Below are 52,339 nucleotides of genomic sequence, written 5' to 3'. Positions count from 1 at the left end.
CGTTCATTATTTTGTTAAGATCACTGTAATTGGTGGGGTATTTCATAATGTTCTTTAATGTATTACCAAGTTATTGCAAAGAGGCATTATGACAATAAAGTTTAAGAAATGTTGAGCCTGACTGCAATTTATGCATTATACTTGAATAGAGTACGCTTTCTACTTTCAGGAATAGTCTTACTCTGCACTGCTTTTTTGTGTCTCTGGTATCCAGTAATTTCACAGGAAAGGCCTTAAGAAACCAAAGGTATTATTTATTTATCATATTCTATGAATACTGCATTTGTAAATCAAGTAAAGTTTAATCTCTTCTTCTTTCTTTGCCATTATCATTTATTCTCCATTATAAAATCGGTAGGTGGAGTAATATTTTGTCATTCTTTTCCATTTTTAGCTCACCTGTGCAGTTATTGTGGTCGCTCGATGTCCGGCATCTGTCTGTCTGTCGTCTGTCAACATTTAGCTTGTGTATGCGATAGAGGCTGTATTTTTGTACTGATATTCATGAAATTTTGTCAGAATGATTACCTTGATGAAATCCAGGCCAAATTCGAAAATGTAATCTGGTATCAAAAACTAGGTCACTAGGTCAAATCAAAGAAAAACGTGTATGTGATAGAGGCTGTAATTTTCAATTGATCTTCATGAATTTTGGTCAGAATAATTACCTTGATAAAATCTAGGCCAGGTTCGAAAATGGGTTATCTGGGGTCAAAAACTAGGTCACTAGGTCAAACCAATGAAAAACGTTGTGTATGCGATAGAGGACGCTGTATTTTTCAACTGATATTCATGAAATTTTATCAGAACGATTACCTTGATGAAATTTAGGCCAGTTTGAAAATGGGTCATCTGGGATCAAAAACTAGGCCAAATCAATGAAAAACGTGTATGTGATAGAGGCTGTAATTTTCAATTGATCTTCATGAATTTTGGTCAGAATAATTACCTTGATAAATCTAGGCCAGGTTCGAAAATGGGTTATCTGGGGTCAAAAACTAGGTCACTAGGTCAAACCAATGAAAAATGTTGTGTATGCGATAGAGGAGGCTGTACTTTTCAACTGATATTCATGAAATTTGATCAGAATGATTACCTTAATGAAATTTAGGCCAATTTGAAAATGGGTCATCTGGGGTCAAAAACTAGGCCAAATCAATGAAAAACGTTATGTATGCGATAGAGGCTGTAATTTTCAATTGATCTTCATGAATTTTGGTCAGAGTAATTTCCTTGATGAAATCTAGGTAAAATTCCAATATGGGTCATCTGGGCTCAAAAACTAGGTCACTATGTCAAATCAAAGAAAAACGCTGTGTATGCAATAGGGGCTGCATTTTACACCATATCTTCATGAAATTTGATCAGAATATTTGTCTGTATGAAATGTAGGTGGAGTTTGAATATGGGTCATCTAGGATCAAAAACTAGGTCACCCGATCAAATTAAAGAAAAACATTGTGTACGCAATAGGGGTTGCATTTTACACTGGATATTCATAAAATTTTGTCAAAATGATAGCCTTGATGAAATCTAGGTCAGTTTAGAATATGGGTAATCTGTGGTCAAAAACTAGGTCACTAGGTCAAACCAAAGTAAAACATTGTGTATGCAATAGAGACTGTATTTTTCAATTTATCTTCATGAAATTTGGTCAGAATGATAGCCTTGATGAAATTAAGGTCAAGTTTGAATGTGGATCATCTGGGGTCAAAAACTAGGTCGCTAGGACAAATCAAAGAAAAACGTTTTGTATGCGATAGAGGCTGATGAAATTTGGTCAGAATGATTGCCTTGATCAAATCTATGTCAAGTTTAAATGTAGGTCATCTTGGCTCAAAAACTTGGTCACTAGGTCAAATTGAAGAAATTACTTGTTTAAATATAAGAGATCACATTTTTGGTCCAATCTTAATGAAAATTAGTCAGAATAATCACTAGGTCAAACATGTTTACACTGTTATGGTGTGTTTCTCAGGTGAGCGACCTCGGGCCATCTTGGCCCTCTTGTTATTAATAGGACAGAGCTGAATTTGAACAAAATGACCTCCAGACTGCATGAACAGCCACTTTTTATCAAAATATAAGACTTCTTTTAAGGATGTAGGAGCGTTTTTTTTTCAGGATATCCGCCATTTTGAAAAATGTTTCTTCGAATATTGCTTTCTAACAAAAGTTTTACCAAAAATTAATGCTAAATAATTAAAATGTGGCTAATAATGTATCATTTAACCAAATAGATTTTTTCAAAACATTTTCAGCCTTATTTTTGGCTGGCATTTGCCTAAAATTGACGTAAGTTTTACAACGGGGTAGGGGTAGGTAATTTGAAATATCTATGAAAGTAGATCAAATTTGGTTTTGATATTTTCCTGACTGATACATGTAATAATAAGCTATAATTGAAATAAAAATTTTCAAGATAGTACGTTATTTTAACTAGAAACTATAAATTAAATCAAAAAGAACAAAAAATATCAAAATTCACCAGTTTTTGACAGTTTATTCTTAATAAATCTCTTAGATGCACGGTGACCCCATCTTTTTTTCTTTCCATTTTAAAGCATTTTCTGTGTGTCACTAAAGCTGCAAAATATTTTTAAAATCTTACTGTCAGATTTTTTTGTAGATTTAAATACATTTTTTCCATTTATAATAAAGTGGGTGGGGTATAGATTTGTTAGTGACATTTGTGCTTATATAATACTGACATTACTTTGTAGTCATATTAACTGGCAAGACATGAAATCCCTATAACATTAAATGGGATATTATATGTTTTATAAAGTACCATCATTTTTCAATTTTACAAAATTTCAGAAATGCTTAAACATTGGGTGAAGAAAATGCCCTATAAAATGAAAACGAGTTCGGTGACCTGTGTTTTTTCATTTCTTGTTTGTCTTGGAAACTAATGTTCTTCAAGCTCACAGAGTATGAAAAAATTCTTAACGTTAGAAAAAATTTCATCCGACATCCTTAAGAAGAATAACATTTCTATTACAAAAAGGATGATATTTATTCATTTCAGGGTCAACGAGGCAAGGTCAGGCAGCTTTGAAGAGAAATGAGACATAATATCATCATCCCAAAGCTTATGGTAAATTGTAAAATGCATCACTGATGCTTTACCTAGCTTATGAACACTTAAACGTCTGCATATCAACCAGCTTTTTGAAATTGTAGAGTGGGGGTCAGAAGTTCTTAAGAAAAAAAAGTGTGTTTTCCGAGACCTTATATTTCTTGTATATGACGATAATTGAAAAATTTCAGTGACTGACACTATACATTTTCAGATTTGTTATCATTAGACCTTTTAGAAAATGTATATTTTTTCCAGATTTATTTGATTTTAAACAAGATGACCTGAGTAACATACCATAACAGTGTAAACTTGTTTTACCTAGTGATTTTATGGAGACAAATATTCTGACCAATTTTCATTAAGATTTGACCAAAAACGTATTAACAAGCAATTTCTATGATTTGACTAGTAACCTAGTTTATTTACCTCACATGACCAAGATTCGAACTTGTCCAAAATTTCATGAAAACAGTTTCGGGAAGCTTGGTGCATAAAATGTAGCTCTAGAGTGTATACAAGCTTTTCTTTTGATTTGACCTAGTGACCTAGATTTTGACATCCAAGACGTCATGATAACAAACATTCTTATCAAGTTTTATGAAGATAGAATAAAAAATGTGCCCCTAGGGTGTAAACAAGCTTATTCTTTGATTTGACCTGGTGATCTAGTTTTGACCCCACATGACCCAGATAAAAATGCTTTCGATATTTCATGCAGACAAACATTCTGACCAAGTTTCATGCACATCAAATGAACAAGAGTGTCAACAAGCTTTTCCTTTGATTTGACTGGGTGACCTAGTTTTTGACCCCATATAACCCAGTTTCGAATCATCAAGATAAACATTCTGACCAAGTTTCATGAAGATAGGGTCATAAATGTGGCCTCAAAGGTGTCAACAAGCTTTGCCTTTGATTTGACTGGGTAACCTAGTTTTAGACCCAGTATGACTCAGTTTCAGACTTGGCCTAGAAATCATCAAGATAAGCACTCTGACCAAGTTTCATGAACATAGGGTCATCAATGTGGCCTCTAGAATATAAGCAAGATTTTCCTTTGATTTGACCGGATGACCTAGTTTTTGACCTGACATGACCCAGTTTCAATCCAAGCCTAGAGATCATCAAGATAATCATTCTATGCAAGTCTGTATCAAACCAAAGCATAAATGAAATCTCTATATGACTGAAAGGGCCAAAATAGAAAATTTTTCACCTTTCAGGGGCAATAATTCTAGAACCCATGATGGAATCTAGCCGGTTTTCGTAAGGAACCGAGATCTCAGAGTGACTTATTTTGTGTGTAAGTGTGGTTAAAATCAAACATAAAATGTAACTTTGATCATATTCACAAGGTAAAAATTAACAAATTTTGGCTCTTTCAGGGGTCAATTAGGAGCCGTAACTCCGGAACCTATAATAGGATCTGACAGATTCATCATGGAATCCAAGATTTATTGTTGTTGAAGATATTTTGCAAGTTTGTATCAAATCAAACCATAAATGAATTCTCTATATAGAAAATTTTGGCCCTTTAAGGGTCCATAACTCTGGAACCCTTGATGGGATCTGACCCGTTTTCGAAAGGAACCGAGGTATTATGCCAATACAAGTTGTGTACAAATTTGATTAAAGTTGATTGAATGAAATAGAAATAAGCGAGATCAATTACACTCTGCCGTAGGTATCTTGACCCCAAAAGCAAAGTAAGTATATCAATGTTAACAAAAGCTCTGTCATAAATATGCAAACGTAAACATTTCATTCTTCTATTTTTATAGAAAAGTTATAATTGAGAACATAACTGAAATATAGATAACTTGGATACGTATGATGACGTCACCTTGACTTTTTATTGTCATTGGAGTTTCCGCTTTGATGAGTGATTTATAGCATACTATCTACTGATGTGCAGCTTCAGAATAATATATGTAATATTCGTATAACTCTTCAAGATTACCCTGTTTGTGATGTTTTAAGAGACCTGAACAAGCTCATGTGACAAGAACACAAAGAGCTGAAGCATTTCACTGATAAACTGTAAAAGCATAGTCATGACCATAATTTCCATTTCGCACCCACAGGAGCTCGGAGTTATGATCATATTTTTCCTGCGCGGTTTTGCCTTTATACCGTGACCGTAGAACCAAACTCAAAGAATATGGTCTTATTTTACCCAAATCGTAACTTTCATAAATTACCGTCAAGGTGCCGGTAGACTGAAAAAACAAAAGGAGTGACATACGCCATTTTATCAGCAACGTTCGCTGAGAGTAACGTCCCTTGTGTCGGTGCGGTTGTTGTTTATCCTATACCGCGCATATACATGTACAACCGGAACCACGCTTTGCCGTTGACATATTCCGGGAAATATGTAAACAAGATAAAACAAAATGGATAGTGAACAAACCAGTGCATATAATGCAATTATTTTTGGACATAACGCAGTCATTTTAGGACAGATGGGGACAGGTAAAACATTTACCATAAGCGAATGTGTGAAGCATTTACGGTCCCGTGGAAAGACTGTTTACATTTGTTGCTACACGGGTATAGCATGTTTGCAATATCCAGGCATGGACGCAATGACACTTCATCATTTTGCCGGGTTACAAGATGGGCGACACAGTAATGACTCTCTTGTGAAACTTGTGTTGAGTGACGAACGCTATGAAGGGACCAAAGAACGCATTCTTTGTACAGACACTTTAGTTATTGATGAGGTATCTATGGTTAGCATGAAAACGTTAGAAAGTGTTGAATATCTATGTAGACAGGTTAGAAGTCAGAATATCTGCTTTGGAGGAATACAGGTAATATTATCGGGTGACTTGTCAGCTAGCCCCTATAGCTGATGAACTTTATGGAGATAGTGGGCGTTATTGTTTTGAGACAGACTTCTTGATATGGTATTTCCACACACAAAATAAACCTTACAACAGTACACAGGCAGACTGACATTAATTTAATTCAATGTATAAATGAGTTAGAAAAGGGTGTTCCCAAGTGCTGAAACTAATTCTTATATTGAAAAGTCTTTCCAGACCATTACCAAATGAATTTCAGAGTCAGTCTAATTAAATTATTTGCACAGAATATTGATGTTGATATGTATAACAATGAACAGTTACAGTTGGTAGTTGGTGCATTAAAAATATATGCTGCGGATGATTATGGTGACATTCATTATTTGAAGAAAATGATAGTTCCAAAGAAACTAGTTTTGAAGAAATCAGTCAAGGTTATGTTGTTAAAAAACGTTGATAAACACCTGGTAAATGGTTTAGTTGGAACTGTAACAGAATTGACTGATGATGGTATCGAGGTAAAGTTTGATATAAATGGAAAATGGAAAGTTGCCAGGTGTAATTTTCCCACGGTTTGTCCAGTTTCGAATGCTTGTTGTTGTTTAAAAGGGTTTCAATTTCCATTTAAGTTAGGTTATGCTATAACTTTATACAAAAATTCTCAAGGGATGAGTATACCCTATCTTGAAATCACTGCAGTCGGGCAACAACCCTGGACAGATAGGGTTTGCAGTTGGAGATTGGGTGACTAGTAATGGCCTTAGAGTATTAAATTATAGCCCATATTTGATTCGTAAACACTCGTAAAAGTTAACACTTTTATGAAATGTAAGTGGCCTGGGAAAATCTTAGAGACGATTTAACTGTTGCCAGTGTAACATGAAGGACAGCTACAAACATAAATATAAATGATTATTATTCTGACTCTGATTTTGAAGACTTTGAAAGGGCTCTTAATGATTTTAATGCATCCGAAGATCACAGAGGAAGTTTCACATTAGATCACACATATTTCTGATCAGTTATGCCTTGAAAACATTTCGGATAGTGATCATTCATACTGTGCTTCCCCCAGAATTTCAATGAAGTTAAAGATGTTTTTGACGGGGGCTTTACAGGTTTATTTAGATACACCTGAGGAGGCAAATGCAAAATGTGCATATGAACAAATAATGAAAAATAAGAGTGATGTAACCAATTGGTACCATACACAGCATATGAATATCAATAATATATATAAACAGTGCTGTATATCAATGCCTGGTAGTCTAAAACAAAACACTTCACAGAATTTTAACCTCTTTAATAATATCTCACATCAGATGACTATAAATGAATCACAAACACTACTGAAAATCCTTTTGCATCCAGCTATTTTCATCTTAATGTTTTGTTATACAAGCTAATTTACTGTTGACCAAAGCTGAATCTGTGCAACCTGAACATATTTGCACATTTGGTGTACCAGCTGTCAGTTCTCGATTCACAAGCTGTAAAGGAAAGATTAATATGTCGGTGGATATTGTATTGCCAAAGGGTAGATATAGACTATGTAATTCCATGAAGGTTGTCTGTTTTTTCCTGGATGGGAACAAGAAATGAAAAAATTAAAAGCTCAGATTAATTTATTAGAAAAAATGTCAGTGGCAGCCAGCGAAATTTCGTCCACAACCATTTCCATTAAAACTCTAGAAGAACGCCTTTAAACAGAAGTTCCTGTGAAAGCTTAACCAATATTTCGACTCTGTCTTTGAGTTTTTTAAAACCCATTAGAAGCTCCTCAAGAGAGTTACTGACCTATGATGTTTTAGTCAGAGAACCCAAATACAGTATAGGTAATCATTGTAGACTTTGTCAGATTCAGTTTATTTGAATGTTTTGTGAAAAATGTTTGTAGTTTCCAAGGAATAGAAGATGCAAGTTTAGATGAAGATACTTTATTTATGAGGTTTGTGATATTCTTACTCAGACATGTGCATCTGTCATTTTTATTGTTTGAGAGGATTGTTTGATTGTCATAGCTGTTGCCTTTTCAAAATTTAAAAAAGACTACATAAGGGTCTTAAAAGGGAGGAAGGCAAGCTTTAAGAAAAAAAGTGTTAGAAAGAAGGAAAAAAGGTATGAGACGTGACTCAGCTAGAATAAATACAGAAAAATCTTCGGTAAAACAGTTTCACATTTAAAACTAAGAAACCCAACACTAGGGAAGATCATACTTTTTACACAAACTATAAAAGACTGAGCTTATCAGCTGTAAAAGCAATGGACAGCATGCTTCCACAAAATTAACAAAATGAAACTAGGTGAGCAGCTATAAATTCCTATTGAATGAAGAATTTTGATGATGAGCAATCCAAGACTGTAAACCAGCAGCAGTGACTGGCCCCACACAATCGAGTCTGAACCACAACCAGGAACTTTCATACCAGAAGCCAACATATTGGAAACTGTGAAAGTGGCAAAACCTGACTCTTCCTTGCAAGAATCCAGTTCTCCTGAAGCAGCAATCCATCTGCCCCAAATTTCAGCACCTCTATGTAATTCATCAAAACCTGAAAGGCAAAAAAACAAAAAAAGCCACTGGTAAAGCTCCAAAAAAAAGAGTGCGTGAAACAATACTAGTAAAAGTCAAAAAAGATCGAAAGAAGGTTGTCTCTTCGGAAGAGGAACTGGATGATGACAAGGACTTGTGTGGTATTTTGTTCAAAACGGGAAGAGGCTGATGAATTTTTGGATCTCTTGTGATCTTGTTATTATGGTCCCATAGGGAAGTATTGGTCTTAGTGATGAGGAGGACTGGACATACTTTTCTAGAGTTGCTATCTTCATATGCCCACGTCCAATGAAAATCTGCAAAGAAATGACATCTGTCTTTTTGGTAAGTTTTACTTTTTGAATACTGTTCAGGGAACCTCCTCATATTTTCCCTCAGAACAGGACCCAACTCCCAAACCCACAGGAGTTTTCTGTGGCAGGGGTTGCAAATTAACCCAGTAACCGATATCTTAGCAACAGCCATTCCCTTGCAGAGTGATTTTTTAAAGTTTGGACGGGTTAGACTAGCCACTAAACTGATAAATAAGATTTTCTGATTTTTTTCTTTTTATGTTCATAGAAAAAAACCAGTCTATTCTAGAGATTTTCTTAAAGGACTGATGTTAAAATTATATATAATATTGGACATAGGATATAGACTGGCTCAATTCACTACATAAAATCATAAAAATGTAAAAAAAATATATCATAGTCTAGGAGCTAGTCTAGACAGGGGTCTGCATGAGTATCACAGTTACAGAGTTTAACTGTTACTTTTCATTCATGAATAAGTGTAGTGTTAGGGCTAGTCCAGCCAGTAATGACTGTTGTACAATGTCAGTTTTTTGTCTGGACTACATTAACTATCAGTTAGACATGATATGACTATAAAATTGCTTTTCTGCTATTTCTAGGATTTCACCATTTTCAGAAAGTAAATTGTATGCAATATAAAAGGGTACCAGATATTGCATTTTGAATGTCAAGCTTACTACAAGATTAGCTTTTTTCCCACCAAGTTCATTTACTTAACAATCATGATATTGATGAAAGAAATATATTTAAGGCCTAAAAAAAAATCTTTGTTTCCGGTAACATGCTAAAAAAATGGGGTAGGTAGGTTGGAATTTTTATTATTTTTTTTAATTTTTTTTATTAAGTGAGACTTTTGGAAATATATTTATGTCAAAAAATGATCACAAATAAAGGGGTTATGCCTTTAGTGCTCCAGTAAGTTGATTTCTAACATCACTGACCAGTTAAAGCAATAAAAATTGCGGTTAGGCTTTTTTTTGTTAAAAAGTTGAAAAAAAATTCTCCAAGGCCATAAAAACATTTAGGGTGGGGCCAAAAAATTTAGGGTGGGTCGGGATACCGAAACAAACAATTTTTTTACACCTAATTGCCTGATTTTACAAAAGACAGCTTTTTCTGACATATTTGGAAAAAACCTGAAAAAAATTAAGATTTCTAAATATAGTAAAATTTAATTTACCACATTTTGCCATGATTCATTTTTTAAGTCAAAATAACCTAGACCAGCTTGTATTTTATTCTTAAATATTATATGAAAAATGCAAGTAATGAAATTTGAAAAACATTATACTAGACAAGGTGTCATTGAAGTTTTTTATATTTAAAAAAAAAATGTTTTCCCATTGAAAATATTTCCATCAATGCTTCAGGAATGTAAACTGCAAATTTCCTAATTTTTTACAGTAATTGTAACATTGACCTTTTTTATTGAAACTATGTAATCAGCATTTTGTTGAAAGTGATGGACAGTAACTATATCTCCACTTTATGTTCTTTTTATTGTTTGAAAAACATTTTGTACTCTAGTAAAAAATGTGACAAAAAATTCAATTTTGACACTGGTCAGCTATGATGTTAGTAGCTTTAAGTAAATATACAAATTTGACATTTCATATTCAGAATCAAATGTCATTTTTATATGAAAAAGACCATTATTTTTGATTTCGTCAGTGAAGAAAGCTTTGAATGAAAATACAATGCTACATAATTTAAACTCGTTTGAATTGTGGGTTACTTACATATATCGACTTTTTTTTTCATACAAGAATAAAAATACCAAATATTTTGGGGAACATATCATTAATTTTTAATTTGAACAAAAAAAATGGAGGTACTGATTTACCGGTAAGTCATTTTAGGTATTTTTTTGGGTTGGGAAAATTTTCAGTCTTTTGTCCTGAAAACATAAGCTTAAACTATTTCATTTATTAAATTTTTGGGATTAATGTTGGACAGACAAAAAACATATTTTGAATAGGATTTGATAAAAATGATCTTTTTTTTTTCATGTTTTAAAATTTTTCCCCATGCAGATCAAACTTCATGAAGGAATAGGAAGAACTGGGATATAGGAGGGCCGTGCCTTGAGAAAACCAACATAGTAGGTTTACGACCAGCATGGATCCAGACCAGCCTGCGCATCCGCGCAGTCTGGTCAGGATCCATGCTGTTCGCTAACAGTTTCTCCCAATTGAACTAGGGTCTGAAAGCGAACAGCATGGATCCTGACCAGACTGCGTGGATACGCAGGCTGGTCTGGCTCCATGCTGGTCGCAAACCCACTATGTTGGTTTTCTCATGACGTGGCTCATATATGGATTGTATCTCCTTAAGCGTTCCATGAAGCTTTTATATTCCAGAAAGTTATAACATAATGGTGTCAATGTCAAATTGGGAAAATTCTGTAATTACACAAAAAATGTGAGAAAACAATTACTGGAAATATCTATGAATGTCTTTATGCAAAAGATGTTAGTAATTAAGGCAAACACAAATTTGGTTTATATAACCAGGACATTAATGAAATGTCAGTCAACTTTTTATTTAAAGGCGTACATTGCATTCCACTGTGATAAGGAATGATTATATTCTTTGTTAAAACTCAACAACCTTGTTGCTTTTTTTGGTATCAACATTTTTTAAATAACAGGGAATTCTGTAAATTGATAAAAAGACCTAGTTTTTATTATTTTGAAGAAGAAATTCCAGCATCAATCAGTTTTAGTATAATTATACTTAACCTTAGCCTGCAATTTCTATAATGGACTAGTCCATCATTCAATTTGGACAATACCATTTATCATTTGAAGGGGGATTTACTGAAAATTTACTGACTGAATAGCGAAACAGTGCAGACCATGATCAGACTGCACGGATGTGCAGACTGATCTTGGTCTGCATTGGTCGCAAGGCAGAACCCAAATGCCGCCCCAGGCTAAAGGTTAATACTTTAAAGGGACAATACCTCCAGATGTACAATCACATGTTATTTTATCAATGAGGCTTTTATTGAAAACATCATATTTCTTAAAAAATATCATTAAAGGTAGACATTCTATAATAGATTAAAATACATTAAGTAACTTAATTCTGATATATTTACTGCCTGACTAAAGCTCTGCTAAGAGATTTTCCACATGTTTTACCGGCTACTGACAGTTTTATGAATAATCAATGCATTATGGCAGCCGGGAACATTCTGTTACCCTTTTTTGATTAATAAAAAAGGTAATCTTTCTCAATTTTTAAAAGTAAGTGATATAAATTTGTAGGTTTGCGCTTTGATTAGATATAATGTTTTCTTACCATCAATACTTTTTCACACTACCAACTTTTCATGGTATTAGTATAGACTTAAGGGGTTGTCCCCGGTCACTGTACACTTGAGCACCAGTTCCACCAGTATTACTTTTTCCTGGATATTGTAGTTTGACCAAGAATAACATTGTTCTGTGTACGATTGTAGGGAAGTAAGTTTGGATTTGGGATTTGCAACCATTATGCAAACCCTTTGCTGGAGAAAATATTTTCAATGGGATCACTATTTACTCGACTGCAACAATTGACCCTGCAGGCCTAGTAAATTTGTCCTTACCAATTCACTAAAACCAAGTAACAAAAGATACAGTGTCCTCTTTGTCTGATGCGAATGAGAATTTTTTCACAAAAAGACCTTCCTCAAACCTCCCAGTTGCGGAACCAGGACAACATCTTTTTATTTCAGCAAGTCTTGAGTCATCAATTTTATAAATTGGCCTTTGATCTCGAAAATTTCTAACTAATATTGATGTCATTTGTAACAGTTCAATACTACTGGTTAAGGAATCTTGTTCATGTTCAGGAAGGGATTCTTGATATTTTTTCATTAGGTGAACATATTGCTATTCAAACATCTTCAGCTAAGGCATTTCTCATTTTAAGCTGTGGGTTTAAAAAGAAGTGATCATTTGTTAGTTTGTGGTAAACTTTAAATGGATTAGTACTAGTGTCCCACTGATAAGCCTTATACCAATGTTCCCCGAAAAATATATTTTCCTTTGTAAATTAGATGTTTTGTTTTTTTGTCTGTTTTCCCACTTTTAGATATATTGTTCCTGATCTTTTCATTAAATGGGAGTAAAACCATAATAAACCCGATGTCTGGTTTTGTAGGATCAAAAATGTTTTGGTTTTCATGGTATTTATTGTTTTAAGATAACTTCATTTTCAGGCAGTAACATTTTCATTTTAAAAAGTCTATTATTTTGGGCACCATCCAGGCTTATATATGTTACAGTGAAACCAACGTTCCTAACATCTTGACTGCTTCCCAAAAAACCCCAAATACTTTCTGCAGGGCTTGCTTGTAAAGTAGCAAAATGCCCTACCCGGGAAAACGAAAACCGTATTCCCCAAGAAATAGATTTGCAAACATGAGGTAGCCATCTTTAAAGGGCAGTTTTTCCCATAAGCCTGTCCATATAATGTCTCATCACAACATTCCCAAACCCAACTATTTCAAACTCATCACCAGTCTTTTAAGCTGTATATTTTTTGAATCGCCATCTCACCATAAGAAGTCCACCCTCATATCCATCTTCTGGTAATTTCTCAGTTTTACTTCAGATAGCATCCATTTAAGTTAGATTTAGAAATACCTTTGTTGGTCTATTTTTTTTTTGTACCTTTGGGATTTGTCTTTTTGATGGAAAGGGCAAGAAATCCACTACTTGCCAAAATCTTGATAAGCCCTAGGGGATCTACAGTAGATAGAGAGGCACATTCGGATAATCTGGGATCCCATTTTACATTTAGAATGGCTCTGTTTCATGGGCCCCTAGCTGGGCCTGAGTAAAACCAGCATTTTTCAGGTATATTTACATCTTGAGTGATTGACTCTAAACCTTTATCATATCGCTATGGTTGTCTTCTTAATGATACTAAAACAGTCTTATCATTAACAGTTCCTCAGCATCATGTAGAAATAAGTGTTTCATTGTTGATACATTTGTTTTTTCCAGGTAAGACCAAAATACTGTTGGTAAACTTTAACCAATAGCTTTTATTTTTTTACAGTTTAACTATTATTTTACCAAAAACATGCTGAATACTCTGCCAATTTCTTGTCCATTTAACTTATCCTCTAACTTTCTTCAAGGTCACACAGATAAAGGCTGCTGTTCTCACACTGATCTACATTTTCCTGCAACCTGTACAGAAGATCAAACCTGTTTATCTTAGACTTCAGTTTATTAATGAAGTTTGTGTGAGAAAGTAAGAATGGACAAACATGCATTTTATAATGAAGCATGATATTTCTTTTTATCAAAATTTTATTAAAATATCAATCCTGAAAGACTGTACACAGTACTGCTTGGATGATTACACTTGGAAAAAAATCTGTAGATACATATATGTGTATAATAAAGACATTTAATGAGGGTACTGCAAAAAGTTTTTAAAAAGTTGATATACTGACCAAATGTGCATTTGTAAAATATCACATTTTCTGAAACAGTAAAAATTACTTTTGAAATAAACCTTACTATTTGCTTCTTGATGCTACTACAATATAAAACTTTATTATTACTGATACAGTTACATTTAACCTACCAGTCAACCAACAGCCCCCTCCCCTTCCCCAACCCCTAACACACACACACACCCCATGCCCACTGGGTATACAAGGTCCACTGCCCCCTCCAAAAAAATCTCACACCTGCTCAATTTTGACCAAGGTGAACAAAATACCTGTATTTTTTTTCAATTATTTTGCAATTTTCAGTAATTCCTGTTTTAACTGATAATTGTTTTTTTTTGAAAATGACTAACATTTATTAAATTTTAAAGTTTTTAAATTTTAAAAAAATCAAAGGGTGGGTAGGGTGAAGTTTGTCCCCCATGGTCAATTGAACATGGTTGAGGTGGGAGTTGTCTGAGGGAATTGCCATCAATATACAGAATTTCAAGGTTCAAATTTAGACAAGCATACAAGCTAATGCTAGTGGAATTTGAGAATAGCTAATGGCTTGGAATGTACTAGCTAATTTCAGCTAGTCAATAATATACCAAGCAAATGTCTTCAAAGCTTGAATAAAGTTTGTTTTGCAGGTATACATTTTTCTGCATCAAAGGAATGTTATCATTTATGTTTATAAATTTATGATATTTCATTGTTCAACAAAACTCTGATATAATGCATCAAGTTAACATGGAAGGATTTGACTTTAGCTTGTAAGTGGATAAAAATGGAACTAGCTATTTTAAGCTAATAGATTTTTTTCTTTGTGACTGGTTATTTACAGAGATTAATATTTCAGTAGATTTTGATCAGTAAAATATTAATAAAGTAATTAAATATTATTGTTTAACATTAGCCGGTATCTTTTCATTTTAGCTAGTGAACAAAAAAAGGCACTAGCTACTTTTAGCTAGTACAAAAATGTTGCTAAATTTGACCCCTGTATTTCCTCTGACTAATGGAGACAAGTTTAGGAAGAAACATTTGTTGAAAGATTTAAATAACAAATAACTACACCATTCTCTTTGTTAAGAACTGAGGCACAAGATTACTGATGATGTCAATATTTTATGCCAAATTCAAAGAATTTATTTAGATCTATATGGAGTTGGAGAAAAAAATCAGTACTAGTATTATTAACAATAATTTGTTGATGTATGCTGTAATTCAATCAGGTTTGCATTTTGACAATGATTGCATTTGAAATTCTGAAAAATTATATGGTGTACAGGTTTGAATTATCAAAATATAGGAGAAAAGTTTAAGATAAAATGTTTTCTGTATTATTCCTAATACTTGTCTCCAGGCTTACTGTTTACTTCACCCATTCCATAACAATATTTGTTCATCTTTTTCTTTAAAATACCTGATGAAAACTGATATCAAATATATTGAGCCGCGCCACAAGAAAACCAACATAGTGGCTTTGCAACCAGCATGGATCCAGACCAGTTTGCGCACCCACACAGTCTGGTCAGGAACTATGCTGTTCGCTTTCAAAGCCTATTGCAATTAGAGAAACCGTTAGTGAACAGCATGGATCCTGACCAGACTGCGCAGATGCGCAGGCTGGTCTGGATCCATGCTGGTCGCAAAGCCACTATGTTGGTTTTCCCGTGGCGCGGCTCAATAATATCTTATTCTATAGAACACACAGAATGGAAGCTAGATCTCATCATCACAAATCCATTTTGTTTGTGCCTTTTCAAGTGTAAATTTAAGCCATCTTAGACTCCAAACTTTTCATATCGGAACATTTTCTCCGTTATTTTTAAGGGCTTAACTTTTAAATCACAGTGATCTATAGAGTGATTTATTTTTTTGCAAAATTAAATATTTCATCAGGAACCTTGTTACAGAACTGGTGCACCAAACACCTAAGAAGTATATACCTATACAGTATAGTAATAAAGGTGGGGGAGAGTGTGGTGGTGGAGTATGTTTTTGGGGATTGGGGAGCTTACTGATCAGTTTGTACTGTTTCATGCATAAGTTAATGTCCATGCATAGAAACATTCTAAATTATCATGATAAAGTTTACAAAAATTCACAATTTGGGTCCATACAGTACAGCAGTTTATTTGGTATATTACATTACAGATGAGAAGAATATGTCTTTTTCTTTACTTTTTCTTACCATTTGACTAAATTTACTTTAGTTTCCATGGTGTTTCAAAAAAAAAATCGACGTTTGTTTACTATGACAATTTGAATTTGGCGCTGCACTGGATAATACTCTTGTTTCCGGTTTAATAATGCGCCGGGCGATAAAATCGGGAACCAAAATATAATAAAAATCAAGCCGCGCTGAAGGGACGTTACTCTAACCGAACGTTGCGGATAATATGGCGGATGTCACTCCTTTTGTTTTTTTAGTATACCCGAGTTTGTGAGTAATTTTTAAAAGTTGAGATTATGGAAAATTTGGATTATATTCGTAAAGGCCGTAAGCTTTGTCAATATATAAAGGCCGGATAAGGCAGAAAAATCTGCGTTCCCGACCTCGAGCTCCTGTGTTTGCACCATTGAAAACTTCGTAAGTTCAGAAACTACGACTAAGTGTAACTAATACACAAAAGGCATTCATACACATGTTCGTGGAATTCAAAAACAACATTGAAAACCATTGATTGATACAAAAACCGCATTCGGGGTTCTATGGTCAAATTACCGCCATTTTCTCAGAATTGTAACCGTGTTTGAACCCTTAACATGCTAGACACCATTGATTCTGCCTTTGCGACAAGTGAAGATCATGATCCGCACTGCCCGCCACTCAGTCAGTATCTTTTTGGTATGCACCCCTTTTAACAGTTAATGGTACTGTCCAAACTGAAAGAAGGACAAGTTCATTATAGAAATTTAGCAGGGTAAGGGTTAACTAAGTTTGAACCACTTCACGTCCTGCCCCTTGGTTAAATAAAACTAAACACAAAACTCGTGAAGTCTGCACCTATATGATCAACAACAAAACAAACACACGGATAAAGGGGTGGTAGGAGAAACGGAATGGGCTGAGAAACTATTTGTAGAGAATGATAATTCTATAGAAGGTTTCTGGACAAACAAATAGACCAAAACAGGCTGAAAATTTACAACTATGATGAAACATACGAAAACCATGTCCTTAACGGCATTAAACATTTGGCTTATATTTTCTAATTAGAAATAAAATCTGGAAAGTAGATCCCTCGGAAGCACCGAGAACAAGGTAAACAGTGAAAATTGCAGACTCGGTTTGATTGAGTCTGTTCATCAGCAGTAATGGAAAATGCAACACTGCCCACGCCCCCTAGCATTCACAACAAGTATTCAATCTTCAAATCTAAATAAGCTGAAATCAATGATCCCGAACTCACATTCCAAAAACAAAACACTCATAAAAACCAAATCCCTGAATAGCATAACAGAAATAGACAAAGCACAAAAAATACTTAAGTAAAACATATGGATAACTTACACGTCTAAGAAACCAAGATGAATGCCAGTAGGGCACCGCCTTGGAACGGTCATTTGTGAAAACACTTCTTGGCAGTTTATATCATTAAATATCGCACCAAACTGTACTCTTAATTCACACAGTTTTCCAAAGTGACTAGACAGTGTACATTAAAGTTATCTGCGTCAGAAAAATTCCGTTATAAGAGTAGACGGCATGAAAGATAAACGACGAAATGCCCGTGTAAAGCTATATTAAGGGGAAACCTAAAGAAGCATATACGTATGTACTCGATGCCTTTGGAGAAAAACAGAACGTTACGAGAAGTGCCACTGAGGGGTGGGGCGGGGCTGGAGGATACAACAGGATAGAAAAAATGCCACTGAGGGGTGGGGCGGGGCTGGAGGATGCAACAGGATAGAAAACAAGTATCAAAGCAGTTCAGTCCCATTGTGGTTTTGCCCAACATATTTTAAACACGTCCATAAATAGCATCCCACAATCTGTGGTCTCCACATGTTTTGTGTCCTGTAGAACCCTTTGCACCCCACCCGCGCGATGTTTGCCCGATGCAAGATTACTATAGTTCCAGAAATGCTTTACTTAACTTTGTCCCTATCAAAATAACCATCATTTTAACTTTTATTTATCAGTATATACATAATGATGTATAAACTTCACGGAGACAGACTACAGTGCGTAACGTCCGTGTCTTCTCTAAGCATGGGATCAACGCACTGCTCCTTCAGGAGTTCGCACCTGAAAATATTAAATAGATAATTAGCTTAATGATAAACTAAATAATCACATCGGTTTTTCTTTTTTTTTTCGGCCGGAAGAAACACGTATTAAAATTTAAAAAAAAAGTGTTTGGTTTTTACTTGGTCAGTTGTAATATATACATTTTTATAATTGTCGTGAACCTTACTTTATATTCTCACTCGCCAATAAAATGACAAGAAAAGCGGAAATAGGGCTGGTGTTGTTTGTTGTTCCACGTTTTCTTCTGCGTTCGAACACACTTTTAAAGAATCGGCCAGTGGCCGAGTTGTTAAGGTCGCTGACTTCAAATCACTTGCCCCTCATCAGTGTGGATTCGAGCCTCACTCGGGGCGTTGAATTCTTCATGTGCGGAAGCCATCATGCTGGCTTACGGAAGGTCCGTGGTTCTACCCAGGTACCCGCACGTGATGAAATAATGCACTGAGGGGCACCTGGGGTTTCCCTTTACCATTAAAGCTGGAAAGTCGCCATCTGATCTATAATTGTTTCGGTGCGACGTTAAACCCAACAAAATAAATAAAAAATAAAGAATCGGCCAAATTTTGCTCTTGAGAATATTCTGACAAAAGCATGTAGTTTGTTTAATCACCGGAGTTTTACATAGTATACTTTCATTGTATGTCAGTAAGGCGTCAGTTAGCGGTTTGACATATTCTTACATGGTTCGAGTTCCGTCAATGCCTTAAGTACACCTTGTGACGTGATTGCGCCTGAATTACGTAATTGTCTTGACTGGCAAGTTGTTTTTGAGCGTTGCATGTTGGGTGACTGTCGTTTATATGAAATATTATATATACATTATAAAAAATAGAAAGAGAAGCATACATATTGGGATAGAACTTTCCATCTGAGCCGCAGACAACGCTTAGGTTTTGTCCACAGTCAACGGATCCCTTATATTGGCAGAAGACGGAGCCAAGAATACTCTGTGCAGACATCGCTGTTGAGGAAGTAGTGAAGGCTGATAATGTAGACGTCGTTGCAGATGGCTGTGTGGGGACTAAAGTCTGTTTACTTATACTTCCGCTTCCGGATGTAATTGCAGTCATCGTTGGCGAACCGGAGGTAGATTGTGTTGTGGAAGTCTTAGAACTGAAGGAACTCGTGACACAAGGTCCATATCTTGCGATTGTAAGGGGGTTTGTAAGCATGTGATTTACGTAAGTGCCATGGAGTACCACTCTACATCGAGCTTTTGCGAAACGACAACTGCAAAAAATAATTATTTCCACAAGTAAATAAATAAACTAACGGTGCTAAAGAAAGTAAAATCAGCAATCAGACGAGTGTAGTCAGCCTTGCCTACATTTGAGATTACCAGAAAAGGTTATTGTTACAAAAGACGTTGCAATTCAAGAATCTTCAACGGTTCGCTGGCTAACCTACAATGTCCTATTTTCAGTTAACATGGTTAAGGTACAACTCACTGGTAGTCAGTGGATGCCAAGACACGATCTAAGCAAGTAATTGACAACATTCTTTATCTTAAAGGTAGCAGACGATTAACACACAAATTGTACTGTTATTCATAAATCATTATGCTTATAAAGGTATTTTACGATGGTCAGACAACAACAACCTTCTTACAGAGCAACTTGCAATTTTCTCGTCGCTATCTACGATCAAAAAGAGTCTATGCAATATAAATCACTAGTCTTACTGATTATCGTATGTTTGTCCGTCTGATGCACAGACTTGTTCATCAACAGGTAGAATATGATCCGCACACTGCACCTTTTTGAAAGTATGACACAGATGTCTGTCAAAGTACATGCCGATATTTTCTATAGCTGCATTCACAAGTTCGCAATCATGATCATGGCAGTCATGATAATTATGATGATGATGATGGTGATGGTTACCTCTGACTTGGTGTACTTAAATGAGAAATAATATACTCTTGATTAATGGCTAGCGGGTCAACAACTAAAACTATTGCCCAAAGTCCGAAATCAGAAATTTTTATGCTCATTTCCTCTAGAAGTTTTGACGAGAAATATTTTAGCGTTAACCTATCCACAGACCAATAGTATATAAATACCATATGGCAGCGTGTGTGACATTGATATTGTCAACCCGAGGGCAGAATGTCACCCGAGGCGATAGCCGAGTGGTGACATTCTGTTTCGAGGGTTGACAATATCAATGTCACACATGCTGCCATATGGTATTTATTTTATTATACCGAACAAAACTAAACACATAAAAAAGTTTTAAAAATGTTTCTGGTTCATTTAATTCAACAGTTTCATCTTTAGCGCGTTAATCAGTTGTGTACACACTGAATAGCGACGTCATTACAATATGACACTGTGTACAAGGGACGCAATCATATGGCTAAAAACCTGAAGCAGTTATTTGCCCTTATATGACATTCAAAATATCAGCGCGGTCACATGACCTGACAGTCACTTTCGCTTGGTCACGTGTCAAAAAGAGTGAAAATGTTTCTGATAGTCAAAATATCTCCTTTTCGGGTAATGGGATTTTACCATTGTAGACAAAAGTGAGGTATAATAATACATACTATGAACAGGCATTTTAATATAAGTTCTCATTTATTCAAAAATAATGTTTTTGATTCAACAATTCTGTACCCGAAGTTTGTCTTGAACCTAACCAAAGTAAAAAAATCCTAGATGTCTCCATGGGCTGGTAAAGATAAAGAGACTACTAGAATTTATCATTTTAAAAATATTTTATTCTCCGCACCAGAGTATTTGTGATGGCTTTTTGTGATTGCAAAGTATGTCGTAAATGAATTTTGTTTTCCTTTCAAATTTTTATTTTCTATGTCTTGCCTTGCCCAAATAATGGCATCAGATATAAAAACACAAACGAGAAAAATAAGGTTCGCAAGCAGAAAACGCAGGAAAGAATTAAAAGCAGAAAAGCAAGCAATTTTGTCGGACATCACGTGGAAAAGTCCTTTCGTTTTAATTTTGATGAATGCACCTAGACGAGCATGATTTTTCATAAACTCTTAAACATGCAGCTCTCAAGTACATGTTGCTGGCTTACAAACGTTATTTCTAATGTAAGCATATCCAAATAGTTGTTCAGTGTGTTGCAATAATTGCAGTTACGGAATGATACTGGCAGTAGCTTAGCTAATGTTACGCGCAAATAACCAATCTGCACGTTTTGAAAGTCGCTCAATTCAGATGACCAACTTGCGATCAGCGCAGTAACACCTTACTTAGATTTGTTAAACACGTTAGGTAGCTGCCTCGCGCGTTTGGTATATCATTCACCAATTTTATCTTCCGACAAAATTTCAAAAGAGGGCCTTCTAAGCATAAATATTTAATAATGAAAATGGCAAAAAAAAAAAAGAAAAAAAAAAAAAAAAAAAACGTGCTTCAGATGTGTTTGAGCCGTTCTGTTTTACTTTACGTGTACATTACATTTAATAAGAAAAAAAGTGATCCACATATTTATGCAGTTATTTGAAGAAAATATTTTTAAGAATTTTTCATGAATTTTTTTTTTAATTTTCATCAAGAACGTTATTTACGTCCAATTTTACTTTTGTAAGACATTTTAATTGAATGTTAAATTAGGCCAAATTTTAATGGCCACATTTTTTTTCCTTTTAACATGTGGGTTTCACGCCCCCAAAGTCTACTGTGTTTCATTAATTGTACATCTCAGTCCTTCTTCATCATTTAACTTTAACTTTGAAGTATCATAGGAATAATCATAGGAAGCATCATATAGAGCCCATATTCCTGATTAGACATTTTTCAGAATAATGGTCTTGATAACACTTGTGTAAATGGTGTAAAGTTGAATTCCATCTGTTTTTCATCGGCAATTTTAATGCGTGACTAAACCACATAAGGTCTTTTTAAATAATTCACAACCTATGTTTTGTAAAATAAATACGGCCAGACCTGTCTATGAAGACCACCCTTGGGAGAGCAAAAATGTGGTCTTTATTGGGAGGTGGTCTTTATTCAAAGGTTAAGATACACTGTAAATATTAAATGGGAAACAAAACATGTGGTCATTAGAGCCAGATGGTCTCAGTTCAGAGGTGGTCTCTAACACAGGTTTGACTTTACTACATATAATTTCACAGCTACTACAAAGTAAAATAATTTAAATTCCGATCTACTTGTTTTTGAAAAAATAATGGAGAAATTTAGAAGTTATGAGTAAGTGTTGCACGATCACTATTTTAAGTAAATTCATTTTAAAGCTATCCGGATATTCTTAGAATTTGAATTGAACAAATCAAAACGTGACAAAGAACACTTTTCTTCAAATAACATAAGCAACATCTTTTAAACAAAATGTGTTTTAAAAGTCTATACTTAGGGGAAAGGTTAGGAGGTTAGGATAAAAATTACGAACCTTTGTTAAACAACCCCTGGAGACAAGTGTGTTTAAGCTCTTGACTTGTCTGACGCTGAAATCTTTAATCATTCTTTGCCTTAATTCATCAAACGCCCCGGATTGTCTGATTAGAAATATATTTCATGAACTTAGTTTAAATGTACATTTAAAATATACCTGTTACCACCAGCAGAAGAACAAAATAAACATGTCTCTCCATAGCTCTGAAATCGTATACGTACACCACTTATTCAAAGATAAGGAGTCCTATATAAGAAAAGAAAACACTTATTTACATGTAAAAGAGATAACGAAAATGCGATGTACATTTGACATACACAATTTAGTATTTCACTTAAATGTACATCAAAGTAGGAACTAAAACAATTCCCAATTTCGAAAATGGTGTTCCACTTTTCTCAATTTATTATCACAGCAGCGTTGTTTGTGCCGTGTGGTGGCCGTAAAAAGTCTCCCCGCACATTCAGTCAGGGCTGTTGTATTTCGATCTTCTCAGATCGTTCAACACGTCTTTTATGTCGTGTTATTGGTACTGTTTAGTTTCTCAACATGACCATTTCGGCCTGGGTGGTTCCAATACTCCAGCTTTCATAGCCTTGGGTATTGTATAATCACCCCTTGGATATGGTGCCTGCTTTTTAATTTTGTCTTTTGACAGTTCCTGTGATACGCAGGCTCCATAACCTCAGATCCCCTTCCTAAATTCCAGTTTGTTTAGTTCTGCCCATTGTTTTCTCGTTTGGGGCAAACCCATTATTTTATCTATCTGGGGACCAAACGCCGCTCTTCATGGAATTACACGCCTCAACACGTGTATCATTCAAGGTTCCATGTTCACCGCCGTTTGAATACATCTGCGGATGTTTCTAAATTGCTTTTTGTACTTTTAGCATGTGTGAATGTTGAGTTCTGCTCAACCCGGGGCTAGAGGGCGTGGACGGTAGCATGCATTTCCACTACCGTTCATGAACAGGCTCAATCAAACCGAGCCTGCAACATTTTCGTTTTTGTCGTGTTGAGCGACCTGTGAAGTTTCCACTTTTCTCAATTAAGCAGACAAACACATAAAAACCACACACTGCTGCTTCTTTTAGCTTTTGTTGATTATGCAATATCTCAGCTATGATTCGAATCCCAAATTATTATGACAAAGAGCAAATATTCAATTTTTATACGCCCGAATGCACATATTATGTTATGCCGCCTGTGTTCGTCCGTCCGTCCGTCCGTTAGCAATTCCGTGTCCGCTATGTAACTCTTGAACCCCTCGAAGGAATTCGAAGACACTTGGCACAAATGTTCACCACATCAAGACAACGTGCAGAGCGAATGTTTCAGATGGCTATTTCCAGGTCAAGGTCACACTTAGGTGTGAAAGTTCATATGACTTTGTTTTGTGTCCGCTCTGTAACTCTTGAACTGTTTGAAGGATTTAAAAAAAACTTGGCACAAATTTTCAACACATCAAGACAACGTGCAGAGCACGTTTTTTTTCGGATTGCTGACCGTCCGTCTGCCTGTCAGTCCGTCCGTTAGCAATTTTGTGTCCGCTCTGTAGCTCTTGAACCTCTTGAAGGATTTCGAAGACACTTGGCTCAAATGTTTAATACATCGAGGTGACGAGCACAGCATATGATTTGGATGGCTTGCTTCAAGGTCAAGGTCACACTTAGAAAGGTCATATGGCTTTGATACCTTGAAGGAAATATATCGGGAAAGAAAGATTCAGAATCAGGTGACTATGAATTATGCAAATTCTTGCATATCTGTATAGTTTAGATGTATTGTTTAGTGGGCATAGCAGATACTACAACACAAGAAAGTATTTTCTCATATTCTGCAGCAGATTTTTTTCTATTATCTAATTGTTGTTGTCTCTGTCCACAGTGTATGTGGCTGCCATATAGATTAACGTGAATACCAAAATATTCTTTTTATTTTCTCTGCTTGCAACAGTGCTCAAAATTAGTAGCCAACTTAAGCAGTTTAGGCATTTTTATGAACACTGTCAGTATTACTTTTTCCTGCACCTACATACACATACCAGTGACTTACCTCCTAGAGTATGCCTTAATAACTTTAAAATCAATTTGATGTGTTCAGTTGACGTAGCATGAAAGAAACTATTCACAATTCATAACATTTATAAGAAGCCACTGAATAGCATTCTATACCTGTTAAATTGGACAGGATAACTTTACATTAGGGCATGCTAGATAACTAGTATTATAAACAGTAATATATGTAAACAGGACCTTTAGCTGCATGTGTTTGTTTGCTTTATCATACTTTTGTATATTGCTGAATTGTATAATGTACTAATTGTTGCTAAACATTTTAATTCAACGTTATAAACTAGTTAAAGGTCTAGATAATGTAAAATCTCAAGAAAATTATCAAGAATTTTGTTCTGCTAAATATAAATAATTAACGCATAAAGTATGTTAAATTGTTGTTTATGTTTAATATTTAATTTTCCAGATCATGAATGTGCAGTTATAACTGAAATAAAAGCATTTCAGAATACATCCCTGACGAGGCTTATGGTAGACAAAAAGACCCTGAGTAATACAAAACCGAGATTACTACGTTTCTATCCGTGGCTGGACGTAGCTATCCGCGCCGTATGTGTGACTGAGGCATAAGAAAGAACAGGAACGGCTTAGAAGAGAGAATCCAGGAATAACAGAAAACCGGTAAATAAAAAAAGGGTATAAATTCATTTTGCAAGGGTGTTCACTGCTTTTTTATTTGACCAGCATGATACTATTTTCAACGTATAATTTGAAATCTTTACATGACTTCCTGTTGATTTTCTTTTACTGAGTAGTAATAGTAAATAAAAACCCTTTAAAAGGAGCAGAATGATCAAAACAGAAGAGAGAGTGGTCAGACTGCTATCCCGTGCAGACAGAGACAGTCTCCTGTGACATCTTGCTCCCCACAAGTCCCATCTAGTATAAGGTTTAGCATTGCCAATTGATATCTTATATATTTGTACATTTACTTTTTTAAACCAGTTGACTTTACTTGGACCTTGAAATATGCATATAATTATTGTGTACAAAATCAACAGATGACTGCTGACCATCTTGGATCACTAAAAAATAATTATGGAATTCATGTTGACAGATTATGATAATACACAGACACGAAGTTTCTAAACCTAGTTTTCATTATACATGTATATTTCCTGATCACAGTCACATTTTTATTTAGTTGCAGATATCGACATCACATTCATGCAGTCGAGGAAGTCTGCTGGCCTTAGTTGGACATGATTATAGTGAGATACCAGATGACATAATTGATGCAGCTTTGAATCTTATGAAACTCCATCATCATGGACCTGATTCAGAATACATAAGAATCTATAGTCCTGCTCATCTCCATTTCTTGACAAGCCATCCTTTTGAGTTCAGCTGTTACCTGTCAATAAGAAGTCACTACACATTCATCCATTGACTGGACACTGGGTGACATCCTTCTATGATAGTACAATACAACAGTTGAATGTGTGTGATTCAATCAAATCACTACAACATTTAATAGAAGTATGTGAACTATTGCGTGTCATATATCAGAATGACATTATGAATAGACTAATCTATGGGAATGTTACACAGCAATCTATAACCCATATGTGGAATCATGTCTATTGCATTTGCTTTCTCCTCCTTGTTAGGAAATAATCCTATTATATCACTTATGACATTGGAAAAGGTAGAAAAGAGCATTTAAAACAATGTTTACTTAATGCTCAGATGCTACCCTTCCTAAAGGCTAATAGGATCTACAAAATATAAGATCTACAAAATACCAAGGGAATAAACTCGTTCAAACTAAGTTAAATAATACAAACTGTAGTGTGAACTGTAAAAGAATAAGAGCAAAATCTTGCCTGAACAGTAAAACAAGCAGTACAGGGAATAGTGAGCTGGGAACTGCAGAGAAAAATGCAAGCCATTTGATAGAGCAACTGTACCGAAGGGTTACAGAATACCAAAATAAATGAGCCATCAAGAAAAAACACCCTTTTATAAAGAAACAGTTGATAGCAGATAAACAGAAATCAAAACCTGAGCTTAAAAGACAATATATGAAAGACTTAATGGCAAAGAAAAGAGTTGACCCAGAATTTAATGAAGCGTAAAAAATTCGTGATAGAAACTAAAAAAAAATACGGATTAACATTAATTATAAAAGTGCGGAAAAGTGCCGAGAAACGATCTCAAAAAAGGGGAAAAGAGCAGATGCTGAATATACGGTAAAAAGGGGAAAAGAGAAGACACTGAATATAGAAACAGAAAATTACCGCGAAACACTCTGTAAAAAAAGGAAAAGAGAAGACAATTAATTCAGGATGACAGAAAAGTGTCGTGACAGAGCTGCCCGTACAAAAAAACAGGAATGATATTAGATACAGAAAAGCAGAAGAGTGCCGTGAAACAGTTGCTTAAAAGAGGAAAAGAGAAAACAATGAATTCAGGATGACAGGAAAGTGTCGTGATAGAGCTGCTCATACCAAAAAGAAAAAAAGAAAAAGAATAACATTGGATACAGAAAAGCCGAAAAGTGTCGTGAAACAGTTGCTAAAGAGGAAAATAGAGGGCAGTGAATATAGAAACACAGAAAAGTCCCACGAAATATTCAGTAGAAAGAGGGAAAATATCAGGATGATGGAAAAGTGCCGCGATAGAACTGCCCGTATGAAGAAATGGGATGAAGCTAAGTATAGAAAATCTGAAAAGTGTCGTGAAACAAATGAAAGAAAGAGAAAGCGAGAAGATACTCAATACAAACAACCGGAGAGACAACAGAGACAGAAAAGGAATCGAGAATCTTGTAAACATATTTCATAAAACTGGTGGAAGAAGGACAAGTGTATGTTTGTACAAGTTGCAGTCAGAAATATTTTCTAAACGAACAACATCGTTACCAATATTTTACCGGACCATTACATGTTCTGCCATACTGTCCCGTACTTAAAATATTCTGAAAAAAATTGCCCCCCCCCCCCTTCGAAAATGAATGCCATTTGTAAAGAAATAAAAATAAACAATTGCTGAAAACTGTGTTCCACCTAGTTATGTAAAATTTCAACACTCGCACGCTATTACAAATGCATCAAAATGAACATGTGTAACATTTCCTTAAAAATGGTGAGTTTTTAAAGGTGCTTGACTGTCCGGAAGTGGGCCCTTTTGGGCAGTCTTTTTCCGGAATTCAATGTTTATATCAGTATACTGACACTTGTTTTGTAGAGTAATATACACGCTATCATTACAAAAACTACAAAACATGTGTCGGTATACTGATATAAACATTGAATTCCGGAAAAAGACTGCCTAAACGGCCCCACTTCCGGACAGTCAAACGCAACGTAGACTAAAGTATAAGCATCACGTCTTTAGTATAAAATTTATATAAGACCAGAACTAGTCAGAAATTGTGCAAAGTACTCTCAAGAAAACCATTGTACAAAAATTATATCACACTGAAATGAATGGCAGATTGACACTGTCCTCAACAAAGCAACAGTTATGGAACTGATATCCACAACAGGTGAGCTTGATGATAGACCAGGTGTTGAAACTCCGTCTGATCGTAGTTTTGAAAATCATTCTGACCTTATGCATGACAAAAACCCAGAAGATGAATGGAGTGGAATTGATGAAAACGACGTAATGTCGGGCATGTCAGACACAATGTTATCTTCACAATATTATATAGAACCAAATGAAAGGGCTGTCATATACGACTTTGCACCTGGAGAAGGAAAAGTTCCAGTAAGTGTTTTTAATGAGAAAGACTCTGAATAGCTGGCTTTTCAAAAAAAAAATTGCGGTGAACGTCACCCAACTAGTGCAGAAAGGCTTGTATATTATCAAACATTATACTATGTGGACCTGTAACGAAGTTTGTAAAGCCCTTTCCTTTTTATTGAACAACATTTACATCAGGTTTGGGAATGCAGTTTTAGACAAGTTGTTGGTATTCCCATGGGAACAAATTGTGCACCCCTTGTCGCAGATTTGTTTTTATATTGTTATGAAAGAGACTTTATGTTGAGCCTTTCTCCAGATACGCAAGCAGATATTATAACTGCATTTAATAATACATCACGCTATCTGGATGATATTCTTAATATGGATAATCCGTTTTTGGTCATTTGGTGGGTACTATTTATCCTAGGGAGCTTCAGTTAATTAAAACTAACAATTCGGATACTGCTGCTTCATTTTTAGATTTACATCTCTCTATTTATGACAATATTATACATATCAAAATTTATGACAAGAGGGATGATTTTAATTTTAGTATTGTAAATTTTCCCCATTTGGATGGGGATGTACCTCAGGCTACAGTTTATGGGGTATATATTTCTCAATTAATTCGGTGTGCCAGAGCGTGTAGTCATGTCAAGCATTTCAATGAACGTAATCAATATATTACAAGTAAACTTCTTCACCAAGGCTACCGTTATTACAAATTGCGTAAATATTTTACTAAATTTTATTATCGTAATTCTGATTTAGTTTTAAAATTCAATATTTAAAGACACTTCTTCGAGAAGGTATTTCTAAACCCGTTTTTTATGGGGATGTGGTTTACAAACTTCGTAAGATCTTGGGTCATGGTAATTTTCCAAATGTATTTGGAAAGATTATCAAACGTTTTATTAAAAGAGGTTACGACCCAACTGTTTTGAGACATACCGCATGTTTAGTGTTAAAAAAAACAAAGAAAAATATCAAACAGGGAGTGCCACGCACCAAAAGAGTTGGACACTACGCTTCCCTCTTTGTTTGCGTCTGACGGAAGAGGGGAAGGACTCTATGATGAACAGTTTTTAAATCCTACCAGGACTGAACTGTTTTGATATTTGTCTTCTGACCTGTTTCGTCGGGCCCTTAAGGGTGTTTCTCTTGTTGCTCTGTCTTCTGAAAAGGCATTGAGTACATACGTTTTTGGTTCTTAAGGTTTGCTTTTTATATATTTATACACGAGCATTTTTGTGTTTTACATGCCATGCCTTTTTGTTTCCATTACGTGTGTTAGAGATTCACCTGGAGGGGATTACTTTTATTTACACTGTCCCATGTCTTTGGAACATGGTGGGGGTAAGAGTGAGGTTGGGTGCGCACCATAAACCGGTTTAAGCTCCCCAGTGGTGTTTTTGCCACTGACCGTTCCAAGGCGGTGCCCCACTGTGTTCCTTTGTTTGTTCGTTTTGTCCTTGTGTGTTGACTTTGTGTGCGCGCGTGTGTGTATGCTTATTGTTCGTCTTGTCCTTATGTGTTGGCTTTGAGTGTGTGTGTGTGTGTGTGTTGTTCGTTTTGTCCTGATGTGTAAGCTTTGAGTGTGTGTGTGTGTGTGTGTGTGTGTGTGGTGCACGCGTTTGCGTGCTGGGGGGTTCGTTTTGAGGAGGCTGCGCTTTTGGTGCGTGGCATTCCCTGTTTGATATTTCTCTTTGTTTTTTTGTTTTCGTCTCCTTTGGAGAAATAGTTAGTAGTTAAGTCTGAGTTACGGAAGGTAGACAGAAGAGCAGCACGCTTAACTGATTATATTTTTTTCAAAGCCAGAAATATTCAGATGAAAGTATTCACTGGTCACCACCATACTTTGAAAAGTTGAGCAAAGACCTTTTTGTTATGATACGACAACAAGGAGCTGCTACTTACTTTGTGATACTGTCTGCAGCTGAAACAAGATGGACGCATCTCTTAGCCATACTTGGAAAAGTTGTTGACAAAAAAGAATACACAATAAGAGGTAACAGCTGCATTTACATAGGAAGATAAGTGTCGTCAGATCCACTTTGACCCTGTCACCTGTGCTAGACACTTTTACTATTCAGTGAATAAGTTTCTCAATGAGTTTTGAGTTTTTCTTAACTCAAGCATCTCCACTACACCAAAGTGAAGACTGCTTTTTCAGAGTCAATACCAACACCGTGGGATCACCCCATATACACATGGTTATTTGGTGCAAAGATGCTCTTTCCAATGGCACAGACACTGAGCAAAAATCTGTAAATTTGTAGACAACTTCTTCACTTGTTCATTGCAAAAAGAAAATGGCCCAATGTATGACCTTGTCAAACTCCAAATACATAGGCACGGTCACACATGTCAAAAGAACAAGCAAAAGCAGTGCGGATTTGGTTTCCGGAAACCACTACTTGAAAAAACTGTCATGATACTTGAACCACTATCTGAAGCAGAGTTTACCAAAACTGATATTGCCACTCATAAAGCAACATGGAAGATCATCTATGCTGCCTTGAATGAAAAAGATGACTCAGAACCAATCACATTCATAGACTTCCATAGAAAACAGAATGTAAGAGAGGAACAGCATATATCTGCAATCAAGTCTTCCATCAAATGGCAAACAGTCTTTCTGAAACGCTCATATGCAGAGACACGTGTCAACGTGTTTATGACCAAAAGTCAGCGAGGTATGGGTGAGTTGCTGAGAAAAGTCACACAAGAAGCCATCAAGTGGGACACTGACATCAGACAACAAGTAAAGAATGTTGGAAATAAGTTTGTTGAAATTAGTGCATAGGAAACTGTCTACATATGTCTACAGTTACCAATGAAAGAAGCATATAGACATGTTATATTTATCAACACTAGTCCGCCAGAGGAAAGAGTAACATTACTAAAACCAAAGCATGTACCTAAGTAGGTATTCTGAGAGACCAGAGAGTTTGGAAAGTGTGACACTTGCTTCGTTTTATGAAGAGGTGAAAGAACACTATGAGCCAAGAAGTGGAAAGCTTATTAAAACTACAGTGGACAATTTACTACCAGAACCTGAAGCTGTATTAATGAAGATCGGGATGAAAACGTTTCTTCAGAAACCACCACTATCACAGCTTCTAACATTAAAACATCCTCAAAGGTAAGAAAATATAGAACAAGTATTAGAGGGCATAATTATCATCAAATCTGTTAACTTCAACCCAGATGTTGACTCAGAAAAATACTACAGAGAGCTTGTGATGTTGTACGCTGCGAGGAGGGAGGGATAAATGTTATCTACAGCATGGTTGTTCTACTTTCTATGACAAATTTAAACAATTCCAAAATCAAAGTAAAAATTGTAGACAGAACTTCGAACATATGCTGCTGTAGTACATGAAGCACAAAAAGTACTCAGTACAGAATAAGATCTAGAAGATTTCTGGAATGAAATTGCACCAGCAACTGAACATGACAATTTAAATGATAAAGACGGACAGGTACCTATGCAAGATGCTGGCATTTAACATTGCTAGAGACCTTGGCTTGCCAAGTTCCACGTCAAAAGATAATCTCCATGAATTCCATGAGCTGCCTGATGAACAAAATAGAGAGCTTATGAAATCATCCCTCAACAGTGAACAGATAGAGTTTTTTGTGACACCAGTCAACATTTGAAAACTTCTGACGAACCAATATTTATATATTTGGATGGAGGAGCTAGTGTGGGAAAAAGTTTCATTGTTCGACTCCAGATAGCATTGAAATACTTGAATAAACAGGTTGGTGATGACTTTGGTACTAGGGGTTTCTTCCTCAGGCTCCAACAGGAAAAGCAGCAATACACAACGTATTGAAAGTTCCCTCTAACAGTAAGTTAGAATACAAACCTCTTAGATATGGACAATTAAATACATTGCGTAATGAGATTGGCAGTGTAAAACGTATATTCATCGATGAAATATAAATATTAAGTTTCAGAACGATGAATGATTCACAAGAGGTTAATGGAAGTCATGCAGAATCAAAAACCATTTGGGGGTGTATCAGTATTTATGGTTGGGGATCTGTTTCAGCTTGCACCAGTCTCGGACTTCTACATATTTATTCAACCACAAACTGGGATTTTTTGCCAGTAACAACCAATATATGGACAGATCTGTTCAAGATTATGAGACAGGTTGAAAGCAAACGATTCGCTGAACTTCCCAATAGACTCAGAGAGGACACCAAACTACTGATGATATTAACATTCTCAAGAATAGAATAATTAAGAGAGACGCCCCCAACTACCCATATGATCATTCACACCTAACTAATGTACACAAACCGAAGTGTGGAGGCACACAACAGCCAGGTGATCTTGAGGTCACAAAACCAAGCAGTCACAATCAATGCTAAAATAGTGTTGTTGGCTCAACTTCTCTAAATATGCGCCAGAGAATTTTGCAGAATTTAAGAAAAAATCTTGAGAAAAATTGTCAATTGTCCAATGTTGTTGTTGTTTGTATAGGCATCTACTGCGATCCGACTATAAATATGAACACAGCAATTGGCCTTACTAATTGGGCTTACTGTCAAGTTATGAAAATAGATATTGACAACTCTATCACATATGCATCGCATACAATATGGGTCAAATTCCTGGATACGTATACATCAACGGGAACAGCTCTCCGTACAGATAATCCAAAATTGTATAAGGCTGGCTAAGATTAAAGCAGGGCACCAATTCAACCGGTGCTTAAAGAATTTTAGGAAGGAAAAAATGTCGAGCCCAGATTCAAATATATCAACTTCGACTAAGGCCAGCTCATGCAAAATCAATACACAGAGCTCAAGGGGATACGCTAGATGTTGCTGTTATAGATCTGACAATGTCACGGCGAATAAACCACATTTTAATATGTTGCTCTCAGTCGGCTGCATTCACTTGATGGTATGCATATCACCTACCTACAAGAAATGAAATATCTGTCGACAAACGAGTACAAATCGAAATGACAAGGCTGAGCAACACACACTCATCGACCCCAAAGTGAGGAACAACTGCCATTCAAACTTCCATTTGTTAATGCCAAATCTCTTAACAGACACATAGTGGATTTATGAATTGACAGAAATATGCAATCAGCTGATGTTATTTGTTTTTGTGAAACTAGGTATGACAGTAGGGATTCCTTAAATAACACATCTCTTCAAGATTTCACCGAATACAGGCAAGATAACCAACGTTCAGCTGCAACACAACGATCACCATATGGACTGCCCATTTATTTAAAATCCAGTTTCACACTTGGTCCCTGTATTGAATCCATGGATGTAGAAACAATAGTCTTCAGTGTATAACAGGTTGATTTTGCCCCACAACGCAGTACACACTATGACGTTCTATCTTTGAGAGAATGATCTGAAAAAGTTTCAGTCGGAAATATTTATCGTGTTCAAACCAGATAGGAATTTATCAAAATTTCTGACGTTTCATATTCTTATTCACATCTTTTGCAATATTATTACATATATATTTGCAGCTGATATTTTCACACATACGTATATACATTTTTTACATAAATGATTTTAGATATGCCTAGATTTTTACATAATGTGCTTTACATTTTTGCATAAATGATTTTAGATATGCTTTACATTTTTACATACATGATTTAAGTTATGCTTTACAATTGGCGTTTTCAATATAACTTCTTCTCGGCGTTATATATGACCATTTTGTGTCGATTCGTCGTAAAACCCAACTCACTCACTCGGTGTATAACAGAGGCCTGATGTTTTTATTGCTTTCATATATAAATCTCCGACGGTTTCAAGTAAGGAACTACTACATCTTCTACAACACATACAAACCAACCAAATACGTCAAGTCGTCAAAAGTTGTCTTAATTGGAGACTTTAACATAGATTGGGCTGGTTAATCTTCTGAAAAGAATGAGCTTGAGAAATTCATGGTCCACACACTGCAATACAGCTAGGCAATCACAAGGCCAACTACTGATTACAACACAGCAATCGACCTCATCTTCACTAACATCGAAACATACCAGTCCAAATATTTTAAAGACAGGGAACCATAAGAAGCAAACACATTTTAAAAGAAGAAAAGTTGCATTGAATTATGAAAATCTTTAGTTAGAATTTATCATTGTCCTCAACTCTTTTGTCGTTAAATTGAGGTATTCATGTCTTTACAATACAACTGCTGAACCGGATTCCTCCGGAAAATTCGCCTTTCTGCGCGTTGTGAAACAATTTGTTATATGAAAAAAAACGCAACCGAATGACAAATTAATCTTTCTTCAAGGAGTTACAACTGGAAAACCATATATATTTTTTACAACTTCAAATACGTTTCTTTTACGTTCTTTTTGCGATCCTCATCGAAACTGTTCCAGTTTTCTGAAGATTCTGGAAGGTAGTCATGAGGTGTGCTATCAATGCCTCCTCCTGAGATTATATTTTCAATTTGAATATTGTTTGAAAATGAATTATCTTTTAATGTTTCATTCTGACACGGTTATAGGACTTATTTTTAGTATCTGTCAATAAATAATCATACATGTACAATGTACTAGCGTACTGCCTAACGGAGCTGCTACACATCAGTAGCTTTAGTAAGACTGTCATGGTAGTGTTCTAAGAAAGCGTTATCATTCCATTGACATGTATTTGATGTTTGACATTTAAAAATGAGAATGTACTAAAGATTTGAATACATATTTGTTTTGTTTTTGTTTAATCTTTAAATAATAAGACCTTCGATCAGTCGTTTTTGTAGATAACACTTGAATGCCTGTTGTTACAAAAAAAAAGAGAGTTATATTTGGTTTCTGGAGGTTTAGACTGTTTTTGCAATAATGGCGAACTGTAATGGTACAGAAGAGAAATGATTATAGAATAGTGTTTCAAAACTTTTATTTTTTAATTGGGATACATCAAACTTTGAACACTTTACATGTTAGCCTATTAGAGATGCACTACTGGAAGAAAAGTAATAACAGAAATGCAGCCGATGGTTATTTGAACCGCCATCGTCCAGTGGATGCATGCCCCCTGCACTGTCTTTGTTACCAAAGTCCTCGTCATCCCAGTGTATGAATACGTCACGCACGTGCATCCCGTGCACAGATTGACATATTCTACCGTATCGCACGAGTACGAACGGTCGTTGGGTTGGTAGTAAAAGAGGTGTTTGAGGTGATCCGTCATTTCTAAAAGTATATGAGACAGTATAAGAAAAAACGTATTTATACTATAAAACTTCATACTGAATTATTCTTAGTCGCATTGTCTTTTTCAGTCGACCATGCCGTCTGCAACACACGCATTGATGTATAGAAAATGGTAACTTAACAATTCTGAATTACATCATATATGCTGAGAGGCGGGTTTTGATTCAGTTTTACCTATCTTTAAATGTGAACACTTAAAATATATCATTAAAGCAGTTCCGTTCATTTTGACAAAAAATGTAAATGTTGTAATATTTAGCAAACGGAATTAAAAATTACCGTTTCTGATTTTGACATTTCAGTTATAAGAAATAATATGAGCCGCGCCATGAGAAAACCAACATAGTGGGTTTGCGACCAGCATGGATCCAGACCAGCCTGCGCATCCGCGCAGTCTGGTCAGGATCCATGCTGTTCGCCAACAGTTTCTCTATTTACAATAGGTTTTGAAAACGAACAGCATGGATCCTGACCAGACTGCGTGGATGCGCAGGCTGGTCTGGATCCATGCTGGTCGCAAAGCCACTATGTTGGTTTTCCCATGGCACGGCTCAAATGGTACATATTGCTGTTGATAATGCTTTGAACAAATTTATCGTATATCACCTGCAGCAGTAATAGATCCTCGTGTTTTTGTCGTAGGTACCATCTGGAAGTGTTCCACCTTTAGCGTTGCCGTTGTTAAGGTCTTCATCGTCCCAGAATACGTACCCGGTAGAAAATCCTAACATAAAAAACTGAGCATTATACACGTTCTAACTATCACAAAAAAGTATAATTTTACTACACGATACCAGCGCTGATGGTTTGGTATTTTCTGTATAATTTTTCGCTCTTTAAAGGGTTAGTACCAGCAGATTTTTGACCTCACTACGTAAACATTATTTCGCCCGTCCATTTTCTTTCAAAAAAATGATTGATCCATGAAAGCTTTGGTAGTTTTGAAATAAAGAAATAAAGTATAATTATTTATCATAAATGAAAATGATGTTTGGGAACTAACCTTGTGGACATGAACCATGTTTCAGTATACAGTATGCGCCACTTTGCCAAATCATATCGTACTGGCTTGTTCTTTCGCTGCTCTTCATACAGAAGTAAGTCTTTATGTCGCTGCTGTGAAACTCCCCTGTGATTTGAATAGCAACGAGTTTTATTTAAGAAAAACAATGTTTGAATGCAATTGAAAAGAAAGTAGTATTTGATAAAGCTTTATTCTCCCAAGTATAGAAAGAATTTATTTGTGTTCGTGTTTGATTTCGTTCAAACTGATCAAAGTTTAGAAAACCGATTACACTATGATCACCATTCAGACATCTTTTCTTCGAACTCGAATCAAACTAGCTCATTCCAACTACTTACATCGTAATACACACGAAGAGAAAAATTTACTTAACCACATCAACAAATGAATTCAGTGAATTATAAATTCTTAAAGAAATGTCCAAAGCTTTATCTCATTGACAATTAGTAACTAGGAAGCAGTGAACCAGTAGACACAAGTAATAAGAATATGTGGTTGTATATCAGTTTCTTGGATAGGTTATATAATATTGCTAAAGACAACCTCATTTTATATGAGGCAGTATTTATTCTTATTTACCTTTAAGATAAGAACCGATGTTAGCTGAGAAGGAATTTTTGGAGCGTAAATCTTCAGTATCGTATTTTCTCCATCCAGACGACCATATAGTCTTCCCACCCGGACATCCATGTGTACCTTGCATGAACCCATAGGTACCAACAGGCCACGATATGGGAACTTTTATTCCGTGGTCTATAAACAGATGTAAATGAGATATGAAACCAAAATATGTAGTCCTGTTTGGCGCCATATAACCTATACTGGGTTGGTGCGCCGTAAAACTCAAATAAACAAATAAAACACCAAAAGTTAAAAGATATGTCAATTAAACACTTATATAATCGGTTCAAGGTCGTATTTTGAGATGCGATTTTTTTTAGATATTTGGAATAAAACATATACGGTTAAAAGAAATGTTCAGCCAATGCTTCCGTGTAGATCAAAATTGATTCTTGTAGATCGAAGTTAAAGGACATTGTAACTTAAATCGTAGACCTTCATTCCATTTAAACGTATATTTCATGTTTTATATCCTTTTTGCATATTGTATTTATAGTAAGAAGACTACCTATCAGCATGGTATGAGTCGTGCCTGTTCCAGAATCTGTGTGCCTCGTATACTGGCTAAGCGCCGTCTTAATATACGTGGCATAATGTTTCATACCCGTTCCATATATGCTGTCGGAACATATTCCCTCCGCCATCAGCTCATCTACAATCTAAAATGTAAGATGTTGTTTAAGAAATAAAATTTCTAATTTAGTGATTTTTCGTTGAATAAAATCATTATTTGGAGTTCAAATGCGAAAGAATGCTATAACAATAAGCATCTGAATGACAAACAATGTTATCATGCAAGAGCAAATTACTAAATGAAATATATTATTTCGATTCTAACACGTAACAAGGATTATTTTGTACACTCTTTACGTCATCCACTTATCATTTGCTAGTTTTTTGTTAGTTTCTTTTCAAGCGCGCCGCTAGTCTTCTTTATTTGATAGGAACACAAATCGGGTTGTATTGGAATATGGAATATCGCCTAATGTTTCATTTTGACCGAGCATACGGAGCAAATAATGAATGTAAATCCTCCAAGGCAGGGACTTTGTACAACAGATAACTGAAACCCCTCTAAGGCATTACAGACAACTGCAAACCCCCAGGTGCACGGTATATGATTGAAATACTGCTAAGGCATTACACATGACTGAAATCCCTCCACCCCACTACACATGACTGTGCACCCTCAGTGGCACGACAAATGACCTCTAATACAAAACACATGATTGAAAACCCTTCACCCCACTTCACATGACTGTGCACCCTCAGCTTTGCCAGGGACGTATGTATGTATTTCTGCACAGACTGATATTTGGCATCTGCATCTTGTTTCTTCTATAATAACCTCTTCTTGTAGCATTATAGATACAATGTAATCCATAGTATGTTTAGCTCTATCAGTTTCCAACCCCAAAAGTACTGCCCCCATCAATGTACGCACTAGCTTCTCTTAGAGTTTACTCCCTTTACAAAGCGTCTGTTCAGTTACTGTAAATAACTGTGAATAAATAAGTATCGCGTGTAACTTGTGCTATTGCCCGTTTTTAGGTATTATATTAATGAGTTTTGTTAGTATCAGTCGGTTTGTTTTAACCTGATAGTTCGCAGAATTCATATAATAAACCTCGAAATCTAGTCACTAGCTTCGTACTCATCCGTACTCTGTTTGTTCGTACTCAAAATAATTCGAATGTAAAGTTGTTATTCTTAAAATAATTGTGTTCCTGTTTATCAAATTTTTTAGTTATATGCAAAATTATGTGTAATGTAACGTTTGTAATAACTAAAAATAAAAATAAGATGATCAAAAACCTTCAAATCACGCTTTTAGTAGTGTTGTCGTTGTGTGCCCCGGTTATGGATATTTAAAACATGGTTACCGTTTCCAAGAACAACAAGAATGGTAAATAAAAAATGTACCGGAATCGTCAAGTCATCACATATAAAAACAATGCATTTAGTCATCGTGTAATGATTTTTTATGCAAGAATACCGACAATACACGTTTGTTTTGTGTATTAACGCCTGCAGAAGCCCTTGGGATATGTTTGTGACCTCGACCTTCGGTCTCGGTCACAAACAATCCCGCGGGCTTCTGCAGACGTTAATACACAAAAAAACGTGTATTATCCCTACAGTGTAACCAAAATGATTGAAACTGTAAATCCTCACTGGTACAACAAATGATTGACAACTCCTTGGAACGCACTACACATGAATTTAAACCCTCGGAAGCGCAAAAAAAATGATTGGAATCATTGAATGATTGAAAGTGATGTATTGTACATGTTGCACATAGATACTCCTGACAGTCAGGGCAATATTTGACAGCTTCTTCTCTGATGTTGCCTTCTCCACACGGAGTACAGGCAATATCAAAGTCAGCATCTGATCCGTCTTTGATTGATGTAACGTCACCTCCTTCAGCCATTACACCAAGTCATTCCTGTATAACATACGAGGATCATACAATATATAATGCAACCATTTATATAATTCTTTATCACATGTTTGACGTCGCGGGAGTGTAATAAAGCCATTGCATAAAAATGATAATACATTAGTGTAATAAACCTTTGACGTCGAAAACGCAAGCAGGAATGACAAAAATTATAAGAATTAAGAATTGCTGTGTAACATTTTTCTTTCATTTATGGCCTAAATAACTCGTGCAATTGCATATCACTAGTATTGAAATGCAAACCAGATAAAAGTAATCTATATGATATTCTGAAAGATGTATCTGCTAAAACCAAGTATTGCTAAGTTGATCGTTTTCTTTTACATAGAAACATCTCTGAAATAACTCTCATCCAGCAAAGAAAGAATTTTGAAGAAAAATAATTAAAAAAAAATTTAACAAGAAGGCCATGATGGCTCTAGATTGCTCACCGGAGTTGCACTGCTTGCTTGAACAGTTTTAGAAGAAATTATGGAAATATGCAAGGAAAATGTCTGTGACATTATTATGAAATAGTATATCTTCCTAAAGGGTCAGCAGTGTCTGACGATGCTTTTAAAATTTGGCCTGCTGTTTTTGACAAGAAGATTCTTAAAGTTTCCACAACATACATATAGGGAAGAAGTGACCATACCACCTGGCGGTCATGTTTTTTTTTGATGAATCAAAATAGTTTGAACAATCTATGTAGGGGGTCACACAAGTACTATTTGTGTGAAATTATTCTAAAATCGGACAATCAGTCGGACAAGATTTTTAAAGTTTCCACAATATACATATAGGGAAGAAGTTACCACACCCACTGGTGGCCATATTTTTTGATGAATCAAAATAGTTAAATAAACTAGGTAGAGGGTCACACAAGTACTATTTGTGTGAAATGTACATAAAATCGGGCAAGCAGTTTCATACAAGAACATTTTCACATTATGCATATAAGGAAAAGTTATTACGCCCCTTGGAGGTCATGATTTTTGACGTATCGAAAAAATTGAATAATCTCGGTAGAGAGTCACACAAGGACCATTTGTGTGAAATTATTTTAAAATCGAGCCAACAGTTTCATACAAGAATATTTTAAAAGTTCCAACTATATACATATAGGGAAAAGTGACCACGCCACCTGGCAGCCATGTTTTTGACGAATCGGACACTTTTGAACAATCTTGGTAGAAGGTTAAACAAGGACCATTTGTGTGAAATTATTTTAAAATCTGACAAGCAGTTTCATACAAGAAGATTTTTAAAGTTTCCCAATACACATATAGGGAAAAGTGACCACGCCCTCTGAAGGCCATGTGTTGTTTTTGTGTGTTTTTTTGTGACGAATCGAAATAATTTGAACAATCTTAGTAGAGGGTTAAACAAGGACCATTATATGAAATTATTTTAAAATCGGACCAGCAATTTCATACAAGAAGTTTCCCGAGGTGGCCATGTTTTTTTTTTTTACAAATCTGGGTTATTTGAAAAATCTTGGTAGAGGGTTTAGTTACATAAGGACCATTTGTGTGAAATTATTCACAAACGTGCAGAACTACCTTAACAGTAACATAATTCTAGTGTCTGACCTATGTAACATTGTCATTCATGATGTCCTACCCTCCCCCACTACCACCACCCCCCCCCCCCCCCCCCCCCCCCAAAAAAAAAAAAAAAAAAAAAAAACTACCCTGTACCCTTCCTACAAAAGTTCCGGAGACATTACCCTAAACAAACTATTTTAGGCTTTAATAAATGAAAAAAACAATCAGTGAAAAAATACGTTGCAATTAACAGAATTAAACGTCTTTCTAGTAGATCTAAAAGAGAGGTCTTAAAAACATTTAATCAAATTCAGTAAAATTACAGTGAATTCATGTAATAAATCATAGCGACGACTTATTGAAAACGGTGTTAGTTAGGCAACATTAAAATATAGGTACATGTCATATCTTATTATATAAATGTACGTAAGCACATGACCTAATGCCATGTCTATGTTTAATTATTCACGTAAAGATATTTGTTTTGAAAGTCATTATTTCATCTTTAATTAATTTAATTGCTAGATATCCGTTACAATGTTAACTGCAAAATGAATGTGAATATAAACATCCCAGTAGATGGAGATTTATTATGTGTTTAACAATGAACATCTCAATATTGGATTTTGCTACACATTATAATTCTGCAGTAGATCTATACAGTAACGTTTCTTTACAGATAATTATTTATAGATATTGGGACTTATATTTTAAATATCTTAATGTTGCATACATGTTTAACATTCTACAAAAATGTACGATACAGAAAGCATAAATTAAACTCATACCCTTTATTCTGTGTCTCAACTGACCCTTTTCCAAACTCCTAGTTTCGTTTTCGATGCACACGAAGACGCATCCCACAGTTAGAAAATCGGACGCTCCATACAGTTATAGGCGGGCAATAGTATATAGGAGGAGCGATGATATTCTATGATAAAAAGACGTTTAAATCTATAAGTACTTTGAAAGCATTCATCAATGATATTGCACACAAAAGTTTGGCTCATTTGAAGTACTGATGAGAGAGTTGAATCTGTTTGAAGATAACAATAGACTTTTACATATTTTGTTATCTTAAGAGAAGCATGATGCAAAAATGTTATTATAGTACCATGGTATAGTTCAATCTTTCACCTTCAATTCGGTATGCTACACATAATGTTTATTCTTCAGAATGTCGAGAAAAATCATGTTAAAGCAGGTCACACTCGACCCCTTAGTGTGTCCTTAATGTGAAATCTTATTATGGGGTACGTTCACAGTTTTTTAATAATGACTTAATAAATATGCTGACTGCTTTTATGGCATATATTCTTTTCTCTTTAATATATTACTGGATTCTAGGTTTGCAAAAAACGAATATATATTTTGGCGGAGTACAACAGGTTGACACTAAAAATAAATACCATGAATACGATAATTTAATTCAGCACATTTGAATTGTCAATCATTCTTCCAGCTCCGCCCTTTAAATTCACCGCCCCTTCCGCAAATTTCTAACTGCATGGTGCATGAGGTGCGTCTTATTATGTCTACCTCCTGCCATTTATATGATAAGATCATTGTGTACTCTACGGTAGCGCTTATACTCTTGCACTGACTGAAAGTAGTGAGGTCACCGAATAGTATTATTCACTTGCGTAGCTCGTGGATAAAATGTTGGGGACTCACATTCAGTCTTGGTATACTGGTAATGGTTAGTTGACATGTTTGTTATTATATGTACCCTTATATAAAAAGATAAGTATGAGAAACTAAGTCATAAACGTATATATCTGTCTGTTGGTGTGTCTAAAAAAAACTGTAAAGAAGTTAAGCTTGGTGGAATGTTAATTTAACCGTTTTATGGAATGTACTTTGTGATGGCTGCAATATAAAAGTATCAGTATTAAAAACATTTAAAACTAGCTTTTATTACAGCCGAGTTTGATAGGGAGGTTCAAAAGAGTAAAAGATTGTACTGGATTTCTTTTCAAAACAGTCTTTAAGATGATTATGAAAATAACCAGCAAGAGTTTTAGAAATCAGTAGGTAAAATAAAAGGTATTGCCAACAATAAAAGAAAATATTTAGAAGTAAATCATGAGGATGGTACAACGTCTAATGATGTTGACACAGTTATTGCCAAATGGAAGTATGATTTTTGTAGTCTTTTTTTAATTTTAAATCCAAAGTTGCAAGTGATACATGTTCCTCTGTTTCAAATACTGATGTACAGACATTTGAAGAGTAAGCTAGTATATCTATATCTGAGGTTGAAAGCAAGCTCCGGTAAAATTTCTGGTGTTGTCAGTACTCTTACTGATGTTTTGAAGAATGATTGGTAAATATCTGTCCTAACTATTTCATATAATCTCTGTTTTGAAAAAGGAATTATCTCTTCGGACTTGAGTAAGGTAATCATTAACCAAATACCAAAAGCAAACACACCGAGATCCACTGTCATGTTCATGTGCTATGTTTAAAATATATTGTTCAGTTTTGAATGTAAAGTTATCAAGGTTGGTTGAACAAAATAATACTCTTGTTGATTAGCAGAATAGATTTAGGAAGAAAAGGGGTACTGTTGATCACATCTCTTTAAATAATGTAATTGATACTAGCTAGAAAGAAGCCTTTTGTACCTTTATCACGCCCGGTAATCTCCAGAATCATAACCAGTCGGTTATGTATGGAAATGCTTCTGTTGTGATTTCCGGTTATGATGGATCTAGTATATAATCATTGACACAGGTAATTGAATCTTACGTATTTTTCTAATATTACTGCAAATGAAAAAATAGCCCAGGATTGAACAATGGTTACAAACATACTGTGGTAAATTTAGCAGTCTTATTAAAGTCGATTTATTAATTGATTCTACTGATGAGAAACTTTGGCTTCTGCTACTTGAGTTGTCATTCACCAGTTACCCTCATAAATTGCTTGGGACTGGAGTGTGTATCATTTTATGTATCTGGGTATGTTGTCATCATGTACCATTGTAAACATGTCTGGTTTGTTAGAGTTAGAGGTGGCTCCGTATTTGGGAATGGTACCATCAGTCAACAGTTATCCTCATAAATATTAGGGGTAATCTTTGTCTTTCATCACTATGATACACTCCAAATATGGAAGGGTACATACTTTTGTATATAAACCTAGGTCAGAACTTGTGAGAGGAATTCTTTACTTTTGGCTCGGACTTTGAAAATACAGATCATAGGATCTAGAAACAAGAAATGTAATATTTTACAATTATAATAAAATAAGTGACTTTAGACCAGAGGAATGAGAGAATTATAAATTTTGATGACTATATTTCCAACACTTAGACTATATATACATCTCTAAACTAACATAGGAAACTGGAATTGAAGTGTTATTTCATCAATGGTGTAGAAACCCTCACTCCCGAACCTACGTTTTTCAACAAAAACAGATATTAAGTGCAACGACCATCTATTTGCTTCATGTTTACTTTAGAACAATATTTCAGCGGTTCTGTGCCACCCTCTGCGTTTTCGAAGTCATATAGTTTTCCTGGCGAATAACCGGCGTCAATCGATTAAATATACACAAACGTTTCAATTTATCCCTACAAAAAGTTATGGGAGCGTGGTTTTACGACGAAAATGCTGCAGTTAATCCGGTGTTATGATTCGGTTGGTGATGTTATGATTCTTCTGAGGGGGTTATAATTCTTCGTAGCATAAAATTACCGTAAAGAGGCATAACTATTCTTTCGGGGAAAACGAAAATCTAGATACACGAATATCACAATTACCATCTTATACCATGTCTTAACTTATATACACACATTCACATACGCGTACGCAGACATTTATATATATTTGGTGCTGTTTCGGTAAAATGTAAATTATACACACGCGCACACAGACACACAAAGAAAATTGTATGACCTACAGAGCTACGTCTTGGTTAAATACAATTTGTTATTGTTGTATCTGTAACACGTATCATATAATGTCACTTAAGTTTCTCACCTGGAATAATTTAAACATACTTTATAGAATGTTCTCGCACACTCATGTTACTTCTAGGGCGTTGGATGGCTGCTTCATGGACCAGTAACAAATTATGACGAACTAGTCTTTACATTGGAAACTCTAGCATACAGCTGCAGAGTTTGAACTCATTGTCGCATTTTACACAGGACAGCTTCGACAGACAGACTCTTCAAATTAATTACTATGACTTGTAAACGATTTGCTCACATATGTTGTTCTGCTACAAGGTGTATACTAGAGACTTGGCTGTATTTCGCAGTTGGAATAGAAAGTCTCTTGTCACAGTACGTATATTATATATTCTCAAGTTAATCTTTTTCTGCGTGAAGTGGTAACTGAAGTTGTACTTTAAACTAAAAAATAGCAACAAATATAACACAAGGATCGTCTTCTTAAATATAATGAATGCCTGAAATAGAAATAGCAATGTCTTGTGAGGACTAGGTCGTCATAATTATATAGGCTTTTTTCTGAAAAGAAAATGTTAGTGTATTCTAGAAAATGTAGATCACAAGAAAGCACAGATGCCGTACCACCAAATTCCACTTCTTGATACTATGTACAGCCATACAATACGGTATACTGGACAAGTACAAGAGGTACCACTGTAAGTATGTGTGTGTAAAGACATGGTATAAATCCATGACTTAGTTTTATTTTTCTGAATTCCTACGGCACTTATATGCTACGAAGAATCATAACATCACCAACCAAATCATAACACCGAATAAACTTCAGTATTTCTGTCTTAAACTACACTCTTATAACATTTTGTGAGGATAAATTGAAATGTTTGTGTATCATTAATCGTTTGGCTAGAAATCTATATATGTTGGAAAACAATAGCAGAATGCGATGACGGTGGCACAGAATCGCTGAAATAGCATCACGTGTACAACTTTTAAAGTTAACGGGAAGCAAATAGTTGGTAGCTGCATGTAATATCTTGTATGTCGGTACTCGTTCGAATAGCATTCGCTGATTTTTCATTTGCAGTAATATTAGAAAAATACGTAAGATTTGCTTACCTGTGTCAATATTTTTATACTAGATCCATCATAACCGGAAACCACAACAGAAGCATTTCCATACATAACCGACTGGGCGTGCTTATAGATTTTAAGAAAGCGTCTGTTTTTTTTGCGGAATAAAGTGTGTCACCCAGATGTAGGTTTTAATGAAAAGATTGTTACAGTTTTGAAGTCACTATACTGTAATGTTTCCACTAGTATTAGAATAAATGGTTTGTAAACAGACTTGTTTAAGGTAATATTATGGTCTAAGACAAGGTTGTTCCCTGTCACCTTTACTTTTTAATCATTTTGCAAATGACCTTGCCATGAAGTTGATATCTGCAGATACAGATATTTCGATAGGGAATGAAAAAAAAAAGTTTACTTTTATTTTCTGATGACATTGTACTTATTACTTACAATGGGGAAGATTCGCAATATTTGTTAGACATTTTGAATAATTGGTGTGTTTTAAATCTTATGATTGTGAATCCATCTAAAAGCAACATTGTTCATTTTCGACCTCGATCATTAAGTACATCTTTGTATGAGTTTACATGTGGTGTTAATAAATTGAAAATGTAAACCAATATACTTACCTTGTGTTACTATTAAATAATATATAAATAAATATAACAGCCAGAAATGTAGCGCAAAGTGCTGGCAGGACTACTAATTACTAAATGCATGGCTATTGGTGGTGTTCCTTATAATGTTTATTTGAAGCTTTATGAGAGTACAGTTTGGTCTGTAATTGCATATGGTGCATCCATATGGGGAACAAAATCATATTCTTGTGTACAGTTCAATGTCGAGCTATGCGCTTATTTTTAGGTACTGATAAGTATACTCCCGATAATTCGTTGTATGGTAAATTTGCTTTGCAACCAGTGCCACATGTGAAACAATGGAGATCTGTTTCACAACAATGGTATTGACTCATACCAATGGATAATACTTGAATCAATTTTAGGATTTTCGATTTCTGTTTGTATAATAATACTAATAATTGTAAAACTTGGCAATTTCAATGTAATAAATATATATCAGAGATTAATCTTTCATAAGTGGCTAATACATGAAAGAGTATAACTTCTAAGCAATATTGTGAAAAGATTGTAAAGAATTCAATGAGTAAGTATGTAGCTGTATGGAATAGAGTCATTCATAGTAAGGCTGGTCCAAGTGGAAGAGCCAGGAATACTTTAGAACTTAAAATTTCAAAGAGTATGTTAATGTTTTTTTACCAGTTACACATGGAGCAACATTTGCGAAGTTTAGAAGTGCTGTTGCCTCGAATTAAATCTGAAAATACATCAATACATTTTTATCATGCTACCAGTTTAACAAGGGCAACCCGAGAAGCAGCCATATCTCCCGGTTTTGTTTTAACAGTAAAAGCAGAGAATAATCAATAATTAAAGAGGTTGAAGTTATTGGTTTGCATACAACCATTTCCAACTACCAATAATTCAGAAATAGGAAAATCTGTGAACAGACAATAATGTATGGAATTATGGGCAAATGGGGAGAAAACTACTCAAATAATATTCTGGATATGGATACGGTTCTTGCACTCTGTAGTCATCTATAACTTGATCTCTTCAATAGTTGCAAAGTTATTGCAAATATTAGAGATAAAGAGCCAAAAGGTAGATAAATCAAGGTTAGAGTCTTCACTTATGCGCTATTGTCACATGTGACATGTTCCTTTAAATTCCCCCCAGTATTTGCAAATTTACTATCAGGTCAAAAGTAAAATATTATGAGAGAGACAAATAACAAGAGGGTCATGATGGCCCTAGGCTCACCAGTGTAGCACACCATAAAAAACATGTTTGACCTAGTGACCCAGTTTTTGACACCACATGACCCAGTTTAAAACTCATCTGAGTTTTCAAGGAGATAAACATTCTGATCAAGTTTCATGAAGGTTGGGGCAAAAATGTGGCCTCTAGCGTTTTTTTCTTCGATTTGGCCTGGTGACCTAGTTTTTTACCCAACCGGACCCAATTTTTAACCCGTCCGAAATGTCTTGGAGACAAATATTCTGACCAATTTTCATTAAGATTGGACCAAAAATGTGGCCTGAGTGTAAACAAGCATTTTCTTTTATTTGACCTAGTGACCTAGTTTTTGACCCCACATGACTTAGATTAAAACTCTTACATGATTTCATGAAAACAAACATTCTCACAAAGTTTCGTGAAGATTGGAGCAAAAAAGTGGCCTCTAGAGTGTAAACAAGCTTTTCCCTTGATTTTACCAAGTGACCTAGTTTTTGACCCTACAAGACCTAGAGTCGAAATCGCATAAGACTTTATGATACTAAACATTCTGACTAAGATTTATGAAGATTGAATTAAAAAAATGTGGCCCCTAGTGTGTAAACAAGTTTTTTCTCCTTTTTCTTTTCTTCCAAAACACTATAAAACGATATAGAATATATATGAAAGAATATACTTGTAAGCTTTTACTGTTGACATTATGTTTCTTTTGTATCACATATAAGATGCCCCCTGTACGTGTCCAGACCAACCCAGGCTTTTCATTTTTCACTCTCTTTTGCTCGAAATTTGTTGTTTTTTGTTTTACATAAAATATTTACAATCACATGGAAAGTAAACGTTTTTTGTTTCGAACTAAGGCCTTTTTATCTTCGAAATGCAGATTTTGTCTCTTTATATTTTAAGTGAAATACTTTCCTACGCAAAAAATGTCTAAATTAAATCGCTAGACAACGGAAGACAGTTTATAAAATTTAACCATTATAAATGTCATTTAATTTTTGTTTTTATCTAAAATATGATTTGTCTAATTAACTAATATTATGCATTTTTTTTCTTTCTATGAAGTGCATAATTAAATAGATTAAGTAAATACATTTTTGCATAGTTTAGCTGTTAAATAAAGATTCACTTAAATTGTATATTAAGAAGGTATTAGTCCCTATTGTCAAAAAAAAAAAAAAATCCCCGAGAATTTTATTACAACAGTTCACTAGCTAATATGATTATATTTTAGTTGTAATAGCAATCATGTTATTTTTGTAAGATGTGATGGGGGATGGATCCCCGACCCTCGCACATCTTTGACGGGGACAATAAATGGGTTACCTCGGTAGCCGAAATTAAAAAAAAAAAGTTTTTTCTTTGATTTGACCTGGTGACCTAGTTTTTGACCCCATGTGACCCAGATAAAAATTCTTCCGAGATTTTATGGAGACAAACATTCTGACCAAGTCTGATACATATCAGATGAAAAATGCAGCCCCTATTGAATACACAAGATTTGTCTTTGATTTGACCAGGTGACCAAGTTTTTGACCCCAGATGACCCATATTCGAACATGAACTAGATTTCATGAAGGAGATCAAATTTCATGAGTATCCAGTCCCTATTACCTACGCATAGTTTTTCTGTTGATTTGACCGGATGACCTAGTTTTTGACCCCAGATGACCCAGATTCCAATTTTACCTAGATTACTCAAGACAAACATTCTGACCAATTCTGATGAGTTTCAAACTTAAAATGTGGTCTCTAGAGTGTTAACAAGATTTTTATTTGATCTGACCTAGTGCCCTAGTTTTTGACCCCAGATAATCAAGTTTAAAATTTGGCCTAAAGATCATCATGATAAACATTCTGACCAAGTTTCATGAAGATAGGTTCATAAACATGGCCTCTTAAAGTGTTAACACGCCTTTCTTTTGATTTGACCGGGTGACTTAGTTTTTGACCCAACATCCAGGTTCAAACTTGACCTAGAGGTCATCAAGATAAACATTCTGACCAAGTTTTATAAAGATAGGATCATCAATGTGGCCTCTAGAGTGTTAACAAGCTTTATCTTTAATTTGACTGGGTGACCTAGTTTTTGATCCCACATGACCCAGATTCAAACTTGACCTAGAGATCATCAAGACAAACATTCTGACCAATTCTCATGAGTTTCAAACTTAAAATGTGGTCTCTAGAGAGTTAACAAGATTTTCCTTTGATCTGGTCTGGTGACCTAGTTTTTGACCCCACATAACCCAAATTATCATCAAGATAAACATTTTGACTATGTTTCATGCAGATAGGGTCATAAATGTGGCATCTAGAGTGTTCACACGCTTTTATTTTAATTTGATCGAGTGACCTAGTTTTATGAAGATAGGGTCATAATGTGGCCTCTAGAATGTTCACAAGCCTTTCCTTTAATTTGACCGGGTGACCTAGTTTTTGATCTCAAATGACCCAGATTCGAACTTGACCTAGAAATTATTAAGGCAAACGTTCTGATTAATTGTCATGAGTTTCAAACTTAAAATGTGGTCTCTAGAATGTTAACAAGCATTTCATTTGATCTGGCCTAGTGACCTAGTTTTTAACCCCACATGACCCAGATTCAAATTTTGCCTAAAGATCATCAAGATAAACATTTTGACTAAGTTTCATGCAGATAGGGTCATAAATGTGGCCTCTAGAGTGTTCACACGCTTTTCTTTTAATTTGATCGGGTGACCTAGTTTTCGACCCCAAATAACCCAAATTCGAACTTGACCTAGAGATTATTAAGACAAACATTCTGACTAATTCTCATGAGTTTCAAACTTAAAATGTGGTCTCTAAAGTGTTAATAAGATTTTCATTTGATCTGGCCTAGTGACCTAGTTTTTGACTCCACATGATCCAGCTTCAAACTTAGTCTAAAGATCATCAAGATAAACATTCTGACTAAGTTTCATGAAGATAGAGTCATAAATGTGGCCTCTAGAGTGTAAAAGCTTTTCCTTTGATCTGACCGGGTGACCTAGTTTCTAACTCAACATGACCCAGATTCAAACAAGTCCTAGAAATCATCAAGATAAACATTCTGACCAAGTTTCATTAGGATAGAATCATAAATGTGGCTTCTAGAGTGTTAACAAGATTTTCCTTTGATCTGGCCTACTGACCTAGTTTTTGACCCCACATGACCCAGCTTCAAATTTCTTTTAAAGATCATCAAGATAAACATTCTGACTAAGTTTTATGAAGAAAGAGTCATAAATGTGGCCTCTAGAGTGTTAAAAGGCTTTTCCTTTGATTTGACCGGGTGACCTAGTTTTTGACTCAACATGACCCAGATTCAAAAATGGCCTAGGAATCATCATGATAAACATTCTGACCAAGTTTCATGAAGATAGGATTTTCCTTTGATCTGGCCTACTGACCTAGTTTTTGATCCCACAGGACCCAGTTTCAAATTTAACCTAGAGATCATCAAGACAAATATTCTGACCAAGTTTCATAATGATTTTGTCATAACTGTGGCCTCTAGAGTGTTAACAAGCAAACGACGCACGCCTGACGACGACGGACGCCGGACAATGACCGGTCACAATAGCTCACCTTGAGCACTTCGTGCTCTGGTGAGCTAAAAAACTTTAGAGAAAATTACGGTTAATGTGCTTTTCACTTCCTCTAATCATTGTGAAAACTTTCTTTTAATTCCTATTTGTAGTTGCAAAGTTATTGAATGGGCAAAATTTACAAAACCTAAGTACAAAAAAGGGCTATCATTCAAAAACTATTTAAAGCAAGAGGGCCATGATGGGAATGTGTCGCTTATGTGACTGACTTTTTGACCTTAAATATTAGGTGGGGGCCCAATAACGTCTACCCTGCACCCCCTAGACTTTTGTTTCATAGGCACCAAATTGTTCGGCAGGACCAACTCTTTCAAAATAAAAAATGTTCCCATGAAAAAACTCTTTTGAACTATATATGATTTCACTGTTTCCATGGCAACCATTCTTTTTAGGAAATGACAACCATATAGATGATAATCAGTCATATCTTGATCAGTTTTGGTGATAAAACAAT

General features: G+C 35.2%; 2 protein-coding genes across 2 annotated transcripts; both read right to left on the bottom strand.

Moving 5' to 3' along the window:
• Window positions 1-18,310: 18,310 nt before the first annotated feature.
• On the bottom strand, window positions 18,311-23,129 carry LOC123535099 (uncharacterized). Its single transcript, XM_045317643.2, has 4 exons — window positions 22,983-23,129; window positions 20,125-20,341; window positions 19,290-19,673; window positions 18,311-18,440 (listed from the first exon to the last, which is right to left on the bottom strand). Exons 1-4 carry the CDS (start codon window positions 23,023-23,025, stop codon window positions 18,359-18,361), a joined length of 726 nt encoding a protein of 241 aa, XP_045173578.1. The 5' UTR covers window positions 23,026-23,129; the 3' UTR covers window positions 18,311-18,358.
• Window positions 23,130-35,489: 12,360 nt separating this feature from the next.
• LOC128547130 (uncharacterized) lies at window positions 35,490-38,153 on the bottom strand. The gene is made up of 5 exons (XM_053518861.1): window positions 37,977-38,153; window positions 37,427-37,600; window positions 36,827-36,952; window positions 36,430-36,547; window positions 35,490-35,802 (listed from the first exon to the last, which is right to left on the bottom strand). Exons 1-5 carry the CDS (start codon window positions 38,110-38,112, stop codon window positions 35,550-35,552), a joined length of 807 nt encoding a protein of 268 aa, XP_053374836.1. The 5' UTR covers window positions 38,113-38,153; the 3' UTR covers window positions 35,490-35,549.
• Between the last annotated feature and the right edge of the window lie 14,186 nt (window positions 38,154-52,339).

This window comes from Mercenaria mercenaria, chromosome 12 (genome assembly GCF_021730395.1).
Source record: "Mercenaria mercenaria strain notata chromosome 12, MADL_Memer_1, whole genome shotgun sequence".
NCBI lineage: Eukaryota > Metazoa > Mollusca > Bivalvia > Venerida > Veneridae > Mercenaria > Mercenaria mercenaria.
This window is presented reverse-complemented; position numbering and strand designations above follow the sequence as displayed.

Bases quoted from the DNA above. Each gene is read 5' to 3' on its own strand.
- LOC128547130 (XM_053518861.1), bottom strand. From the start codon at position 38,112: ATGGCGGAGGGAATATGTTCCGACAGCATATATGGAACGGGTATGAAA. The intron at 37,601-37,976 runs GTAGTCTTCTTA...ATCTGTTTATAG, and splicing joins GACTCATACCATGCTGATAG to ACCACGGAATAAAAGTTCCC. The intron at 36,548-36,826 runs GTTAGTTCCCAA...TTTTTATGTTAG, and splicing joins ACATGGTTCATGTCCACAAG to GATTTTCTACCGGGTACGTA.
- LOC123535099 (XM_045317643.2), bottom strand. From the start codon at position 23,025: ATGGAGAGACATGTTTATTTTGTTCTTCTGCTGGTGGTAACAG. The intron at 20,342-22,982 runs GTATATTTTAAA...TTCTCATTTAAG, and splicing joins TCTTCTGCTGGTGGTAACAG to TACACCAAGTCAGAGGTAAC. The intron at 19,674-20,124 runs GTAAGACTAGTG...TATTTTTTGCAG, and splicing joins GGACAAACATACGATAATCA to TTGTCGTTTCGCAAAAGCTC.